This window comes from Ricinus communis, chromosome 8 (assembly GCF_019578655.1).
Source record: "Ricinus communis isolate WT05 ecotype wild-type chromosome 8, ASM1957865v1, whole genome shotgun sequence".
In the NCBI taxonomy this organism is placed as follows: domain Eukaryota; kingdom Viridiplantae; phylum Streptophyta; class Magnoliopsida; order Malpighiales; family Euphorbiaceae; genus Ricinus; species Ricinus communis.
Window position 1 is genome coordinate 19036185 of NC_063263.1, and position 68339 is coordinate 19104523.

General features: G+C 33.3%; 7 protein-coding genes across 7 annotated transcripts; 2 read left to right on the forward strand and 5 right to left on the reverse strand.

The window, feature by feature from the left end:
* Positions 1–1990: 1990 nt before the first annotated feature.
* On the reverse strand, positions 1991–5425 carry LOC8287645 (protein PFC0760c). The gene is made up of 5 exons (XM_048378449.1): positions 5275–5425; positions 4499–4657; positions 4280–4378; positions 3708–3857; positions 1991–3335 (listed from the first exon to the last, which is right to left on the reverse strand). The coding sequence occupies exons 1-5, from the start codon at positions 5314–5316 to the stop codon at positions 2817–2819; spliced, it is 969 nt and encodes a 322-aa protein (XP_048234406.1). The 5' UTR covers positions 5317–5425; the 3' UTR covers positions 1991–2816.
* A 16585-nt stretch (positions 5426–22010) lies between these two features.
* On the reverse strand, positions 22011–26563 carry LOC8287646 (probable disease resistance RPP8-like protein 2). The gene has a single exon (XM_002529440.3). It carries the CDS (start codon positions 26083–26085, stop codon positions 22525–22527), a length of 3561 nt encoding a protein of 1186 aa, XP_002529486.2. The 5' UTR covers positions 26086–26563; the 3' UTR covers positions 22011–22524.
* Positions 26564–29722: 3159 nt separating this feature from the next.
* Positions 29723–30400, reverse strand: LOC107262073. The gene has a single exon (XM_015725560.2). The coding sequence runs from the start codon at positions 30398–30400 to the stop codon at positions 29723–29725; it is 678 nt and encodes a 225-aa protein (XP_015581046.1).
* Positions 30401–41682: 11282 nt separating this feature from the next.
* LOC107262074 lies at positions 41683–42745 on the reverse strand. Its single transcript, XM_048378394.1, has 4 exons — positions 42572–42745; positions 42350–42522; positions 42179–42305; positions 41683–42099 (listed from the first exon to the last, which is right to left on the reverse strand). Exons 1-4 carry the CDS (start codon positions 42743–42745, stop codon positions 41683–41685), a joined length of 891 nt encoding a protein of 296 aa, XP_048234351.1.
* A 2106-nt stretch (positions 42746–44851) lies between these two features.
* On the reverse strand, positions 44852–48400 carry LOC8287650 (spore wall protein 2). Its single transcript, XM_002529444.3, has 5 exons — positions 48315–48400; positions 47595–47753; positions 46800–46958; positions 46601–46696; positions 44852–45766 (listed from the first exon to the last, which is right to left on the reverse strand). Exons 1-5 carry the CDS (start codon positions 48354–48356, stop codon positions 45125–45127), a joined length of 1098 nt encoding a protein of 365 aa, XP_002529490.3. The 5' UTR covers positions 48357–48400; the 3' UTR covers positions 44852–45124.
* A 2932-nt stretch (positions 48401–51332) lies between these two features.
* On the forward strand, positions 51333–55424 carry LOC8287651 (probable disease resistance RPP8-like protein 2). The gene has a single exon (XM_025159175.2). It carries the CDS (start codon positions 51700–51702, stop codon positions 55195–55197), a length of 3498 nt encoding a protein of 1165 aa, XP_025014943.2. The 5' UTR covers positions 51333–51699; the 3' UTR covers positions 55198–55424.
* An 880-nt stretch (positions 55425–56304) lies between these two features.
* On the forward strand, positions 56305–60867 carry LOC8287653. Its single transcript, XM_002529447.4, has 3 exons — positions 56305–57145; positions 58035–58076; positions 58156–60867. Exons 2-3 carry the CDS (start codon positions 58043–58045, stop codon positions 60282–60284), a joined length of 2163 nt encoding a protein of 720 aa, XP_002529493.3. The 5' UTR covers positions 56305–57145; positions 58035–58042; the 3' UTR covers positions 60285–60867.
* The last annotated feature ends 7472 nt before the right edge of the window (positions 60868–68339 follow it).

Consider the following 68339-nt stretch of genomic DNA (forward strand, 5'->3'; position numbering starts at 1 on the left):
TCCTCCATCCCTTCATTTACGCCACCTGCATCTCCCTCAACCTACTGAAACTTCTTCCTCTTCCCCCCTCCTTTATTGTCATCGCCCTTTATACGCTCATTTCCGCAAAAAAAATCGAAAGAAGAGAAGTTGTGGCCCTTGCTGCCACTTGCAGTTCAACCTCTTGCCGCCCCTTTCTCGTAAATCCGACAACGGACTCGTGCTCCCCACTATCGAAAACCCCCCGGTCAAGCTTTCCCGCCGTTTTCCCCCGCCGACAGTGGTGTGTGAGTCTCGTCGGAGTCGCAAATTTTTAGCATAAACAATTGTATACTTGGACTCTCCGCAACTCAAGCTCTGTATAGGCATCTCCGAATTCAAAATCCAACACTATTGGTGGTACCGGCTTTGAGACCTGGTGTTTTCCGGACACATAGAATTTCGGGTTTTCAGCTCGGTATAATTTATTTTGGACCTTAAAAATTACTTAAGAATTTTAGATAGCATTATTACCATTAATTTTTAATTATAAATAATTTAATTTAATTAGATTTAATTAATTGATAACTTAATTATAAATATTTTAGATTAATTAGTATGATTAATTATTTTTTTTGGTTTATGATAAATGTGGTTGTGTAAATTAGTTTAAATACTAGCAAATTGCTTGTGGGTTGGTCGTGAATTAAATGTTTATGCTGGACAGATAAATAATTTTATGGTTTGAATTTTGTTGCAGAGTCGGGAAAAAATAATGCAATTTCGATGGTTCGACTCCTATTAAATAATTGTGAAATATTTAAAATGTCTTTAGCAGATTCTATACCCGTTATACAAGGAGTAAATATCTATATTTTAGGAGAGATTCTGTAGAATTTTCAGTAGAATTTCCGAGTCAGAATCAGTCAGAAATTTCTTTAGATAGTCTAATCTAGGAGTCTAGGCCTAGGAAAAATTATGAATATTTTGGTAATTTAATTATTTTTATGAATAGATAACCCGTTAGTCCAGCCAGCTCGACCCGAAGCATAGGAACATACAGCGGAACGCAGCAGAACTGTGAGTTAAAATCATATATCCTCTGCATATGTGCCATACCAAATTTTTATGTAGCATTTTCGATTAATAATTATTATGTATATTATTAATATTATCATCGTATTTATATATTTTCGTTATTGTGGGTATTACTTAAAATTATTTATTATCTTTTATTATTTATTTAATTAATTGATTTATGGATTTAAATTATTTATTTAATTAATTAATTTATGAATTTAAATTATTTATTTATTATTGATTTAAATAATAGATTTTTTGATTTAATTATTTATTTACTATTTACTTAATTAATTAAGTTTATGTTTGCAATACATGTCTTGTTTAATCTTATTTAATAAGTTATTGAACAAAAATAAGATTGCTTGCAATTTATATATTTTTCATATTAGCAATGTTATGATTGTATATTGACTCAGGATGAGATGACAGTAGAACATGCCACCTGATGAGTTGTATCAAGACCGCGTGACCGCCAGTATTAATAAGAGACAGGTAGGAATACTTTTGTGATATGCCCTGGTTGAGTATAACTATCTGGACTGTGGAAATTTGATTGCCGGAGGAAAGATCCCTTGCAGAGCCTTGCTCTTTAAGCACCGGCTATATTAGGAATCAAGTGACCAGACTGAATTTAAGGATCCTAGTTCAGCTTTGCTCTCTGGGCGCTAGTCCTATTGGAATAAAAGAACCGAAAGGCTGCTAGTATTGCTGAAGTGTTTGTCCTTTATGATTTAAAAAATCACATATTTTTAAATTATACTATAGCACACACTTATTATTTTGTAATTCATACATAATATATTTATTATTTTTCAGCAATGAAATAGTTATTGTATTTTAAGAAAAATATATTAAAACTTATAGAATTTGATTTGAAGGTCTAAGGAATGAAGAAAAAAATAAAAAATTTCGACTCGTCAAAAATAAGTTTTCATATTTGTAAATATGCAGTCTATTATAAGAATAAAAAATAAAAAAATAAAAAACAATAATATTATACAATAGAAAAAAAATAAAAAATAATAGTTTGTAGAATATGATTTGAAGTTTTAAATGATGGAGAATTGAAAATAGAGAATGATAAAATCAAATCAAAGTGCTAACAGAAACTTGCAATTTTATTTCAAATTGACAATAATAGATAGAGCATTGTATTTGAATTTAAATTGTGTTACACGTGTATTTTAAAATGCAGTTCCTTTATTTAAATGAAACGGCTGCATTTTAAACATTATGCATACAGTTTAATCAGATTCATAATATAAATTACCAACCTATCTCACCGTATCCACTAACACGATTGTTCGCTAAGGGGTGATAATTATCACCATCACCGATGTGATTATGGCAGAACCCATGGTTAGAAACACTGAAACATATTATAACCATCCATATCCGAATCATATATGAAAAACTATCAGCTTTGGCCTCCCAGACCTCACAGTTTTATCCTCTTATTGGTTAAAGGAAGTTTCAAAAGGTCATCTAAATTGAAAGTTTTGTCACTAATTAACCCTTTTCCTCTTGTTTTTGAAGAAAAAAAAGTAACTACATGCATATAGTTTTTCATTTGATTTTATTTTGTTGACCAAAACTAAAGTAAGAAAAAAACGCAAAAATGATTATCAATGTTAAACTTCAAATTTTTGACAATCAAAATGGGGACCAAAATATACGCAAGTTCAGTACCCCCAGCAACTCTATAGAGCTCCAAAGGCACATGCAACGCCAGATTCTTGATTCTGGGAGGATATAATGGAGTCCCCAATGATTCATCAACAAAATTCTATCAATCCATCCCTGATTATAAAGACCTTTGCAGTGGCCACAGCTGCAAGAAATTCAGCCCATTCCATTGCTTCAGGGTCCAAAAGCTTACAACCCAACTCATGGCCAGAAGAATAACTCAGACGCATGTTTATTTCAGTGATAAGAGGGGAACTATCTTTCATTTCTTCAACCACAATTGATCTAACTTCAGACTCAAGGTCATCCGCACTCGCCCAATTATCATTCTTTTCAATTGTATCCACACAACTAATATTATCATTATGAATATCATCAATATCATCCTCATTTACCCATATTGCTATTTTATGGCTTTCTCTGTCACTTCCAACATCGTCATCATAATAATAATAATCATCATCATCATCATCCGGAGTACCAGAATCAACACTTTCGCTATCGGGGCTACGGCGGTCGTAAGCAGCGGCGCCTTGATCCCCTCCCCACTCATTCCCATCTTGTCCACCCTCATTTTCAGCTTCCGGCAGATTGGCATAGATTCTCCTCTGTGAAGGAGATATTTTAGTACATTTATACATGAACTATATATTGTCACTGCAAATCCGAACGCTACATTTTGATTGTTTAAATAACATAAAATCCTGTTTGCTTACTGAGGAAAACGCAGAGGAAACATAATGAGGAGAGATAGAACTTATTTTTGAGTACTTAACAAACAAAGTATACATCGTGTTTTTAGGGCTTGACAAATTTTGGACATTTTAGTTAAAGTAACAACAGGCAATGCACATACGTGAAATGCTTCTGCTGTTTTGGCAGCCGAGAAAAGAATATTAAACAGAAGAAAAAAATACTCGGGAAACAAACAGGAATTAAAAATAGAAAAAAAGATATATGAGATAGTAGAGAAAAAGGACCCGTTTGTGGCATCTCGCTGTGAGATAAGGGACGTCAATTTTATCATCAGTAGCGGCAGCAACACCTCGATTCCCTTCTTTTACAGCCTCCACCACATTCTTGTGATTTTCATCTTCGTCCTTCTCCTCCTCAACGACCTTGGCCGTAATCTGTGGGAAGATAATTCAATGCATATGCAATTTTTCATGTCACTATGCATGGTTCATGGATTTCAAAGCATGATTAATATTATTATGGAGCTTAATATTATAGTAAAGATTCGAACGCTACATCTTGTTTGGTTAAATAACACAAAATCCTGTTTGGTTACCGAGCAAAACGCAAAAGAAACGAAACGATGAGAGATAATATTTATTTCTCAATACAAAACAAACACGGTATGCATCGTGTTAGGGCTTGAAACTTTGTAGATTTTAATTAAAAAATAACAACAGCAAATGCTCATAATTGAAATGTCTAGTGCTGTTTGTTTGGCGAGAAAAAAATAATTAAAAAGAAAAAAAGATTCTCGGGAAGCAAACAGGAAATAAAAATAGAAAAAAAATGAGACAGTAGAGGAAAAGATCCTCACTTGATCACTCTCATCTTTTCTAGCTTCTTCCTCCTTGTTTTCTTCATTTTCAGCTTCTTCTTTCTCCCCTTCTTTTATGTCACTGGCATAAATTTTCATCTGTGGAGGAGATATTTCAACGCATGTATGTGCATATCAGTGTATATATATGCAGAACATGAGCAATTTCTATATGTATATATAGAAAAAAAGAAAGATGAGATAGTAGAGAATAAGGACCTGGTTGTAGAACGTCGCTGTGAGATTGAGGATGTCAGTTTTATCATCATTAGAGGCAGCAACACCTTGATCCCCTTCTTGTCCAGCCTCTTCCTTCATATTCTTGCGATTTTCAGCTTCTTCCTTCTCCTCCTCAATGCCATCGTCAGAAATTCTAATCTACGAAGGAGACATTTGAATAAATATTAATTAATGTACTTTCAATACATCATAGCTTAAGAAGAAAAATATATTTCACAAGAAAAAATCAATTAAGATACCATGCTCAAATGATCTCACAGCCAAAAGTGAAAGGCAAGTGCAGTAATTTGTATATGTATGTATATATGCAGAAACAACATGAGTTAAATACTGGGAATATACTCCAACGTAGTGATTGAACTCGAAGTTCTTTTAGGACGAGTCGAGGACCGAGTCACCATACAGTGCAATTAAACGCAAATCCTATCGGTACATTTTCATTGATTTAATATCAAGCCCTGTTTGGTTACTGAGAAAAATGCAAAGGAAACATATATAATGAGGAGAGAGAAATCTTGTTTCTGATTAGTACGTAATAACACACAGAGTATACAACATCGTGTTGTTACTTGTTAGGGCTTGACTAGTTAAAATGAAACGAAAGGCATGCAAATACATGAAGTGAGTACTACTGTTTGGTTGCCAAGAAAGAAAAGAAAGAAAAGATGAAGATTCTCGGGAAACAAACAGGACTGAATATAACAAGAACGATGAGATAAGTAGAGGAAAAAGAGGTGATGGTTGTAGCATCTGACCAAACAGACGATTTCAGTATTAGAATCATCGCCGGACGCCATGATTGCAGAAACAATGAAGCGATGAAAAGAGAGAAAGAAAGAGAAAATTCGTTAAAAGCTTTGCATAACAGACTCTTTGGCGACAATCATAACTAACTTTGCGGAAATAATGCATGTATAAGTTCTCTCTCTTGTGACGTCGCTACATGCATGTCAATACACCGGAATACACTTCTTTTGTGCAGCTACACGGTTTAAGTAGCAATTTGGCCCCTCAACTTGTAAGCAATGTCCAATTTACCCCAAATTAATTTTTTGATCATCTCACCCGCAACATTTACTCCTTAGACAACATTTAAGCACAGACGTGAAAGACACACGCTGTTCCCTGCGTGCGATGTCTGTCAGGTAATCTCCCTGCAATTTATATGCCCTCCTCCTCTTCCTGTGCACCTAACATTTGTGATCTTATTTTTTATTCCAAGTCTCAGCAGCAGCAATCGGCCAAGATCCCTCAAATTCTAATCCACCTTCTTCAACTGTTAAGACCTTATCTTCAAACTCTATATCGTAATTTTTTTAGTTGTATTTTGATACCTCTTAGATCTGAGAATTTTCTTGATGTGCGTTTCTCTTTCTTGTTTTTCTTTTATCCTTCTTTGGTTTAGCTTGATGACGACATATTACCAATTGGTGGAGGTGATCTTGGGACATTACTACTCCTTTCTCGTCGGAGATAGGGATTTGGGTCCCCCAAGCGCCAATTCCTCCGAGTTAGGGACGCACAGGTTGAGCCGTTGCTAAAAGTTAAGACTGAGTTCGATGAGTTTGGGCAATTGAATTACGAGTTTGGGTAATTAACTGAATCGTGAGAGTTTGGGATGCAAATGTTGGTGTTGTTAAATAAGGACGTCGTCCAACAAGTGTTTACAGACTCTGCTTCTGTTTTAAGCCTTAATTGGTGATGGTGGTATGATGTACATGGAGGATTGTGATGGTGAATGGTGGAGATTGATGGGTATACAAGAAATCTATATGTTGATGTGAATCCAAGTTCCAAGCTTAAAGAGATCCAAGATCCATTAATAGTACAAGAAAGCCTAATCACAAGGTCTAAATCCAAAAAACTTCAACAAACCATATTGGGTTTAATTAGGGACATTTGGAAAGCCCAAGAACTTCAACCCAATAAAGCATCTATGGAGGCCCAAGGAATAATATTTAACTTGTTTTTATGTTAATAAAAATTAGGATTACATGTAGCCACCATACAAGTTAATGTGGTAATTAATACCAAGTAATAGCTATCAATGTGAGTAGTGGTTATTAAGAGCCACCATATACAAGTTAATGGGGTAATTAATACCAAGTAATGGCTATTAGTGTAGGTAGTGGTTACTAAGGCCATTTAAGAGTAAAAGTAATCCTATGTGTGTTAGTCTATTTTAGTAGTGTGTGCATGGACTTGTACTCTATATAAACAAGTCCTTTTCTCTTTCTTTGGGAGCATGATTGAATTTGATATATGAAATTTTATTTGATTTTTATTGTGAGGAATTTTGTCTTTAATTTCTTGCTTGAATTTTGCGATTTATCAAGCTTTATTCTAGCTTGTGGTGTCAAAATCTAAATCTTTGTTTTCTTGTTATTTATCAAACTTTCTTGTTTGTGGCATAAGAGGAAATTCAAAGTCTATCTTAGTATCTTTATCCTTGTTGGTAAAGGGGTTAAGTAGCATCCATCTTCTTACTTCAATCTTTGAACGATCCGAATTTGTGGATTAAATTGGTAATTTCTAGTTTTCTTCTAATTCAACTTATCATAGTATTTTTGCTATTGGGGAGTTAATTGATGAAACCTACAATTCCCATCATATGTGTAATATTGAGATTTAGAATTATTGTTTAGGTAAATACTATTGTTTCTGGGTTTTAAAGAGCACACACCAACATGTGGAACCATAGTTCCTAATGGTGGTGAGGCGGTAGAGGCTGAGTTGAACGAATTTGGAGCAACTAAATTGACAAGTTCCACATGCAAATAGAAAAGGTAGCATCTTCGAAGAACGAAAGAAAATAAGAAAAAACATCTTAAAGAAAAACCTTTAGCTTTTCATTTTTATTAATTTATTAATCTTTCCCATAAAACAGAGAGCTGCTTAGGACGAGAAAGACCATTTTCGCTAATTTACAGGGTAATTAAGGGTTAATTTTGGGCAGATTTGGACTTTGGCGTGAAAGTTCACGGCCAATTTGCTACTTAAACCGCAGCTACCGGATCGAAAGAATTTAGTATTTGATGATGGACACATTATCTATTATTTAAAATAAATAAATATGTCTAAATTATTTTGTTGACTTAGTATATAAACGTGGACATAGATAAGTTTAGACGATAATAATTTACATTAATTTAGCTTGAATACAATTTAGGGATTTTTAATTTATACGTTTATCTAATACCAAACTAAATAGAGAAAAAGAATGCTAGTAGAGAAATTCTTATGAAATTTAAGCATTTATTTTCTTCTATATATTAAATCGATAAAAGAGTGACACATATATTTATTAGGTTTAAAAATTTAATAAATTTATTAGTTTTTTAAGAAAAATTATATGGTTACTTCACACTTTATTTTAAATAACTAATAGGATTCTGTTAAATAATAAGTAAAAAATTAATTTTAGTAACCTATAATTACAAATTATCAATTAAAATGGAGTTTGCTAAAGTAACATGAGATGCATCTTTAAAATTTATGAAAATTATGTTTTAAATTATGAGAAATTACGAAAGGATTACCATTTTTTATAAATTAGCAATAAAATTTATGATTATAAAAAAATTAGTATGTTTTATAAATTTTTAAATTTCGTAAAAGTAATCATATTTTTGTAATATCATACTTTTTTTAAGTAGGAATACTTATGAAAAATTATTTTAATTTATAAAAAATATAAAAATATTATTACTTTTATAATTTAGCAATAAATTTCATAATTATGAACATATCTAGTATTTTTTATAAATTTATCAACTTTTTGTAAATTACTAGATTGCACAGAAGTAATCATTATTTTTGTAATTATTATACATACATTTTTGGTAAGTAGTAAGAGTTACAAAAAGTTATTTTGATTTGTAAAAAAAATGAAAAAAAAATTATTATTTTCGTAATTTAACAATCAATTACGTGATTAAGAAAATATTTAGTATTTTTGTTAATTTGCTAATTTTTTCATAATTATTAAATTTTATAAAAATAATATACATTTTTCGCAAGTAGTAACAATCCCGAGAAATATTTTTAATTTGTAGAAAAAATAAATTTTGCAATAAATTTGTCACTATCATCATTTTCATTTCTTTTTTTCTTTTGACTTATTCAACCAAGTTTTATAATGCAATTTCTTTGACTACAAAGAAAGATTAGAAGGTTTGCTGGCTTAAATTATTAGTTAAAAGTTAAACTAAATTTGATGTTCATAATCATTCTGTAGTTCTCATTCTTTCATAAAATAAAATGATAACAGAACCAATATTATTATTTTTGTTATTATTTGTTAAGACTTTTGAGGATGGAAATTTATTTGAATGAGTGTTGCTGGTTTCTGATTTTTTTTCCTATGTAGATGTCAAACATAGGAGATCAAGAAAGGAACATTGATAACAATATCCCAAGCTTCCAATTCCAATGTCTTACCTTTAAATTCCAATATTCAGCCTTCAAATACAACTGATGCTCGATCAATATTGAAGAGAAAGGCAATGAAAATCCAAGTGTGGAACCACTTTCAAAAAAACAAGAATGAGAAAGGTAACATTAAAAGGGTTACATGTCTATATTGTAATAGAGTTTTGTTGTGATTCAAAGAAAAATGGAACCTCATCACTTAGGAATCACATGAATGCATGTCTGAAAAATCCACATAAGAGGATGATAGTCTAAGGTGGGTACACTTGCTACTTGGAAGTTTGATTAAGATTCAATTAGAGAAACGCTTGCATATATGAATTATTGTTGATAAATTTCCTTTTAAATTTGTGGAAAGTGCGAGATTTAAGAGATTAATGGCTTGTGTATATCCTAGGTTCAAGATTCCATCTCGATGGACGGTTACAAGAGATTGTTTTCAATTGTACTTAGATGAGAGGTTGAGATTGAAGTCTTATTTGAAAAATAAATTCCAACAAGTTAGCCTTACCATAAATACTTGGACGTCCTTGCAAAGAATTAATTACATGTGTATTACAGCTCACTTTATTGATAATGATTGAAAAATGCAAAATTATTAATTTTTTTCTGGTTTCTAATCATAGAGGTGACTACATTGGTAAGGCAATAGATACTTGTTTGCAAGATTGGGGGATGAACAATGTGTTCACTATAACGGTTGATAATGCTAGTTCAAATGATTCAGCCATATCTCACTTGAAAAAGAAAATGATTAGTCAGAAGAGTTATGCGTCAAAGTGCAAGTACCTTCACATGAGGTGCATTGCACATATAATTAATTTGGTGGTTCTCGATGGCTTGAAAGATGTGAATCCTTCGATAAAATGAGTGAGGGATGCTGTTAGGTACATTAGAATTCTCTTGCTATAATTAATAAATTTAAGGAGTGTGTTGAGTGAGAAGGCGTAGAGTGCAAGAGCTCGTTATGTTTAGATGTGCATACTATATAAGAATTGAGGAGATGAAGAAGAGAATTGTTACTGTGAAATGAGTAAATTTTGATTAAAATTTATGAGTTCTTGTACAATCCTTTTTTATACAAGAAAAGACAGCTCCTTTACTAACGGCTATGTTGCCAGCTGAGATAAGTTAACAGAGTATTAACTCTATTATAACAGTATCTTAACTACTTAGAATTCTGTTTATAACTATCTAACTTACTCTAACAAACTAACTGATTTCTATAAACATAACCACAAACTAACTAATTTCTATAAACATAACCAGCTTGTATTTTTTATTTTTGATCCTCTGTTACCTCCCCTCAAGGTGGAGTGTATATGTCATGTACACCCAGCTTGTGAAGCAGATTTTGAAAAGCAGAAGGTGGCAATGGTTTGGTAAAAAAATCTGCTATCTGTTGATCACCAGAAATAGGAAAGAAATGTATTAAACCATCTTGGATTTTTCCCTTACAATGTGGCAATCTATCTCTATGCGTTTGGTACGCTCATGGAAGACTGGATTATATGTTATATGGCAGGCAGATTGGTTATCATAGTATACTTTTGCTGGAGTTTTTTGTTGAGTCTGTAAATCATTCAACAAGTATTTGATTCATTGAAGCTCATATGTGGTGTTGGCCAAGGCCCCATACTCAGCTTTTGCACTTGATTTTGAGACTGTTACTTGCTTCTTTGTCTTCTAAGATACTAGAGCTTCTCCAAGAAATATGCAAAATCCAGAAATTGATCTTCTAGAATCAGAGCAAGTAGCCCAATCAGAGTCTGAAAAAGCTTTCAAGTTCAGTGTGTTCTTTGTTGGAAAAAAACAAGCCCTGCCCTGGTGATTTCTTCAGATATCTTAATATTCTGGATATAGCAGCAAAGTGAATCTCAATTGGACAATCTAAAAACTGAGATAACTGTTGCACAAGAAATGATATGTCTAGTCTTGTGCTACACAGATAGATCAGCTTGCCTACTAATCTCCTATAACCTTTGATGTTTGAATAAGGAGGTGATCCATCTTCTTTGATTAATCTTGTTAATGCTATCATAGGTGTTGAAGTTGGTTTAGAACCATCATATCCTGTTTCTTGAAGAAGGTCCATTGTGTATTTTCTTTGAGATAAGTTAATTCCTGAATTTGATCTGGCAACCTCAAGCCCTAAGAAAAACTTTAAAGACCCTAAATCTTTGATCTTGCAAACTTTGTCAAGATAGGCTTTGACACTTTGAATTTGCTCTTTATCATTCCCTGCCAGTATGAGATCATCTACATATACTAGCAGTGCTGTAAAAAACTTGTCATGGTGCTTTATGAATAATGAAGAATCTAAATGTGCTTGAACAAATCCTTGAGATGTTAATGCATCAGTTAACTTCATATTCCACTGTCTACTCGCCTGTTTCAATCCATATAGGGACTTTGTTAGTTTACAGACTTGATTAGGTTTAGAACAAGACAAACCTGGAGGAACTTCCATGTACACTTCCTCATGAAGATCTCCATGCAAAAAAACATTATTGATGTCAAGTTGCTGCAGAATCCAGTTGTTTGTTGTTGTTGTTGCCAATAAAACTCTAATTATTGTCATTTTAGCTACTGGTGAGAATGTGTCAGTATAGTCTATGCCATTCTGTTGAGTATATCCTTTGGCAACAAGCCTTACCTTGTGCCTCTCTATTGTACCATCACTGTTATATTTTACTTTAAACACCCATTTGCATCCAATAGGGATCTTGTTAGAAGGTAAATCTGTCAGAATCCATATATGATTATGCTCTAATGCATCAAGTTCTTTCTGCATAGCTTCTTGCCAACAAGAATGTTTTATGGCTTGGTTATAGGTTTTTGGTTCTACTGTTATAGCAGTGTTAACAGCAAACACTTTATGAGATTTACCTAAATGTTCATAATTTAGAACCTCAGATATTGTATGTGGAGTAGTTTTATTTTTGTGATATAAAACAACATGGCACACATAATCCTTTAAATGTGTTGGCTCAATTATTTTCCTAGATGACCTTCTAATAGGATTAGTTGTAACCTGAGAGACTTCTAATGTATCATTTACTATTTCTGGATTAACAGGATTAACAAAATTAGTTGTTACCTGAGGAATTTCTAAATCAGGCATATGTGTCACAAATGGTAAATGATGATAAAAAACAGGAACATCTATTTGCTTAGATAATACTAATGAAACATCAGGTTGTAATAAGACTGACAAACTTTGAAAGGGAAATAAATTTTCATAAAATCTAACATCTCTAGATATGAAAATTTGTTTAGTTTGAAGATTGTAAAGTCTAAAACCCTTAGTATTTGCTAGATAACCTAAGAAGATGCATTCAATTGCCCTAGGTGTGAATTTATGTCTGGTATGAACTAAAGTAGATGCATAAGCCAAGCAACCAAATACTCTCAAGTTGTTAAAGTCAGGAAAAGTATTAAAAAGAATCTCATATGGAATTTTATCTTCAATTACAGGAGATGATACATGGTTAATAAGAAAAGTTGCATGTGAAACACAATGAGACCAAAAAGATAATGGAACAGATGATTGAAATTTTAAAGCTCTTACAACATTCAATATATGTTGATGTTTTCTTTTCACAACAGAATTCTGTTCAGGGGTATAAATACATGTTGTTTGATGCTTAACTCCCTTTGAATCATAAAAATTAGACATGTTAAACTCTTGACCATTGTCAGACCTAATACATTTTATTCTAACAGAAAATTGAGTTTCAATATATGTATAAAAGTTCTGAATAAGTATTCTAGCTTATGATTTTGCTTTCAATAAATAAAGCCAAGTATACCTACTCTTGTCATCTACAATAGTCAAGAAATATCTATGTCCATAAATAGAAACTGTTCTTGCTGCCCCCCAAATATCAACATGCACAAGATCAAAACATTTCTCAACTACAAAATTACTTGTAGGAAAATAAATTTTCTTTTGTTTAGCCAAATGACATGCTTTACAGTGTGAATCAATATGTAATTTGATTTCAAAATATCTAGTTTGTAGACATTTCAATCTTGAAGTAGCTAAATGACCTAACCTATTGTGCCACAAAAAATCATTACTGACAGAATTAACAATACTAACAGAACAAGAAACATCAGTTTAATTAATCTCAGATTATGATTTGTCAAGTTGATAAAGCCCTTGAATCTTTCTAGCTAATCCAATCATCTTCCAATTGATAGGATCCTGTATTATACAAATATTTTTATAAAGAATCAAGCAATAAGAATAATATGCAGTCAGTTTACTAGTTGAAATTAGATTGAAGAAGAAGTTAGGAACATATAACACATCATGTAATATAAATTGTTGACTAAACATGACTGTGCCTATGTGTGTAATAGCTACCTTCTGTGAATTTGGCAAAGTAACATTCACATTTAAAACAGGTTTGTAAGAAGTAAAAAGAGTCTAAAGAACAAGCAATATGATCACTTGCACCAGAATCTATAATTCAAGATTTATAAGTAGATTTCTAAATAAAAGTGCAGGCAGAAAAATGCATACCAGAGTCTGCTATAGTAGAAGTAAAGTTTGTAGAAACTATATTGATCTTTGGTGAATTTGATGATGCATTCTGCTGTAACATACTCATAAGTTGTTTATATTGATCCTGTGTTATCATTGGTACAAAATCCTTTGATTCATGTACTTGTCCTATATTAAAAACTCTTCCAGATTTATCATTATCAGTATAAGCACCTTGAAACCTCTGTTCTTGATTAATGTAGTAACTTTCTTGATCATTTTCTGTCAAGAATTCTCCCACTTGTTTGACATAAGCTTGTGTTCTAAGCTTAGGTTTATAACCTGGTGGATAACCATGCTTCTTAAAGTAAATTTCTACTGTGTGCCCAGAAAAACCATAGAAAGTACACATTGATTTATCATTACTATTAGAATTATAGAACCTTCTTTGTCCTCCTTGAGATCTAAAACCATTTGAATTACCATAGCTAACAGGTGGTCTATTAACTTTAAAAGATTTGTTACCATTTAAAACACCATAAGCAGGAACTTTTCTTTAATATGAGGAATTTGCTTGAGTTGTAAAGACAACAGGCTCAACAATCTGAGTGTTTGAATCTGTAAATCCTATCCCAATTTGCCTTTCATGTTGTAACACCAAAGAAAAAACTTTATTGATCTTAGGTAAAGGATCAATTATCAGTACTTGTGTTCTTACTATTGCATAACTCTCACTTAAACCTTTTAAAAACTGAATTATATAATCTGCATCTTGTTGATATTTAACAGTCTTTAAAGCATCACAACTGCATTGAGGATTACACTTACAAACTGGAACCATTCTTAAGTTTGAATACTCATCCCATAAAATCTTTAAATGTGTAAAGTAATCAGTAACAGATAAAGCATTTTGTTTGAAGGCATACATTTCTTCTTGTAAATCTGACATTCGAACAACATTACCTTGAGAAAATCTGTCAAATAAATCTTTCCAAACTTTCAAAGTTGAATCAATCCACAAAATACTTTGTGCAATCGATGGAGATAATGATATGATAATCCAAGAAAGAACCATTGTGTTACAACGCTCCCAGATAGGATGAATTTGATCTTCTTTTAATGGAACATGGATACTGCTGTCAACAAATTTCAATTTATTTTTAGATAACAAATACATCCTCATGGATCTTGCCCAAGAATGATAATTTTTCCCATTTAACAATGGTGAAACCAAAATTAAAGAGGGATTTTCACTCGGATGTAAATAAAAAGGACTTGAAGGATTTTGATCCTCTGAACTTGGGTAAGACATCGTTATCAAAAAAAATTTAGGGTTTTAAAGAAAATCCAGAGAACAAGAAATTCATATGATCTTGTAAAGAAAAACGAAATGACAAAGAGAAAGATCTGAAAGAGAGATTAGCACAATCTTTAAAGCAAAAGAATAAAACGATGAATCGTTTAATGAGAATTAAGAAAAGCTTGATCTTCAAGAATTTTCTTTATATCTTGTTGCTAGGCTCTGATACCATATAAGAATTGAGAAGATGAAGAAGAGGATTGTTGCTGTGAAATGAGTAAATTCTGATTAAAAATTTATGAGTTCTTGTACAATCCTTTTTTATACAAGAAAAGACAGCTCCTTCACTAACGGCTATATTACCAGCTGAGCTAAGTTAACAGAGTATTAACTCTATTATAACAGTATCTTAACTACTTAGAATTCTGTTTATAACTATCTAACTTACTCTAACAAACTAACTGATTTTTATAAACATAACCACAAACTAACTGATTTCTATAAATATAACCAGCTTGTATTCTTGATTTTTGATCCTTTGTTATACTAGGTGGAATTCCACCTATTTTTTAATGTTCAAAAGTGCTGAAAATTTTGAAAAAGCATTTGATAGGTATGAAGAAACCGAATCAAGTTTCAAGAATGATTTAGGGGAGCATGGGTTGCCTACTTTTGTTGATTGGTCTTGTGATAGAAAAATGACAGCATTGCTGCATCATTTTTATAAGCTTACATTGCGGATTTCAGGTTCATTATATGTTACTTCTAATTCATTTTTCAATGAGATATATTAGAGATTTATCTTGCATTTTAAATGAATGAAAAAGTAGTACAGATTTGGAGTTAAAATCTTTGGGTTATTCAATGAATATTAAGTTTGACAAGTATTGGGAGATCCGGAAAAAATGAATAAACTCATAATTTTTACTAATGTTCTTGACCCTTGTGAAAAATTTGAGTATATGGAGTATTCAATTTATGAAATGTATGGTGCTGAAAAGGGTGTGGATTTATTTAAAAGTGTGAAAGAAGAGTTTTTCAAGTTGTTTATGGAGTACAAAAATATGTATCAGCCTGATAATGAAATTACAACATCCTCTCAAATTCATGTTCAACCATTACGGAGAGTGAAGGGATAAGTAAAAATTCAACATTTGTCTTAAAGTTTAGGCTTAAGAAACAAAAAATGGAGAGTGAGGGTGGTAGAAATAGACAAAGTGAATTGAAAATTTATCTAAATAAGAGCATAATAGAGGATATGGAAGATCTTGATATATTAAAATGTGGAAAAATTTACCAAATCACAATTCTAAAGTGAAAATTACAATATAATTGTATTTTGAAGCGGAAAGTGATCAAGAAGCTAGAGGGAAGTCTCTGTAAGTATAAATTATCGGGCATGGTCCCTAAATCAAACGGGCGTGGTCCCTAAATCAAAGCCAGATAGAAATTCTGCACCCACACAAGCCTACAAAGTTTGGCTTCAACAGCTCACTCAACTACAATTATCTTGAGGTGAGATTTTAAGATGTAACAGGCATGATCCCTAAACCAGAGTCAGAGAGAAAGTCTACATCAATTCAAGCCCACGAGACGTGGGCTTCTACAGCCCACACAACTATAATTATCTTGAAGGGAGGCCTTCAAGATTCAACGGGTGTGGCCCTTACATCAAAGTTAAGAATTTTGCACCAACTCGGGCTCATGAAGCATAGCTTCTACAACTCACATATTCTTTTATTATATCCTTGATTTTATGCTTTGTCTCAATTTATTTAAAGTTCATTTGCATAAATCTCGACAAACCGGGAGCAGTTATTAGCACCCATCTTCTAGATTTAGATATCGAGGGGATTATGGAAAATCCTATGATGAAAGTTACTACCTTTCTCAAGTATCGAAAGATTGAAGGCATGCCAAACAAAGTTAGGGTCGAGAATAATTGAACCAAGATTATTTTGCTAGAATTAACTTGAACCTAATTAGTGGAAAAATTAAGTTTGAAGGGTGAAATGATAGTTTTTTCAAGTTTAGGGACTAAATTGCTAATATTTTTCAAACTTGTTGCTACCAATTGGCTTTACGTAAAATCGAATCGGCTCAACATAGATCCGGTCGGTATAGCATAGAGCCGAATCAGCTCTGTGCAAAGCCAATCGGCTCTACACAATGCGGATTCGCTATTTTTCGAGATTTGACATTGTTTTTCATACTTTTTAAACTTAAAACACTGAAATTGATGAAAAGAAGTTTCTAAAAGTGATTTTTGATAATTATTATTTTTTTAGTGATAGTTATTTAAATAAAAAAAATTTATTTTATTTTATTAGATATTAATCTAATAAAAGAGAAAGGTAATCGATAATTTTTATTTTAAATAATTAACACTTATCTACTATATCTAGGGTTTCCTAACCCTACTGCTATAAATAGAACAATATGCCCTAGGTCTAGAGTTAGCTACATTAACTAAGCAACCAGACCTCCATTAGTTTAGACATTCATTTAAGTAGAGAGTTTTAGAAAATAGAGAGAGAAGTCATAAAGAAAGAGCTTTGAATTACAAAAGTTTTTCTTTAGAACGAAAGAAGATTTTCTCAACTCTAGACAGAAGTGGATTCTCATTTAATCTTCAATTCAACCGCCTCATCATCTAGAGACTCGCAGATCAGCAAACTGCAGTGACAACTTGAGGGTTCTAAAATCCAGCATCATCAGTATCTTCTTCCCTTTTCTTTAATTTTATCATTTTAGAAACATGTCAGGATTGATTTCAAATATTTTATATGATTTATGTGATCAGATAGGGTTATTAATAGTTTTATATGTTTCTGTAATATTTATGCATATTGGGCTTTGAATATGATAATATGAATATATTAGGTTTTGAATCTGATAATGTGTTTTCTATTAGGTTTTGAATCTAATAATTAGAATAGTTAAGGTGATATATTAGATTTATTCTTTTGATTATATGATCATATTTAATTTCTAGGGTTGCATAATTAAAATCTAAGATATGTCATGTGAAGTTTTATTTTCCTTTCATTAGTTTTTTTTTATTTTCTAATATTTGTATTATTTCTATAATTTATGGCATAATTTGTTTTGTTTTGTTATGACTTTTACTTTATATTTTCGAGTTTTAATTATGTTTTTATCTCTTATGCATGTTAAATCGGCTTATAGGCTATGAAGGATAAAAAAATTGCAAAACTGATCATAATCAAGTTATAGCCGATTCGGCTCTGCGCTAAGTCGATCGACTCTGTGATGTTATCAATCGACTGTGCGCTAAGCCAAATCGGCTCTATGATGTCATTGATCGACTGGTCATCCTAAATTGCCCTAGTTCGCGGATCTTTAAGCCCTTTTATTGATCTTTTGCTAATTTTAACTTATTTTAGTCATTTTTCTTAAGTATATTAGTTGTAGGAAGAGTTGTAATAATTAGATTTACTGCTTTCTTTATTTTATTTTATTACTTTATTTTGGCAATGATAAATAATTGTTATATAACTATTAACTAAAATTGGATATCTAGACTTAGGTCCTAAAACTTGGACTTTGGTATGCAATTTATAGTTCATTAGGTTAACATATTGGTAAGTTTTGACTTAAATTAAAATCCAAATAGACATAGTGAGCTTTGTCATGTTTAGTTAAATAATCAATTCATTTAGAATAGGATCACTGAATCAAGTATTGGCATGTAAGATATAGCCCATTTAGGTTAAAAACTTGGCAATTAAAGCATAGTTTATTTGATATATATCCAAACTCAATTACAGTTGCACCCCTCTACAAAATATTTCAAGCCTAACATCACACATTGTTCAAACTTCAAATAAAAAAGAGATGATTTTTTTAATTATATTGTTAGTAAATATTCGTAACTCTGCTGCTATAAATAGAACAATATACTCTAGGTCTAGGGTTAGCTACATTAATTAAGCAACCAGACCTCCATTAATTTAGACATTCATTTAAGTATAGAGTTTTAGAAAACAGAGAGAGAAGTCATTAAGAAAGAGCTTTGAATTAGGAAAGTTTTTCTTTATAACGAAAGAAGATTTCCTCAACCCTAGGCAACAGTGGACTCTCATCCGATCTTCAATTCAACCACCTCATTATCTTTAGAGACTCCCAAATCAGCAAACTATAGTGACAACTTGAGGGTTCTAAAATTCAGCATCATCATCATCTTCTTCCCTTTTCTTTAATTTTATGATTTTAAAAACATGTTAGGATTGATTCAAATATTTTATATGATTTATGTGATCAAATCTAGGGTTATTAATAGTTTTATATGTTTCTGTAATATTTATGCATGTTGGATTTTGAATATGATAATATGAACATATTAGGTTTTGAATATGATAATATGTTTTCTATTAGGTTTTGAATCTAATGATTGGAATAATTAGGGTGATATATTAGATTTATTCTTTTAATTATATGATCATATTGAATTTCTAGGGTTGTATGATTGAAATCTAAGATATGCCATGTGAAGTTTTATTTGTCTTCTATTTTTTTTTTCTAGGATTTGTATTATTTTTATGATTTCTAGCAATAATTTGATTTCTTTTATTATGACTTTTACTTCATATTTTTTAGTTTTAATCATGTTTTTATCTCTTGTACATGTTAAATCGGCTTTTGAGCGAGGGAGGATAAAAAAATTTGCAAAACTGACCATAATCAAGCTCTAGAGCTTAATCGGCTCTGTGATACCATTAATCGGTTGTTTGTCCTAAATTGCCCTAGTTAGCGGATTTTTGAACCCTTTTGCTGATTTTTGCTAATTTTAACTTATTTTAGTCATTTTTCTTAAGTTTACTAGTTGTAGGAAGTGTTGTAATAATTAGATTTACTGCTTTCTTTATCTTATTTTATTTTATTGCTTTATTTTGACAATGGCAAATAATTGTTATATAACTGTTAACTAAAATTGGATATCTAGACTTGGGTCCTAAAACTTGGACTTTGGTATGCAATTTATAGTTCATTAGGTTAACATATTGATAATTTTTGGCTTAAATTAAAATCCAAATAGACGTAGCGAGCTTTATCATGTTTAGTTAATTAATCAACTCACTTAGAATAGGATCACTGAATCAAGTATTGGCATGTAAGATGCAGCCCATTTAGGTTAAAAACTCAGTAATTAAAGCATAATTTGTAATTGGGAGAAACTAGATGGGCCTCCTGGTACATAATTGAATAGTTAATTTAGGCTAACAATATAATTGAAAATTAGGCTAGATTTAAGTGGACATTATATGTTGTAGTACTTGATGTGTAATAATATATTTGTTGCATTTAATAGGGAATAACCTATTAAATAATAAAGTTAAAGACAAAGATACACAACTAAGGAAGTTGGCTTTCGGATCGATCTCTAAATTTGTGAAGTAAACTTCCTTATGGAATCTAGAAATGTCACTCATTAGTAAAAGTGCGCCGGCAATTTACTCGGGTGGCAATTCCCATCTCTGCGCTAGTCTCTGTGACTAATTAACGTGTTCCAAATCAAATTAAAAAGTCTTGCAGTGCTGTAGTCGCTACAGACATTTAGGTGCGTGTTCGAAATTGCCACCCACATAAAGATAATGATAATTAGTAATTATTATATTATTGTTTCTGCTTCAATTTGTTTAAAGTGTGTAATAAAGTAAAATTAATTAAATATAGTATTTTTAATTAAGTTATAACGATTATAGTGTTGAATGTTTATTTAATAATTACCTAATAGTTTTTGAAAATAATAATGTCTTACTTTTAGGAGTCACAAAATTATAATATAATTTTTAAAGATATTAATATTTTATTTTCAAAAAAACATTTTGAGAATATTTTCTTAAAAAATTGAAAAATTAACTAATTTTTTTTAAAATAACTTATTTATTTATAGAATATATATTGTGAGTTATTAAAATAAATATGTAATTTAATTGAAATCCATGTTATTATACTTTTTAAAGTATAATAAAAGAATAATAATAAAGTGATCACAAACAATATGTATTACACTCTAAAAAGTGTAATACCATCTCGGATACCTAATGAAGGAAAGTGGTATAGTGGATGGAGTTATTGTTGCTCAATTAAGAAATGGTTTCTATAAGATGCTGCTATTTTAGTAATTTATTAATTACATTAGAAATATAATAAATAAATAACTTTTTAGTATAAGGATTAATTGTCTATTATAATTATTCTTTTTGATGATTAAGAATATTAATTAGGTACAAAATCATGTATTTCCTATTAAATTCTTTCATATAATTTTCATATATATGTGCAATATAATAATATAATATTACACGAATAAATGCATGTATCACTCTATAAAAACCTTTACAATTAATTAATCATCTCCCTTGTGAATAAATAATCAAATCTTATACAAGGGAAAGAAAAACATTTTACAATGTCAGTTTTTATAATAGATTCAAAGGATTAAAATGAATTACTAGTATATAATAACATTAGTATATGATAGAGTTGAAGATTGCGATTATGAAGGGCCACTAATTATTGTCGGCCATATATGTAAAAGAAGATTTTTCTTTTTACTTTTTCTTTTTCTTTTTTGGGAAAAAGGCAGAAGATTTTGAAGATGTGTTAAGACTGAATGCAAGTAATAATAATAAGTTTTTCTGATAAAAAAGAAAAAGATTTGAAATTGAGTTAATAATTATGTAATCAAAATCTGGGAACTTAATTTGTTTGTTTAATGAAAATATGTCAGTCAAACAGTGGTCTAATAGTAATAATCATATCACTTGGAGCAATTGGAAGAAATTTAAATTTGATCCTCTTAGGGACGGCCTACGTAATTTAGCCCAACATCTCACTAACTGCACCAACGACTTGCTGCCACCTGTATGAAAAACCTTTGTAAATATGCTCTGGTTTTATACATTTGTTGTTTTGGTCTATTATCTTTCCAATTTGTTTGATATCTATCCGAACTCAATTACAGTTTTACCCCTGTACAAAATATTTCAAGCCTAACATCACACATTGTTCAAACTTCAAATAAAAAAGAGATGTTTTTTCTTTATAATTATATTGTTAGTAAATATTTAATATCTTTTTATTATATATAATATAAAATGCGAAATTCAGTAGCCACCCACATACTTTACTGTCATCTTTTGCATAATGAAATCTTATGCGAAACAAAAAGAGACGAAAATCCAATTATATCGATGCTCAGAACTAAGAGATTATCTTTTCAACTAAAGCAGGAAAAAGTAGCCATATAATTGAATATCTATCCCACTCTGCATCATGCTTTTTGTTTGTTTGTTTGTTTGTGGTGTGTGTAAGCCAGACAATGAATCCTGATTTCTTGATTTTCTTTTTATTGGAATAGCAACAACAACACGACAAGATGGAACCTCGACCATGTCTTTCTAAACTCCTCGTCCAGCCTTTGTGTCAGCAGCATCTTTCTATCATCTCAAGGACACTATTAGCCATCAATTCCCATGATATTATTCATCGCCTCTTTTCCTTCAGTAACCCGAAATACCCAACAATTACATAGAAAAACTAAATGAAAGACCTCTTGATGCGAATGTAGAGTGCTACTTTCAGCAATTAAGTCCGAATAAAGTCCTGAAATAAAATCACTCCAGTAGCATTATAAATGAAGCACGCAAAGAAATTATTTGATGACTGTAAGATGGTCAGTTTGATAAACTCAGAAAATACGACAAATGGATGAATAGGCTGTATTGTAGTTTGGAATATTCTGCTCGGGCAGTGTCAATCTTCTATGCAGACATTGCGTGCATGGGCAATTTTATTCCACTCCTCGCCCTGATGATCTTTTATCTTTGATGCTATCATTGGCATTTTTGCTAGTTTTACTTCTCGGAGAGTACTAACAAGCCGTAGGCCAGCAGAAATCATCTTTAGATTGCTACAGGATTCAATCTCCAAGTCTTTCAGGCTAGGCAGTGCTCCTTCCTCTACATTCCATTCCTCTAGTTGCATCAGCTTCTTGAATTTAAGGACTTCAAGCTTAGGAAATCCTCCGAATCTGCAAAGCATTCTCTTTCCTATAAATGATCCCAACAACAATATCACGATTTTTAGATTAGGAAGCTTGTCCAATGCTTGCATTGGGTCCTCTACCAGTCCAGATGCTGACAAGGTGAGCTCAATAAGATTCTTGGGGAACTCAGATATCAGATGTTGATTCTTTAGCTTTCCTGCCAAATAGATACTGCATAGATCAACATGGCCTGACAAAGAATCCAAGTGCAGATTCCATGGTTTATTTGATTCGTCAAATGATTTCAATCTCAAGGATTGAAGGCCTTTAAGGCTTAAAATCCAATTCGCGATGGCATCCAGCTGTGAGGACATGGCTTCCGTTTTGGGTGGTACAGATATCCTACATTTCAATCCTAATTTCTTGATATTCAATAGTGTATCCAAGCCATTTTTCACTGGACTCTCCTCATCTAGACACGCACCCCACAGTGTTTGGAGATCCACTAAAGTGCTGCTTTTTGGTCGAGGCAGGAACATGCTCCGCGAACTGTCGTCAAGGAACAAATGCCGCAGCTTCTTCATCTTCCAGATTGAACTGGGAATAGTGTTGATGTGGGTACGTTTTAAATCCAGAGTCTGGAGGTTCAGTAGTTTGTAAATGAAGAAGGGAAGAATAACCAAGTAGGTTGATCTCAAGCCAAAGTACCTCAACCGAATGAGTTGACCTATTGCTTTCGGCAATTTTGGCTTGTATACACGTTCAAGATCCAACACCCAGAGAAAATGGAAGGACTGGGTGCAGATGCATCGATCAAGAAAATTCCCTAAATCTTCTCCAGCTTTAATTCCTTCTCTATTGTCAAAAGACAGAAAAGAGATGACATCTCTGTAACGGGAGTAACGAGAAGAATTATTACCTTTACCATGGATATCATTATAGCTAGGATCCTCTGGGTCAAGATGATCAGCCAGACGACGTATTATACCTCTACTGTCACTTGAGCTGCTGCTACTGTTGTCTGGAATAAAACTAGCTTCCTTGGCTTTGGACAGCCAGTGTACTCGCAGAGAATGAGGCAGGCGGCATGTCTTAATTTTTCCATTAAGCTTCTTCTTTGCCACTTGTATAACGTTCTGGTCTACTAGCTCCATTAAGCATTTCTCTGAAACAGATTCCGGAGATTCTTTATCACCCTTTTGACGGCCTAAACCCTCTGCAACCCACAAGGCAATCAATCTTCTTTCTGGAATCTCCAAATCTTGAGGGAATAATCCAAAATAAAAGAGACATCTCCTCAGGTATAGTGGCAATTCCTTATTAATCTTGCATAGAGCTCCTTTCCAAGGTTCTTTATCATGACTGAGCTGCTCAAGCACACTTGACCACTCTTCAAGAGTTGCATCTTTCTCTGATAGTTGACCTGCAAGCTTCTGTATAATGGTTGGTAGGCCTCCACATCTTCTTAGGATTTGTCTTTTCAGTTTTAGCAGGTCTGGATGAATGCTCATCTTGAGACTACGAGTAAACAGTACCCAGCTCTCATCATCATTTCTTAAGTGCAGTCTGTAAATGAAATTTCTTTCACTCACCTCTGGAGTCCGTCTTTGTCCTGGAAAAAAGAAGTTTGTCTCGTAAGTAATGAATACAACTCTGGTTCCATTGGATAAGCCATCAAATGCTTCACGAATATCATCCCATAAATTTGTCGAATATACTTTATCAATAATGATGAGATACTTCTTCGCCTTGAACATCTGGTTTAGAAGATGCAAATAACCATTCCGATAACGGTGATAGTAACCAATGTCAATTTTCTCCCCCACAATCTGTTCTATGAGATCATTAAAAAGTGGCCTAGGAACCCAAGCACGGTGGGGAAAGTGATTTCTTGTGGCAGGATGTTCGTACACAAGCTTTGCAACTTCTTTCTGACCAATGCCTTCAATGCCCACAATTGAAATAGTATGGCAATTTGGGTCATCCTTGAGTAACATCTCCATGATATCATCCGCATCCTGTTCAAAGCCAGTGATATCTACTTGTTCATCATCACCTAAAGATGTCATTGTTGACACAATAGTAGTATCATCGGAGCTGGACATTGTAGAATGTTGAGTTTGTTCCTTTTGAAAAGAAGGCAGCAGAGGCTTTGTAATTTGATCTCCCTGTAAATTTGAAACCAATTGGCCCAGACATTTCAGTTGAGTTTGCTCTGGAAGTTTCACGTCTTCCTCGTTGTCATCAAAGTCCTCATCGCTTAAAGAAGAAAAAACATCATTACCAGAAGAAGACCCTGATGCTGCAAAAGTTGATGATTCTGTGTCTGCCCTGCTATCAGATCCAGCAATGCACGGAGGAGGAGGGGGCGGTGGCGATTTGTTAATTGGACGTCTTGGAGCAAATTGCCTAGGAAAGGTTGGTTTAGCACTAGCAATAAGGTCTTCATCGCTACGGGATCTTATTATATCTTCCAATCTACTATTGATTCTGTCCACTTCCTGGCCAAGCTTTTTTTGAGAGTTGAAGTTGTCGAATGCAGAAACTACATTCAAAAAATTATGCCCTTTCCAACTCTTGCTCAGATCTTTTCTTCCACACATGAATAAACTAATAACATCCTCAGCTGAGCGAGAAACATCACAGATCTTTTCCACCCAACTCATTCCATGTTCGCTCAATTCTTTGGATTCCAAATAATTAAGACAAACTTGCAAAACAGTAAAGTTATCTCTTAATTTTCTGGCCTTTTTTCTCACTGCAGGACTAACATCTCTCTGATTAGACAAGGCTATAGTTTTCTCTAAAACAGGAGAAATGATGGTCTCACTAGATTCCAATTCCTTGGGCAAGGAACCCCTCCATGACCCACCGCCTCTAAGTGTTCTTCTTGATGAAAAGATTTCATAACGGATCTCATCTAACTTCCCCTTAAGCTTATATTGATGAATCAAATCATTCAATGCTAAAGCACAATGAATAAGAAATATTCCCCGTTCAAAGCTCGCTTGGACATCGCCCGACCTTTGATTGAAACCGAAAACGACTAAAAATAAAGGAAATATTTCTATATATGCCCTTTTTTCATCTGCAAGTGTTGCTAAGACATCAATGACTTCTTCAATGTCGCGAACAATATCCCCAAAGTTCTTGAGATAAAATATATAGTCTCCTGCAGCTACTTCTCTCAGTTTGCTTTCAATGAGTTCCAGCTGATCTTCAAAGCCAAGTAAGGGAACTGATTCATGAATGAGTAGATTGGAGAGCTTACCTAGAACAGCTAAGGAATTGCGGTCTTCTAGACCAATATATAGGCCAGCCACATCCATGAAACGTCTCTTCTGCTATTTGCTATGTTGGTATTGAAAGGAGAATGAAAAAGATTCAAGTCAAGGTTAATTCTTTGGCTTCAGGAAGATATTCTTTGACAAGGGAAGGAGGTATACAGTAAGAAACGAAGTAGAAAATCGTTGGTCAAATTAAGGCAAAAAGATCAAACTTGCATAGTTCCATTGCCACTTGATTCATCATGTGCATGATCTTGAAACCAGCAACAATAAGGAAGAGATTAGTTCACAGTGGCTCATTGCGATAATAGTCCAAAGCGCTTTCTTGGTTTTCTTTTTTTTTTTTTTATTATTCTAATCAGAAATAGCAGCCCACTTGGTTTCGTTGTCGCCCATTGTTACCTTACTGTCAAACAAAGCATTCAAATATCTGTATGTATTATTTTTAATGCTGTTTTTCTTTGACCACGGGTAAACATTGTTTCTTGAGCTATTAGTACCATATACAATAGATCTATATGAACAAGATTTTTTAATGTAATAAACTTGTTTCTATTATTTTAATATTAAATTCCGATTAAATTATATTGACAATGTAATAAAAAAAGATATCAAATATTTAATTTATAATTAAATAGTTATTAAATTTTAATTTTAATAACACCAATAGATTTTTTTGGTACATTTAAAAGATAAATTACGTATATGTTCATCAGATTTCACGCTTTGTAACAAAAATGTACTAAAACCTTTGATTTATTAAAAAAAACACTATTTATGTATCTTTTAAAATTAAAATTTTAATACCTTTTTATTATAAAGTGTAAAATTTAGCGACCGTTTATAGGATTTTTTTATTATACTGATAAAAAAAACTTATCGATGTTATTAAAAATAAAATTTAGTAACTATTTATATAGTTACAAATTGAAAATTTAATACCTTTTATTATAATACAAATATAATTTGTCAGTTAAAAGTATACTTTGTTTGAATACCAATCAAAGTGAGTAGAAAAAGAAAGGTGGGATGTATACAAGAAAAGAAAAGGTAACCTCCTTTTTCACTTTGTAAAAAGATTTAAGAAGCATCAATGCATTTAACAGGTTGTAATGTCTATAACGGATAAGAACACATCGGATAGGATACCAATAATTATATAACACTTTTATTATATCCTAATTGAAATAGTTGTATTAATGTGTCTAATCATATCATAAATCGTTTTCATGTTTAAATCTGTATATTCTTTTTTAATTTAGAAAGATATGAAAATAAAGGAAAGAAGTAATGGGAGACAAAGAAGAAAAAAACCCAAATTTTATACCCTTTCCCTCAATTAGGAAAAATTGTTCCTATTCACTTTCTTCTCTACATCTTTATTTATTTCCCTATTCTTTACCCCCTTAAACAATGTGTACAAGTTCAATTATGGAGTCCAATTGGAAAATATATATATATATATATACCCCGAGCACACACAATGAAGCTATAGACAGTCAAGTGAAATCCAATACACAAAATACGCACGACGTATTCTATCATAACATATATATATATATATATATTAAGAAAAAGGAAATTACATGACCCATCATTTCTTTTATATTGTTTGCTTTTCTACCTCATGTTTTAAAATTTTGCTTTTTAGCTAATCTATTTTTATTTTTCCGATTTTTCATTTTTATTTTTATATGCTTTTCCGTCGATTTTTTTAAAAATATTTATATGTTTTTTTATGCTAATCTATATTATCTATTGTTAATTATATACTCTAAATATACTCATAATATATTTTAATGATATACTATGTATATTCAAAATATATCGGTATGAGAATATTTGTTATATTAAAGTTTATATATTTTCTTGGCAATGTCTGTTATGGTGAGAAAAACGGATACTCTCTATATATCTTTATTATAGAAAGAATATAAAAATAATTTTAAAATTTAAACAAAGAAAATTCGGTGATACCTGAAATAAATTTATTATATACTTAATATATATTATATACTGTATATTTTTAAAATTATATTATGTTTTATATTCTTTAGAAAATAATTCTACAAGATAAATTGTCTTGTCTTGGGATTTTATTTTAAAACCTTGTTCCATGGACCTTAACAATTTCATGGTATTACTGTTTTTTTTTTTTCTTTCTATTTGTTACTATTTTAATTAACTCTCGAGCAGTAGGTTTCCATATAAAGAAGGTAACTAAATTTAGTTGGTTCAGAGAAGTTAGCTCCAAAAGAAAGTAGGAAAATCTCAAGCCCAAGCTCAAGCTCCTGCATGATTAAATTCATTTGGGTATTAATTAATTAGAGTTTTTTTTTTGCAAACTTGTTATCTGGATGATATAGATTGTACACTGAACAAAAGAAACCTATGTTGAAGAAGGGATATTTTAGCTCTTATTTCTTTTCACCTCATCTTTTGTAATATAATCTCCATTTGTTAAATACATAAAGGACTGTTAAAACAAATATATATAAATGTATATAACTGTGGATATAGTTATTCTATGCTGAATTAAGATAAGAATAAATGTATAATGCAGCTCGTATAATACAAGACTAGCATGAATATGTACGATATCAATACTTCTACATCCCCCTCAAATTCATCTGGTAGGAGAACATGTGTCATTTGATCCAATGACTTTGGTATAGTGAGAAGAGAGATGTTTGTGCAAAGATGATTGGATGCACCTGTGTCAATTATCCAAGTTACTAATCCTATCATATTCACTGTATTTAATGCATAGTGGATTTTAGGTGTTAGTGATTTACCTGCGTACTCCTCTAGATGTGACAATGTCACCGTAGTTGTCATTGCTGCTAGTGATTTCCCTTTCATCATCTTTAATAGTTCTTATAAAATCAAGCTGACAATCTCTGCATTATGTCCCTGCTGTTGACCTTGTGCCTTTGGTGGATAAGTTTCTGCTTCCATATGAACAGGAGTATCGATGAGGTTTACTTTTCTGTTGTCCATCCTCTCCCCTTTGACTCTTTCCTTTTCTGGTCTTTCAATTATTTGAACCAATATGGACCTGACCAGCTTAAAACAGCCCACCTTTACGTGCCCATTCATGTTGCAGTGAGTGCAGTACAACTGTTTCTTCTCCTCCTTAGTTAATTCCATCTTCTTCATGTTTCTTTTTTCATTACTTTCTTTTCTTCCCATTTGAGATCTGGCAAACATTGCAACATTCTTATTTGGCTTAATGTAAGCTATTTGCACCTCCTTTTATTTTTCTACTCCTGTCACCATAGAGTAAGCCTTGTTCAATGATGGTAAAGGGTCCATGAGCAATACTTGGCTTCTGGTATACTTATATATGTCCTTAAGTCCCATCAAGATGGTAAAAGATCCACATATACAATGATGGTAAAAGATCCACATATACACTCTGGTATTGGCATCAAACAAGTTAGTTGTCCCATAACATTTTAAGCTTATCGTACTATTAAGCAACTGACATAGATTGTCCTTGAGTGATGGAACTATTTTCTCTTTGCAGTTGGTACAAAAATGGACTATTTGATTCTCCATATCTTTCCTCGAGCTCACACCATAACTCTCTAGCAGTAGAAGAGTACAAGAAAGCTTCCATTATTTCTTTAGAAATAGAATTCAGTATCCAAGATGTTATCATGCAGATTACTCTCGTTCACTGATCATAAAATAGTGAGTCTCTGCTTGAAATTTTGTAGCTTCCATTAATAAAGCCAAGTTTTAACTTTGCACCAAGAGCAATTTCAACAGCGAGTGGTGTTGTGACAAGCAAAGGGTCCATGAGCAATACTTGGCTTCTGGTATGCTCATATATGTCCTTAAGTGCCATCAAGAACTGCATTAAGCGATTGAAAGATGTTATCTCTGCCACCGCCTTTTCAGATCCACATACACACTCTGGCATTGGCATCAAATAAGTTAGTTCATCCCATAACGTTTTAAGCTTATTGTAGTATTGAATAACTGACATAAGTCGTCCTTGAGTGATGGAACTAGTTTCTCTTTGTAGTTGGTACAAAATTGGACTGTTTGATTCTCCATATCTTTCCTCGAGCTCACACCATAACTCTCTAGCAGTAGAAGAGTACAAGAAAGCCTCCACTATTTCTTTAAAAATAGAATTCAGTATCCAAGATGTTATCATGCAGATTACTCTTGTCCACTGATCATAAAGTGGTGAGTCTCTAATTGAAATTTTGTAGCTTCCATTAATGAAGCCAAGTTTTAACTTTGCACCAAGAGCTATTTTAACAGCGAGTGGTGTTATGACAAGCAAAGGGTCCATGAGCAGTACTTGGCTTCTGGTATGCTCATATATGTCCTTAAGTCCCATCAAGAACTGGTATGCTCATATATGTCCTTAAAGTCCCATCAAGAACTGGTATGCTCATATATGTCCTTAAGTCCCATCAAGAACTGCATTGAGCAATTGAAAGATGTTATCTCTGCCACCGCCTTTGCAGATCCACATACACACTCTAGTATTGGCATCAAACAAGTTTGTTCATTCCATAACATTTTAAGCTTATTGAGTATGGAACTAATTTCTCTTTGCAGTTGGTACAAAAATGGACTGCTTGATTCTCCATATCTTTCCTCGAGCTCACCCCATAACTCTCTAGCAGTAGAAGAGTACAGGAAAGCCTCTACTATTTCTTTAGAAATAGAATTAAGTATCCAAGATGTTATCATGCAGATTACTCTTGTCCACTGATCATAATGTGGTGAGTCTCTGCTTGGAAATTTGTAGCTTCCATCAATGAATTCAAGTTTTAACTTTGCACCAAGAGCTATTTCAACAGCGAGTGGTATTGTGACAAGCAAAGCATCCATGGGCATTATTTGGCTTCTGGTATGCTTATTTATATCCTTAAGTCCCATCAAGAACTGCATTAAGTGATTGAAAGATATTATCTCTGCCATCCCCTTTGCAGATCCATATACACACTCCGGTATTGGCATCAAACAAGTTAGTTCGTCCCATAACATTTTAAGCTTATTATAGTATCGAGTAACTAACATAGATCGTCCTTGAGTGATGGGACTAATTTCTCTTTGCAGTTGATACAAAAATGGACTGTTTGATTCTCCATATGTTTTCTCGAGCTCACACCATAACTCTTTAGCAGTAGAAGAGTACATCAGTATCCAAGATGTTATCATGTAGATTACTCTTGTCCACTGATCATAAAGTGGTGAGTCTCTGCTTGGAATTTTGTAGCTTCTATTAATGAAGCCAAGCTTTAACTTTGTACCAAGAGCTATTTTAACAACGAGTGGTGTCGTGACAAGCGATCTCCACTATTTATATTCTTGTATTCCTTTACCTCATCATTTGCCATTTTTGCAGCTTGTGTATTGCTTGAAAAATAATACGATTTCCCTCACAATCCTAGATCTTCCGCTCTGATCCCATGAATAAAAGAAAAAATTATAGGGACATTCTAACAAACTTGACAGCTAATCAAGGACACCTCGCCCCGTAGATAAATATCCACTAATTCCTAGTCACAGCTAATGACTATCCTATGCTGAATAAAGATAAGAACAAATGCATATTGCAAACTGTATACTACAAGACTAGCTTGTATATATACGATATCAATACTTCTACATACACTTGAAATGTGAAATGTTCAAACATTTATCTTCAAATAAAACTGAAAAAAAGCATATGAGACGTTGTTATCCTTACTGTTGCATTTGTATATTAGTAAATTGACATTAATCAGTCATCATGCTTTTGCTAGCATGCACTAAGTCCATTGAAAAATAGATGTCGGAGTCACTGCAAATTTAAGAACCATTTGGGATCAATACCTATATACATATGTATACAGTTTTAATTCATAAAGTGACTTCATCCAAGCTTATTGGTAAAGGAGCAAAATTACACTGACCAAGGTTCATCTTATCAGAAGTCTGTAGAAACTGTTTATATTGATCTATGATGATTAAATTTCATAAGAATTCTGAGATTATTTGAGTATATCTGTTCTGTTATATACATGTATACTTGTACGGTTCTTTTGCTATATGTGATCCTATTCTAACGTTCCTTTCTAACTTGGGAGAGGTCGAAGTGACCTTTCTTCCTTGCTCCTTTTCCCTATTTTGAGGCCTGTGATGATCCGGTCTGAGGCCATGACCAACAGTCCTTGACTGTTGGTCCTTCTTCATGATCCTTGACTGTTGGTCCTTAATTTGGTCTTGTTCCTCAACACTCCCCCTCAAGATGGGTTCAAATAAGTTAATGGAACCCATCTTGGTAAGAAGGCAATGATGATGAGATTTATCTAGGGCCTTAGTAAAGATATCTGCCAATTGCTCATGGCTTCTGATGAATGGAGTTTCAATTTCCCCAGACTAAACCTTTTCTCTTATGAAGTGGCAATCTACTTCGATATGTTTGGTTCGTTCGTGAAAGACGGGATTGGAGGCAATGTGCCTGGCTGCCTGATTATCGCATTACATTTTCATTGGGCCTTTGCATCCTATCTTCATGTCGGTAAGCACTTGTTTGATCCAAATGAGCTCGCTGGCTGTTGATGCCATGGCTCGATATTCTGCTTCTACACTTGATCTCACGGTCACCGTTTGCTTTTTGCTTTTCCAAGCTACTAAGTTCCCTTTAAACGAATATGCAGAATCCAGAGGTCGATTTTCTATCACAGCTTCCAGCCCAGTCTGCATCAGAAAAACCAATTATAGTGTTAGTATCGTTATTATTTTTCATCCATATACCTTGACCTGGAGAACCCTTAAGGTATATAAGGATTCTATCGATGGCGTCCAGGTGACAGGAGTGAGGAGCATGCATAAACTAGCTTACCATACTTACAGCATAGGAGATATCGAGTCTAGTGACAGTTAAATATATCAGCTTTCCTACTAGACGCTGATAGCTTCCTATATTATCTATGGGTTCCCCATCTTCCAAATTTAGTTTGGTTTTAGTCTCCATTGGAGTATTTGCTGGTTTTACTCCTATTTTTCATGTTTCTTTTAGTAGGTCGAGAACATATTTTCTTTGAGATAAAATACGCCCTTATGTGATTTGGCTATTTCTATCTCTAGAAAGTATGATAGTTGACCTAAATCTTTGATATCAAATTCTCCTTTTAGTTTTGATTTTACTTCTTCAATTTTCCCATTATTATTACCAATTATGATAATGTCATCGACATAAACAAGGATAATAATAGTTGATGTGTGAGTGCGTTTTACAAACATAGATGAGTCTAAAGCACATTTATGAAAATTAATTTTTAATAAAAAATGGCTTAGCTTGGCATACTATGCTCTTGGGGACTGCTTTAATCCATAGATAGCCTTCTTTAACTTACATACCAAGGAATGGTTTGAGGAAGACTTGTGCCCTGGAGGAAGGGTCATGTAGACTTCTTCGTCTAGAGATCCCTGAAGGAAGGCGTTCTTTACGTCCATTTGGAACAAACTCCAACCTGAATTAGTTGCAACTGATAACAATATGCGGACAGTACTCATTTTGGCTACAGGGGCAAAAGTTTCCTCATAGTCAACTCCATAGGTTTGAGTGAATCCTTTTGCAACTAACCTAGCCTTATATCGTTCAATGGTACCATCACATTGGTACTTAATCTTATATACCCATTTACATTCTACAGGTTTTTTATTTGGGGGCAAAGTGATAATATCCCATGTGTTCATTCTTTTCTAAAGCACGAAGTTCTTCCTTCATAGCTTTGCACCAATTTGGATTAGTGTTAGCTTCATAGAAGGAGGTAGGCTCAGTGTGAGATGTAAGATTCCCTAAATAAGTCTTATATTGTTTGGATACTGACGAGTAATTAATGAAGTGTTAAATTGGATACGAAACCTTATGAGACACATAGTCCCTTAGCCTGGCAGGAGGTCTAATTAACCGAGATGATCTACGTAGGGCAATTCCTTCTTCTTGTGACTCATTCTCTCCCCCTGATGGAGGTGCCTCGGTAGTGAGATAGTCTCCCCTTGAAGGAGGGGCCTCGAATATATGCTCCCTGTTAGATGAAGGTTCCTGGATGAAGCTGTCAAAAAAGAGAGAGTTATCCAGAAATAATAAAGTAGAGGGTTCATGATCAGTAGTGGTGTTAGCGGTGAAGTACGAGAAACCCTCATCAAATGACATATCCCGGGAGATATAGACCTTATGATTAGAGGGGTCATAACATTTATACCTCTTTCTGGCAGAGGAGTATCCTAGGAATATAGTCTTGACAGAATTGCTGTCGAATTTATGGTGACGCCTAATGTGTACAAAGGCTATACAACCAAAAGTGCGAATGTGTCCTAAGTCAATTTCTCGGCCTTTGAGAGTTTCTAGAGGACTGAGATTGTTGAGTTTAGGACTGGGTAGTCGGTTGATGAGGTAGGCAGCGGTTAGAAGGGCATCTGACCAAAAAATGTGGGGAACATTATTTTGAAACAGAAGGGATTGAGTGACCTCAAAGAGATGGCGATTTTTCCTTTCAAAGACCTCGTTTTGTTCGGGTATGTAAATACAGGTGGTTTGATGTAGAATCCCTTGGGTGGAGAGAAAATCCAAAAAAAAATTATTTACATATTCAGGCCATTATCTGAACGAAAAGTTTTAATTTTGGCGTTATACTGATTTTGAATAAAATTAAAAAAGTTTTGAAAGCAGGGAAAAACTTCATTTTTTCCCTTGAGCAGATAAACCCAAGTGGTACGGGAATAATCATCAATAAACGTAACAAATTATCGAAAAAGGTTGTATGAAGTGACAGGGGCAGGTCCCCAAATGTCGGAATAAATTAGATCAAACATATTTTTAGATATAGTAGAAGATACAGGAAAAGGAAGTCTAGTGTGTTTAGCAAATTTGCAAATTTCATAACCACTAGAGTTCATTTTTAAACAAAAAAGTCAGTTTAAAACTCTATCAGACGGATGACCAAACCGCCGATGGAGCAGCATGGCAGGATTGGCAGAATTGGTCGAGACAAGACACTGGTTGGGGGAATTTGTGAGATAATATAGGCCATTTTCAAAGCGATCCTCACCAATCATCTTCCCTGATATTCGGTCCTGAAATAGCACTTTATAGGGTGAGAATATAACATTACAATTTAGATTTCTAGTAATCTTACCGACATATAATAAATTAGAGTTAAAAGTCAGGTAAGAGAAGAATGTCAGAAATTTTTTTATGCAATAATTGAGAAGAGCAGAAACCAGAAATTTTAGCCTGATTCCCGTTAGCAACAATTACATGTTGGGATTTAGTAGGAACAAATTTTACAATTTTGTTGCATCCCATGTCATATGTGATCCGTTGCCCCGGAATCAATGATCCGTAAGAGGCATGTAATGATTTTATTGAATTTTTTGAAACCGAACCTCACCCCCGGGTTTGCTGTAGATGAACGATTGTCTGAAGCTGAGAGATTAATTCTCTAAGTTGATTTGTTTCTATAGGGTCGGATCCGGGTCGAGTCAGTTGAGCAAAGTGGGCCGGATCCGGGTCAAAGGAGTCGGGTCGGGTCGGGTCACTGGTTCCTAGTTGGGTCGGATCGCTTGATTCGGGTCGGTGTAAATTAAAAGGAGCCGACCCGTGACAAGCTCGCCGCCCCGACTCTTCTTCATAACCCTTAGGGTTATGAAGACTTGTTGTGCCGCCGAACCTTTTTCTTTCATCTCTCTCTCGTCTCCCACTTCTGTTTCTCTCGCCCCTGCTGATACTTGGCCGGCCAATTTCGGGATGGAGATGCCGAAGCGTTCTGGGAGTGCCCCCGTATCTCGCGGGCACTCCTCTCGCTCGAGTTGCCTCGCGAAGGTGCAATGAGTGGGCGATGTAAGTTTTTATTTCTGCGGTGTCGAAGCTGCTGTTGATGCTCATAGTCGCCCGTCTAGTTTCCTTCTGCTGGATGGTGGCTATGACGGCGTCTATTGAGGAGAGATGGCTCGACAGCAGGATTTGGGATCGAAGAGCTTCATAGCTCGTGTCCAACCCGCCCAGGTAAGCATACACTAGGTCTTGCTAAGCTTTTCTTCTCGCCTTTTTTGGATCTACAGTTGGTGGGAGGTAGCTTTGCAGCTCCTCCCATCTGGTCAAAATCTCTGTTGCGTATGTAGTGCTTGTTCTGGTCCCTTGCTTAATATGTGCTAATTCTTGCTTTAAATTAAAAATGTGAGCAAAATTTCGCTCGTGGCCGTAGAGGCCCTTCATTTTGTTCCATATTGCCTGTGAGGATTCTAGGAGCATGCAAAGCCTGGCTATTTGAGGCTCCATAGTATTGGTGAGCAGTGACATGACCAAATGGTCTGTCGTCTGCCACTCCTCAATTGCCTCCATTTCTTCCTTAGTCGGTTGATTTGGATCGGTCGGTTGAGGTTTACTTCGGGTCCCTGTGATGAACCCCAATTTCTTCCTGCCACTAAGGCTGATGTAGACTGACCTCGACCAATCAAAATAATTTTGATTGCCCTTAAGCACAATGTTGGATAACTTTGTGATATCACTGTGTGCCATTGGCGAAAGAGATTGTTTTTGTGTTTGTTAGTTGGTTTGGATTGGTAGGGGATAACAGGATCAAGCCCGCTCTGATACCATGTAGAAACTGTTTACATTGATCTATGATGATTTAATTTCATAAGAATTATGAGATTATTTGAGTATATGTTTTCTGTTATATACATGTATACTTGTAACGGTTCTTTTGTTATCCGTGATCCTATTCTAACGCTCCTTTTCCCTATTTTGAGGCTTGTGATGATCCGGTCTGAGGCCATAACCAACAGTCCTTGACTGTTGGTTCTTCCTGATGATCCTTGACTGTTGGTCCTTAATTTGGTCTTGTTCCTCAACAAAGTCCCACCGGACAAAAACCAAAAACAATTGGATAAGCATAAAGTAAAACAAGCTGCCAATGCACAGGATATGAAGACAGAACAAGAAACTCAATGGAAAAACGCCTGGTGTGACTCTTTATGTGATCTTTGGCCTAGGATCTTTTTTGCCTATAAAGAATGGTCTCATTCAGATATGCAAAACTTATATGGCTTTAAATGAAAATAATTATATTATGACATTTTACAATAATTACTCACCTCCACGTCGGTTTCCTTTTTGCCGTTGTCTCCTTTCTTCTCAGCTTTTGCCTATCATCAGTGATTTTACTAGTTGACGTAATTCTGTGAAATTTTAGTTTTTGGCTCATTTTTGTGAAATTTTTTCTATAGACTTTACCTAAAGAAGGATAGGTATTGTTGATGACAAAATTATAGAATAATTATGAGGTGATTCGGAATATGGTTTGCAACAGGACAGCAGTGAGCAAGGGATTATAATTTATAAAGGGAAGTAGGTTAGCTGCTGTCAAAAGTTAACAATATAAAATTGTGACATCCTATAACATAATAATTAAAGGTACCATATAAGCTTTGTGCCATTATTTGCACACCAATCGAAATGAAAAGCTACACTAGGAATTAGAACAAGTAGAAGTATGGTATGGGAGAGGAGGAATTGGAGTTGTCCAAAATGGGACTAAAAGAGGAAACACGTTGTGTAGGCCGTAACTAAATGGATGGTTGGCAAGCCTTTGCCAGGTATTGATCCTAGAATTGAAAGAAAAAACCTGAAAGTTTCTACTCAAGTAGAGAATGTCCGGATCATCATAATGGATAGCTATCAGGTTGATGTTGGACCACCTTCCTTCCCTATCCCAATGAGGTAACCGATTGATTCGGATCAAGTTCAGGTGGTGCTTTAGACTCCACTTCATTTTGTTGTAATCCTTAAGTTGCCGAATTCTCAAACCTAGACCGTGTAACTGAGACATCCCCAATGAGTTACGGCAAACACCAACATTTAGTCCTGTGAACGAGGCGTTGGCTCTTTGAGGTCCGGAAAGGCATCCGACATTGTTATTGTGGGAATCATAGACAAGAATTTTATTCTTCGGAGTCAGCCAATGCATCTTTTTTCTGTAGACAACAGTAGAGAAGCACCGATAGTACATTAATTTAAACTTCTTTCGAGACGAGGCAGTCAATTGAGACCATTCTCCAATCTCTAATGAAAATATATCCACATGATCACAAGTAATATTTTTTCGTTGAACTGAGGAAAAACCACAATCTTAAACCTGCAACTGGAATTGATGGTCACATTACCAGTTTGTTCGTTTGTATCGTAGTAAGGGTCGCAAATAAAACCAATATAACATGAAGGATTGTAGCCTATTGTTTTGTATAAGGATTGGAATAAAACCTGTACAACAGGGTGACAGAGGAGGAGGCCGTCGGTTCCTTTGAGTGCTCATCAACATATCAACATAATAATAACACAAGAATAACCCACTGCAAGAGCCCACAATATAAATAATCTTGGGAAAGGTAGACCTCTTCTTCTCTAGTCCTTTTAGTTGTTCGAAAGAAGGCAAGAAACTGAGGGATACTTGCAGATCATCTACAACCTGAGAAATTAAGAGATTATGCTTTCTATAAGTATACACCAGTAAGTCTTGTGGTTGTTGTTGGGTTCGACGTTGCTAGGCAATGAAGCAACTAATGAAATAAGGACTCGAAATAAGATGGAGCCAACGCTTGCACACTGACTTGCACAGAAAAGCAGATTTACAAGAAATTCGGTTGAGCATTTCTGACAACAGATCATTGCACAGGTCGTTAATACATGCTTTTCTACGACCAGCAGCCATTCCTTATGCTTCTGATGTTGTAGAGAATAAGAAGAAGAAATGATAAACTCACTTGTATTGAACTGAAATTACAAAGAACATATATATAGACTTATTAGCTTAGTAGCCAAGAAGTCTTTTGGTAACCTACAACTCTTAAACATCCTACACTTAATATAAGTTACACACTTAATGAATATATATGTAACTTACATATTTAATAGGTGACTCTTTAACTTTATAACTTAAACATTAAAGACTATACTCAATGATTATTAAATTAAGTTTAGTTTTTCAACACTCCTCCTTAAACTTAATTTCTGATCAAACCAAGTCTTGCTCTTAATCTGACAAAATCTTCAAACTTTAATGCATTCATGAAAATATCAGCAAGTTGATCTTGTGACTTGACATACTTCAACTCTACTTCCTTCTTACGAATACTTTCTCTGATGAAATGATATCTTGTGTCAATGTGCTTGCTCCTATCATGTAAAATAAGATTCTTGCTCAATGCTATAGACAATTTATTATCAACAAATATATCAATTGGTTCTTCGTTTGAAATCAATAGCACCTCTAACACCTTTATTAACCATGTGGCATGACAAACATAAGCAGCAGCAGCAGCAACATACTCAGCTTCACAAGTTGAAAGAGTTACAATAGATTGCTTCTTTGAACTCCATGTAAAAGCAGTCTCTCCAATAGAAAACACAAAACCCGTTCTACTCTTTCGATCATCAACATCACCTCCCCAATCACTATCACTATAGCCTACCAGACTGAAACTTTCTGAAGGTGAATAGAACAAACCATAATCTGAAGTTCCTTTGACATATCTCAAAATTCTTTTACCAGCCTTCATGTGCGAATTTGTTGGTGCCTCCATGTAGCGAATGATAAGTCCTACTCCATAAAGAATATCAGGTCTAGTACAAGTCAAGTACCTCAAGTTTCCAACAAGTTTTTGAAACAAAGTTGGATTCACCTTCTCAGTATCATCATATCTTGACAGCTTTACTCCACATTCAACTGGTGTGCTGACAGGCTGATATTGCTCCATGCCAAACTCCTTTAAGATCTTTCTTGCATAGCTCTTTTGAGAAACAAAAATGCCATCATCAGTTTGTTTCACTTCGATTCTCAGATAATAAGACATCAGCCCTATATCTGTCATCTCAAATTCAGCAGCCATCTCCTTTTTAAATTCTTCAATCATTACTGAATTATTTCTTGTATAGATCAAATCATCAACATACAAACACACAACAAGAATATCACCATCCTCTTTCTTCTTGGCATAAAGAGAATATTCATGAGGACATTTCAGAAAATCTTTCTTCTTGAAATAATCATCAATCCTGTTGTACGATGCCCTTGGTGCTTGCTTCAATCCATACAAAGCTTTCTTCAGTTTTAAAACTTTGTTCTCTTTCTAGAATAAACGTTTCCAAGATCGAATCGGAAAGGCATAAGCTACTAGAAGAGAAGGGAAAGCTGCGATAGCAGCTCGACCTTGCCCTCTAACAACATATCCGAAAGGTTGTTGTAGATATACTTCTTCTTCTAAGTATCCATTCAAGAACATCGATTTCACGTCCATTTGGAAAATTCTCCATCTTTTTTATGCAGCCAAAGCAATGACTAAGCGAATTGTTTCTAATCGAGCTACTGGTGCAAAGACTTCATCATAGTCAATTCCATATTGTTGGCTGAACCCTTTTGCAACAAGTCGAGCCTTGTATTTCTCGACATCTCCTTTTTCATTATTCTTGATTTTGTAAATCCATTTCATACCAACAACTTGCTTACCTTGGGGAAGATTTGCTAATGCCCAAGTGTCATTCTTTTGAATTGATTTTATTTCATCATCCATGGCTATTCTTCATTTTTCATATTTCACCGCTTCTTCAAAATTCATTGGTTCAATATCTGCAAAAAGACAATAATGAACATAATTTGAAACTTCATCAGTGTTAGCATATATGTCCTACAGATTTCTCATCTTTGTAGGTCTTTAAGATGAACTTGAAGGACTTGAATCTCCTTGAATACTTGCTGGAGTTCTTGGAGGTGTCAAGTTCTGTACATCAGAAATAGAATGCTAAACATCTTGATTTGAATCATCAAAAATTGGAAGAAAATTATAATTTTCTGATTGATTCTCCCAATTTCATCCATCAGCTTCCTCAAACTTGATATCTTGACTCGGGATAATCTTCTTGCTTGTCGGATTGTACAACTTGTAGCCTTTAGACCTTGCATCATATCCAACAAAAATGAATTTTTCACTTTTGTCATCCAGCTTAATTCTGGTTTCATCTACAACATGAACATAAGCAACACAATCAAAAACTCTAAGATGAGAAAGAGTTGGCTTTCTTCCACTCCATGCTTCCTGTGGTGTAGAGTTCTGCAAACTCCTTGTAGGACATCTGTTACACAGATATACAACACATGCCACAGCTTCAGCCCAAAATTCTCTAGGCATTTGTTTGCTTTTCAACATGCTTTGAGTCATGTTAAGGATGGTTCTGTTCTTGCGCTCCACAACACCATTCTGCTGAGGTGATCTTGGCACAGTCAACAATCTCCGGATACCATGAGATTCATAAAAATCATTGAATTGATTTGAAGTGAATTCACCACCTCTATCAGTTCTCAATGCCTTTAAAGAACATTCACTCTCCTTTTCAACCAACAATTTGAACTTCTTGAATACTTTGAAAGCTTCAGATTTCTGCTTCAAAAAATAAACCCATGTTTTGCGACTGAAATCATCAATAAACAATAAGAAATATTTGTTCTTACTAAAAGAAGTTGGATTAATTGGACCGCATATATCAGCGTGGACAAGTTCAAGAGGCTTTGATGCTCTTGAAGATGATTCCTTCGAAAAATTGTGTCTGAATTGCTTTCCGTACATGCATCATCCTTCACACAACTGATTAGGATGATCAATGAAAGGTAGACCATGAACCATTCTCCCTTGAGCCAATTGCTTCAAGCTGTTAAAATTCAAATGTCCCAGCCTTTGATGCCAAAGCCAGGATGAATCAGATGCACTTGCCTTTAAGCACTTCATATAATCAGACTGAAGTTTGAGAATAAACATTCTGTTTTTTGTCATCTCAACCTTAGCAATCAGATTACCTTTGTTGTCTTTCATCACCAATGCACCATTCTTCAAGTAGATCTCGAATTGTTTCTCCAAAAGTTGGCCTAAACTCAACACATTCACTTTCATTTCTGGAACATAATATACATCAGTAATGAACTGGTGTGAGCCATTCTTGGCTTGAATCAAGATATCACCTTTGCCTTCGTAAACTATTTCTTTTATCATCTGCAAATGAAATACTACCATTATATGATTCATCAATGGTCACGAATAAATTTTTCTTCCCTGTCATATGGTTGCTTGCCCATGTATCCAAGAACCATGATTCTTGATCTTTGCCTTCATTCCCATCAGATGAGAATAACAAAGTAGGTTGTTCATCTTCTTCACCTTTGGCACAAAATACTTTGTCTTCTTTAACAGCTCCATATCTGCATTCATTTGCATAATGATTCTCACAATTATAGCATTGTACTTAACCTCTTTTATTCCAAGTACATCTTCCACGTCCTCATGATGATTGCCTTTGATTTGAATCTGAATAGTTTGAATTTCCACCAAATCTTCCTCTTCCTCTTCCTCTGAAATTACCTCGACAACGGCTATGAAATCTGCTGCCTCTTCCTCTTCCTCTTCCTCTTTGTGATTCTTCATTTGCATTATCTTTTTCTTTCAAAGACAGCTTTAAGAAAAGAACTTGTGATTGAGGTTCTTTCTCCTTCATTCTTTCTTGACGTGCTTGCAATGATCCCAACAACTGATCAACAGTCATGGATTCTAAATTATTTGATTCTTCAATTGCCACAACAATATAATCAAACTTCGAATCTAAAGATCTAAAGATCTTTTCAATCACACGGATATCCTCCATTTTCTCGCCATATCTTCTCAATTGATTGACAATAGTCAAAACTCTAGTGAAATAATCTGAAATTGTTTCAGAATTTTTCATCTTGAGAGATTCAAACTCTCCTCTCAAGGTTTGACGACGAACTTTAATAACCTTATCAACTCCTTTGAAAGAAGTTTATAAGATCTGCCATACTTCTCTAGCATTTGTAGCATTTGAAACTTTCTCAAACATACTCTTATCCAAACACATATGGATTAGAATCAATGCTTGTTGATCTCTCTTTTTTTATTTTTGTAACGCTTCCTTCTGAATTTGAGACAATTCATTCTCGTCTTCAGGTTGTTCCAATCCTTTTTCAACAATTTCCCACACATCTTGCGATCCTAGCAAGGCTTTCATATAAATACACCAATTATCATAACTCTCTTTGGTGAGTTTTGGAAATTGAAAAGGAAATAAGCCATTGCTCATCATCTTTCTTCTCTCCTTCTTTTACTCTCTTTTCACTTTTTTGTTGTTGCTCTGATACCACTTTGTTGTAGAGAATAAGAAGAAGAAATGATAAACTCACTTGTATTGAATTGAAATTACAAAGAACATATATATAGACTTATTAGCTTAGTAGCCAAGAAATCTTTTGGTAACCTACACTTAATATATAAGTTACATACTTAATGAATATATATGTAACTTATATATTTAATAGGTGACTCTTTAACTTCATAACTTAAACATTAAAAATTATACTCAATGATTATTAAATTAAGTTTAGTTTTTCAACATCTGATCCACCAAAGATTTCTTATATTCTGTTCAATTTTTCCAAACAACGATCAATTATAATAGAAAAGGCAATATTAGAATTTGAACACTAAAAGAGAAAGAAAAACATTTCAACTGATCATATGATACAAACCAATTTCTCAATTAATTGACAACGCCTACTTGCAAATAGAAACTTATGTTAATCAACGTTTAGTGAGTGGTTTGAGTGGGTTTCTCAGGGAACATGAATACCTTTGTTTGTGGTTTCTTTGCCTGGCCAGAAGTAAAAGATGGATACATAATCTATAGCTTCTTTAAAGTGTATACAAGAAATCCTAGTTTAATTAGGTTTGAACCCATAAGTCATAATTAGCGAGAATCCTAGTTTAATTAGGATCCTAAATATGTTTAAATTTAATTAGCATACATAATTTCTATTACTTGTCTAACTCTAAACAAAATGTTTACTTTCAATACAAGAGATCATAAAATTTAATTAAAAATTCGAAGATTTATAGTTCAATCGGAATGTATTACTTTCAATCCCACTGCTTTAAAAACCTGTTATAACTTATGATATCTTTCTTAAAATCAATTATCAAACAGAGTGTAACTATATTTATAATCTATATTTATATAATGAAAGATTATTGCTAGGCTTGATATATGTTCTCACATATAAACTAAATCTATAAATAATTGACACATACTTATTAGTTTTAAAATAATAAAATATGTGTTAATCATCCAATACTAAATATAAAATATTTATACATACGAGTCACTCTCCTATTAGTTGTAATATGTACACAAAGTCTATATAAAAATCTTTTTGGTATGGAGGTGGCAAGAGCAATTTTGTCTATTTGGCGGAACTTGAGACTTGGTTTATTCGGGGTTTTGAGCATAAAGGAGAATTTTCCATTAGAAGTGCCCATCATTTGGCTATATTGTAAAGAAACATGAGTAACGTTGATAGCTAAAATATAGTTTCGTGTGAATTTTATGGGCATTATGCTTGCCTCCTAAAATTAAAATTTTCGTTTGGAGTACTTGCCATTACCAAATTATCATTTGAAAATTTTGTGAGCTCTATTCATCTGCCTTCATGATACGTCATGTATACCCATTGATTCTCTAAGTTGTAGTACTTGTGGATTGGAAGATAAACAACTTTTCATAGTTTATGGTCTTGCCCTTCATGTGACAAATATTGGCAAGAAGCAAGTTCTAATGATCTTTGGGGTACTGATACAGCAAAGAGTATTTGGGAGCTCTTACGTCCTATTAGAGAGAAACACGGTGTGCAAGGGGTTGAGAATTTCATTATTCCTTTATGGGCAAATTGGAAGGCAAAGCAGGTTGTCCTTCACAGTGGTATTTGAGGGACGATAGAACAAGAAATTGTAACTGGAAGTCTTTGTACAAAATGGAATCATCATTACACAAGAAAGTCAGACCTTGGTTCATTTCTCGACACCACGAAGTCCTAAGATTTAAAAGAAAGTATGATTTTGTCGACTAAAATACAAAAGGAACATCAATATTAAACTTCAAAAATTTGAGAATCGAAATAGAAATCAAAATATATACTGCAACTCTCCAGATTCTTTGGTTCCGGCAGGATGAATCTCATATCAACTGTGGAGTGACTTTAACAATAGTCACAATTGCTGAGAATTCAGCCCATTGCATTGCTTCAGGGTTCTCAATTAGCTGCCAGTCCAAGAAATAGCCATGTGTTCCGGTGTAGTACATCACACGCATATTCACATCACTGACGCTGATAGAAGGCAAATCAAGCTCCTCTTCCATATGGGCAACTGCCATTAGTTTAGCTTCAGTCTCAAGATCAGCTACACTCTCCCAACCTTCCATCAAGTCAATAGTATCTAAGCAGATTTCCTCATCCGCAGCATGAAACCATACTTCTACCCTGTGGTTTTCATCAACGCTTTCATCAATATCATCATCATCGTAGTAAAAATCATAATAATTGTCCCTGTCATCATCTTCTTTGTCATCACCATCATTAGCATCATCAACACCTTGATCCCCATCCCCCTCATTCTCTTCTTGTCCAGCCTTATCATTAGCATTAGTAGCACCTTGATTCCCTTCTCCCTTATTCTTATTTTGTCCAGCCTTATCATTAGCATTAGCAGCACCTTGATTCCCTTCCCCCATATTCTCATCTTGCCCAGCCTCTTCTTCCATATCCTCATCATTTTTCGCTTCTTCCTCCTCCTCAATGACAATGGCAGCTCCTTTAATCTGTGAAGGAGATATTTCAGTTGATGGATATACATATAATTATAATCTATTAATTTATTGAACACCCTTATGAAAATGATACGTAATAAGCCAAAGAAGCACTTAATTATTAGGTAATCAGATTTGCTAAAGCTAAAATTTGTAAAGGTGAACTGTGCACCTGATTCGAAGATAAAACCAGGAAAAAAGAAAAACAATGAACGTCCAAAATGTGGCTAAGTTTAATTTATAAATAAAAATTAGGATAATTTAATACTATATTCCCAATCCAATAACTCGTATCTTTCAGCCCAATGAGTTTCATAATAATAATAATGACGTAATAGAATAGTAAAATTACTAGAGTACTCAGGCTATACCGCAGTGATTGCACACTACTAAACGGTGACGTGTGATAGCAAATTGGAGGTTACGTCAGTATTGTTTGGGCGTTAACTAGTTGCGACGGTTTGCATGAGGAAGATCGGGCATGTCAAAGCATGATTAATATTATGGAGCTTAAAAATATAGTGAAATTATATGCAGATACCGCTAGATCTCCATTCGGTAAATAACATTAAATTCATGTTTGGTTACCGAGAAAAAACCCAAAAGAAACAAAACGAGGAGACAAAATTTATTCTCAATACATAACAAACACAATCTACATGGTGTTAGAGCTTGAAAATTTGTCAATTTTAGTGAAAAAGTAACAACAGGAAATGCTCATAAAAGAAACCAGTGGTGCTGTTTGTTTGGCTAGAAAATAATTAATTATAAAAAAAAAATTCTCTCGAAACAAACAGGAAATAAAAATAGAAAAAACAAAGAGATGTGAAAGAATAGGATTCTCACTTGATCATTCTCATCTTTTCCAGCCTCTTCCTCCTTGTTCTCGTTATTTTCGGCTTCTTCCTCCTCCTCTTTAATGACACTGGCAGCAGCTTTAATCTGTGAATGAGATATTTTAATATTTGTATATATATGCAGAGCAAGAGCAATTCCTAATACATGTATATATAGAAAAAAATGAAAAACAGTAGAGAACAAGGACCTGGTTATAGCATGTCGCCAGGAGATTGTGGACGTCAGTTTTATCATCATTAGAGGCAGCATCACCTTGATCCCCTTCTTGTCCAGCCTCTTCCATCATAATCTCGTGACTTTCAGCATCTTCCTTCTCCTCCTCAATGCCATCGTCAGCAATTCTAATCTGTGAAGGAGACATTTGAATGCATATTAATTTATATACTTGCAACACATAGATTAAGAAGAAAAATATAATTGAAAAGAAACAATCAATTAAGATACCATGCCCTCATAGCTAGCCAAAAGTGAAAAGCAAGTGCACTAATTAGCATACGTATCTATATATGCAGAAAGAACATGAGTTAAACACTAGTAATATACCCCACACAGTGATTGAACTCGAAATTGTTTTAGGACGAGTAAAGGACCGAGTCACCGTATAGGGAAATTTAATGCAAATCCTAAAGCTACATTGCTTGGTTACAGAGAAAAACGCAAAGAACATATATGAGGAGAGAGAAATCTTGTTTCTGATCAGTACGTTACATCGTTTTATTACTTCTTAAGGCTTGAAAACCTGTATATTTTAGTTAAAATGAAACGAAAGGCATGCAAATACAAGAAGTGAGCACTACTGTTTGGTTGCCAAGAAAAAAGAAATTAAAGATGAAGATTCTCGGGAAACAAAGAATGAATAATAGCAAAGATATTTTAATCTTTCAATGCATGTATATGTCTATCAGTATATATAGGTAGAATATGAGCAATTTCTATATGTATATATATATATATTATATATATATATATATATATAAAGGACCTGCTTGTAGAATCTCGCTGTGAGATTGAGGACGTCAGTTTTATCATCATCAGAGGCAGCAACACCTTGATCTCCTTCTTGTCCAGCCACTTCCTTCATATTCTTGTGATTTTCAGCTTTTTCCTTCTCCTTCTCAAAGCCATAGTGAACAATTCTAATCTGTGAAGGAGACATAGATTAAGGAGAAATAATTGACAAGAAACAATCGATTAAGATACAATAGCTAAAAGTGAAAGGCAAGTGCAGTAATTTGTATATGTATGTATATCTGCAGAAAGAACATCAGTTAAACACTATAGGGATATACTCCACCGCAGTGATTGAAACTCGAAGTTGTTTTAGGACGAGTTGAGGACCGAGTCACAGTAAAGTGAAATTAACCGCAAATCATATCGCTACATTTTCATTGGTTAAATAATATCAAGCCCTGTTTGGTTACTGAGAAAAAGCAAAGAAACGTATATAATGAGGAGAGAGGAATCTTGTTTCTGATCAGTACGTAACAAACAGAGTATACATCTTGTAGTTACTTGTTAGGGAATGACCAGTTAAAATGAAATGAAACGAAAGGCATGTAAATACATGATGTGAGGTGCTACTGTTTGGTTGCCAAGAAAGAAAAAGAATAAAAGATGAAGATTCTCGGAAACAAACAGGACTGAATAATAATAAGAAATATGAGGTAGTAGAAGAGAAAAGGTGATGGTTGTAGCATCTGACCAAACGGAGGAATTGAGTATTAGAATCATCGCCGGGCGCCATGATTGCAGAAACAAAGCAGCAGGAGAAGAGAAAAAGAACGAGAATATTTGTTAAAAGCTCTACATACAAAAGCGGTTAAAGGAAAAGTCGCTAACTTGATAATATGCGCATTTTCTCTCTAATGACGTCACTACATGCATGTCACAGCGCATTGCACCATAATAAACTCGTGTGTAACTGTAATTAGCTAGGCTAATTATTAAGCTTCAATAATCTTTGGTTATATACGAATTTTAATGATTATAAGAAATCTTTCTAATAACTAAATAACTAATAATAGAATAATTAATATAAATATAATTATAATTAATTTAAATTATTAAATTAATAGAATAAAATAATACTTAATAATAATAAATATAATTATAATAATAATAAATATAATAAAAAATAATGAAAAATACCAATAGCTTAAACATACATGCATGGTTAAGTTCTCCTGTAGGGTTAGTTAATTAAATAAAAGTAATGTTTAATTTTGGTGCTGGTGTATGTATCTCCCTATATATTATATTTTTAAATAATTAATTTATATTTATTAATTTTAAATAATATGTCAATTATTAACTATTAAAATATAAAAAATTCATATATATCTTTTTTTATTATTTGTAGTGTATATATCGAATATAAATAAAAATTTCATGTTAATTAATTAATTTATTCAACCAATCTATTTGAAGAAAAAAAAAACTTATTTAATCATTTAAATGGTGACATATATTTATTTATATTAATTCACATAATTATACCAACTAATACATACTATCATAAGCATTGATTATAAATACAATAATAAACAAAATAATATATATATATATATAAACTATAAAGAAATTATAAATATATGTCACGTGGAAAAATTAATTTTCTCACAAGTCACGAAAGCTGCTGTTTCTGCGTGATGGCAACCACGACGTGAAAGAGGATGAGAAGGAGGACGGCAGTTGAATTACATGAACAGTTAAAAAACAGTTGGGGTAGAGTAGTAAAATGAGGAATTACAGTTTCACCAGTAAATTGAGCCAATTTTGCAAAAATAAAAAAGCAGTGTTTCTTGTAAATTAAAACTTTATGTAGTCACACTCTGAAACATAAACGGAAGCAACTCGGACCATCTCTCATTAAATAACAGCAACAAGCTCTGAGATGGCGTCGTTTATTTTTTTATTTAAAGTCCACTAAATTTTTTAATTACTAAAATATTATTATTATAAAACTAATAAGTATTCCTTAAATTAAATATATATATATATAGACTGAATTATCAAATTTAATCTGTTATTATCTACTTTCAAGAACTAAAATCTATACATATGCATACAAATATATATTTAAATGTAGAAAACACAGAGTGCTACATTCACAAAAAGCAAATCACACTTTCATAAACAACTTAGTTTAAATTAAATTTCATTCTTTTATTTTTATCTAGTAATTTAAATTTTTTTAATTAATAAAAGATCTGTATAATAATTTGATTATAAATCACTATATTTAAAATAAAAATCTTTATTTTAATCACAAATTCAGTTTTAAAATTCCTAGTTTTATTATTATTATTCATTCTTTGAGAACGAGTATTACAGATTACACGTAAAAGTGATAATTGTTTCAAGCCCTTTCACAAAATATTTGTTAATCATGCAATCAATATTAAGCCTGCTATATATCTAGTCACAATCCGAATCTATTTATATTTTTTTGATATATCGATATGGACAAAATGTCTATTATTCTTCACCATAATAAATACAATAATAAGGATCGAATTAAAATTGTTCATAACAAATTCAAACAAATAAATTTTATAATTTAAATATATATAAAAAAAATGATACCTACTTAGTATCAAAGTCAACAATCCTATTAATAAACCTATTAATATTACTATAAAACTACTTGTCCTTCGTGTACAATACATTAACAGAAAAATCATATGACAATTATATCAAGTTTCTTCTCTGAGTCTTCTTTGGTATATTCATCTCCAAGTCTACCACTCACTCGCTATAAAAGTCTTCATTTTTCTTGAATTTTATATAAGAGAACAACGTGATGACAAGCATGTTGTTACAAAATATAAATATACTAGATATACACACATTTTTAAAGAAATTTGATTTCAAAGGAAAAAAGAAACAATCAATTGACTAAATAAGTTTAACTATAAAAACTTAATTACTATATATATATAATTCCATATTTCCTGAAAATAACAGACTTGCAATTGTTTTTTTATTTAACACATAAAACCGTAAATTAAATAAAGTATTTTTCCAATATAGTTATCAGAAGGATGATAATTTTAAGACATGAAAATTCTCAAATCATCAATAGCAAATCACTCTAGCCCCAACCAATTGTCCTTGTTTTTCTCCAAACAATTTGAGTTACAGTGTCTGCATTCTTGATGTCAGTAACAGAAATTAAATCAATAATTATACTATTTAGTTCTGAGATCCATGCAGTGACAATCTGAGCTAGTGTTCATTCAGTATCACTTCTCCATAAAGCAAATAAAAATAAAAACTAGAAAATATAAAAAGATCAATTTGTTTCATCTGATCATTTCAACTACGCACATTCTTTTTTTAAGCTTAAGTACCCACATCAAATATTCTTGTTTATTCATAGTCAGACAGATATTTATGCAAAATAAATAGGTGACCAACATGTTATTGTTTAATGATTGACTCGCAAACATGGTGGACAACTACAGCTTTTTTCTTTTAATTATTTTTTTTTTTATTTACTATTCAGAAGAGCTAATTTAATTAATTTAAATGATATTTTTATGTAAATTTAGTGACAATTTATAAAAAAAAAAATAATACATATGTATGAATATTTATATTTAAATATTAAATAATTAATATATATTTTATTATTTAAAATTAATAAGAAATATATATTAAAATTAGGTAGGAATTTTCTCCAATTTAAAACATATATATCCAGTAGAACATTTGTATACAGAACGAATATTTGGTAGGTAAAAGACATGTTGGATTTGGAGGCTGGACAATGTCAACGACTGAAGCTTCGCCGATGCCGTAGCAGCTGCGTGAGATTACCTGCATCTCTACAGGATAACACTATGCACATACTTGTGTAGATTCCAAGCAAGCCTACTGATAAACTGGATTAATTCTTAGATCTTGACTTTCATTGTTTATACATCAAAGACAAAGAAGAAAAAAAGATGGCGGTAGTCTCGTAAGGCTAATGAATTTCATTTGGCTGAAACCATTTTTTTCCTCAAGAATACAAAGGAAACCGAACTTGCAAGAAGTTGACTGAGCAATTGGAAGGAAAATTGCTAATCTCATAACCATAATCCATGTCGAGAGTCAGAGATATTGCATTGGCAGTCTTGAGGAAAATTTCCGATTTCCTCGTTCAGGAGCCGGATTCACTGCTTGGGGTAGAAGATCAGATTGAACAGATCGAAACCATATTGCGTAAAAAAGTAATCAGTGCCCACCGAAGTGTGTGTAACGCTGAGAAAGTAAGGGGAGTTCTTTACGACATTGAAGATGCCATCGATGAGTTGGTGATTGCAGCGACAAATAGAAGGAGGAGAATTGCTTTTATTCGCGGTGCTTTAGCTTCTGGTGATTTACCAAAACATTTCTTTTATGTTTTGGCTATAGATGATCTGATAAATCATCACAAAATCCAGAAGAAGATGAAACAGCTCAAGACTTCAGTTTCCTCTCGACACGTCTTTAGCTCCGGTGGGTCTGCTGGTTCATGGGAACTCTTCTTCTTCCTTCACCGCCTGAAAAAAAAATCCAGAAAAGAGTATGATAAAGAGAAATCAAAGGATGTTCTTTACGGCGACATTGAAGATGGCATTGATGAGTTGGTATTTAAAACAGCAAATAGAAGGATGAGAATTGCTCTCCTGCACTACGTTTTGTGTTTTGTTGATTTGCCAAAACATTTCTTTTACGTTTTGGCTTTATCCGATCTAATTGATTATTACAATATCCGGAAGAAGTTGGAACAACTCAAGCTCTCGCTTTCCTGCAATTACCGCTTTGACTATCGGCCGGGTGCTGGTTTATGGAAAACCTCCTTTGGCCTGGACCTGAACGCAGCCAGTATAATTACTTTTCCAGCCATCAGTAAATTGGAAGGCTTGGTCGCTCAGGAATTGCTCATTAGTCCTGCTGTGAGAAAGCAAGCCAGGCGGTTAAGAGACGAATTCAAATCTTTGCATGATTTCATAAGACAAGCTGACTCAAAAGAACTAACTGAAGAAGGAATGGTGTGGATGGAGGAGCTCTGCGATGCCTGTCGCTCAACTGAAAATGTTGTTGGCCTCTTCATGGACTACCAACAATATCAGATGAAAAACGGTGGTGAAGTACTTTTCAGAAACTTGGCTTTCGCTCCCAGGAATTTCATTACCCAGCGCAAACTTGCCAATCAGATGGCTCGGATCAAAGATAAAATCTATGCTATTTCTTGCAGAAAATACACAGCCTTCCAAAGTCCTGTGTCACTGCATGGAAGATTTAATCCGTGCAAAGGATCTTACTCATTACGTGCTTCTGATCAAATTGATCCAGTAAGTTTTGACGAGGATGTAGATGCAATTACTGCGAAGCTGCTAAAAGATGATCCTCGTTGCATCACTGTTTCAATTGTCGGTGTCAAAGGTATTGGCAAGACTAGCCTTGCAAGCTTAATCTACAACGGCCAAGCTATTGCACATCATTTCCCTTGCCGTATATGGGTGCCTGGAGAAAGAATTCTTGACACTCAAGGTATCATGAAAAACATATTGCAGCTTAGAGATGAACCAGATTTAAGAATCCATTCGAATGAAACAAGTGATAGCTACAAAGATAGGGTGAGGAAGATGGTCAGTCCTCGCTTGGCAGATAAGAAGCATATCATTATTATTGATGATTATCGCTATGCAAATGAGTTCTGGAAGAGAATGGGATTTTCATTCAGCGACATAACAAATGGGACAAGAATAATATTCACTGTTTCCCATCAAAAGGAAGCTCCACCAGTCACTGAGACTGATTTTACATACAGATTGCATTTGCGAAGTGATGATGAGAGCTGGGGATTGTTCACACATACTTTGAACATAAGCATCCCTCCTGTTTTGGAAAATAATTTGAAGGAAGCTATTTTGAGAAAATGTGGAGGGCTGCCAAAGGTGATAGTGGAAATAGGAAAACGTTTTTCACAGACAAATGCAACCATAGAAGAGTGGTCAAGGGTGCTTGACAAGTTAATTCAAGATGAAAAACCCTGGTCGGAAATCTTGGAGGAGATTAATAAACATTTTCCTTTATATCTAAGGCGATGCCTATTTTATTTTGGATTATTCCCAGCAGGTTTTATGGTCCCCGCTAGAAGATTGGTTGCCTTGTGGGTTGCAGAGGGTTTGGGATGTCAACAGGATGATTCAAAACCTCCTGAATATGTTGCAGAGGAGTGTTTGAGGGAGTTGGTAAACAATAACATGGTGCAAGTGACAAAGAAGAAGCTCAATGGAAAGATTAAGACATGTTGCCTACCTGAGCCTTTACGAGTACATTGGTATACCAGAGCCAAGGAAGCTAATTTTCTCCAAGGTCATAGTGATAAGACCGGTGGAGTACGCAGACTTGCAGATCATCTTGACCCGAGTGATGCGCTCTTTGATCACATCCATGGTAACAACTCAAGTTTTCTGAACTCTTGCTATAGCAATGTTGTCTCTTTTCTATCGTTTGATACTCGAGAACAAAGAAAAGCAGGAGAAGATATAGATAACTTTCTTGATCGATGCATCTCTAGCAATTGCTTCCATTTCCTGTGGGTATTGGATCTTGAATGCGTATACAAGCCGAAACTGCCAAAGGCAGTAAGTCAACTCACTCGGTTGAAGTACCTCGGTTTGAGGTCAACTTATCTTGAGATACTTCCAACATCCATTGACCAATTGCTTACCCTTCAGACGATGGACTTGAAGAGAACTTGCATCATCAATCTCCCCAGATCAATATGGAAGATGCAACAGCTCAGACATTTATTCTTGGATGAGAGTTTTCGCAGCAAATTTGTCCCTCGTCAAGATGGCAAAACTCTGGTCGAGCTTCAGACGCTTTGGGGAGTCTTTATAGATGAGGATAGTCCAGTGAGAAATGGTTTAGACACCTTGACAAATATTACGAAATTAGGACTCAAGTGCAAGATATCAGAACCATCTAAGAAGGTAGCCATGTCCTCACAGCTGGTAACTGTGGCAAATTGGGTTGAAAATCTAAAACAACTTCAATCCTTGAGGTTGAAATCATTTGATGAATCAAACCAGCCCTGGGATCTACATTTGGAGTCTTTATCAAGCCATGTGAATCTCACCAATTTATATTTAGTTGGAAAACTTAAGAATCAACAGTTGGTATCTCAGTTCCCCAAGAACCTCATTGAGCTCACAATGTCAGCATCTGGACTAGCAGAAGACCCAATGCAAATACTGGACGAGCTTCCTAATCTCAGGATTGTGATACTGTTGTTGGGATCATTTACAGGGAAAAAGATGCTGTGCAAATTTGGAGGATTTCCTAAGCTTGAAGTACTTAAACTCAAGAAGTTGATGGAACTGGAGGAATGGAATGTGGAGGAAGGAGCTTTGCCTAGCCTAAAAGACTTGGAGATTGAATCCTGTAGTAATTTAAAGATTATTCCAGATGGGCTGCGGCTTGTCAGGACACTTCGTCAACTAAAATTGGCAAAGTTGCCTATAATATCATCGAGGATTAAGGAAAACCAAGGTGAGGATTGGATTAAAATTGCCCATGTGCGTCATATCTGCACAGAAGAATGATAGTGCCATGTTCTATCTATTCTGATTCCTGAAATTATGTATGCTGTGATTCGTTAGTGAGGCCTAATAGTTAAAATTTGTTCTCTACACTCTGCACCCACACAGCTTTCTGCTGGTTCTATGTAAGCCTTGTGTATTACAAATTACTGCAAAGAATTTGTTAAAAACTGTCACTTGATGCGAATGAACAAGAATATACAAGGGGGTGAATGCTGGTATTGTTTCTATATAGTTGTTACTTAAAGTGTGAAGGTATAAATATTGTAATGCCACAAATTCTTAGCTAGTTTCTTTTGTCAGACAAAACGAAATAGATAATCATGCCTAAAATGGCAACATAATTTATATGATTATCCTCTATGTTTAGAACTACCATCACAGAAAGAAGATTATACAACTGGATCAACCTTTAGTCCATTAATGCATTGCATTGCACCTAGCTAGCCATTCCTGTCATAGCTCCAATGGACTATTGGTAACAGATTCTTCACTAGACGAAAACAATAATATGACGAACTTTTGTGTGGGGCATGAGTGGTGAACCAGTAATTCGAGAGATTGTAGAGACAAAACATTTTATCAGCCTGAGGTTGGTAATTTTGAGAAATAACCTTGTTTTGATTCTTTAATTTTGTTTCTATTAATAACTCTGTTTAAAATTTAAGCTAATTCTTATATTCACTATTGGGTGTCTATATCATAACACCCATGTATATAAGTAATTTCCTTTTTTTTTTTTAAATTTAGAAAAATTTCATCTAATTTAAATATATATTTTTATTTATATATTAAATTATATATTTATTAGGTTTAGATAATTGAAAATATTTGAGCAAACCTCAAATGACAAAAGTATTTATTCGAGATGTAAATAGATAATTAAGGATCAGCTAAATAAAAATATGAGAATATAAAAATAGCCGGAGATTTTTTCAATCCGTCTATATATAGTTGCACCTTCAACTTTAAAGTGTTTTCTAATGTAAACGATACAAATGTCTTTTATTTAAAATTCTCACTTAAAATATTTAAATCACTCAGATCTCTTATAGAAAAAATGGTGGTAAAAATTTGAAAATAATGAGTCATACAGATAGAAAAGGTGAAACCGAACAAGTAAATCGGCTACAATGTCAAGCTTAGATCAAGATTGGAATTAAGTTCAGTCTCATTAGGGTCCTCATTCATCAGATTTTAGGGTCTATTCATAAATCCAGAGAGACAATTATGCAATTTTTATATTTCTTGAGAAAAAGAAAGCATTGACATTGCTAAAACAATATATAGGACATCAAACAGAATAGGAGGCTCTCTCTTGCAGCATCGGAGACGTCTTCAGAGAGAATTAATTCCTGCAAACTACTTTCAAAAGCAATCCCAGCAAGTTATGGGCCACTTTATTCGCTAATCTACAAACAAAAGAATTCAAAATATCCTTAGTGCAAAAACCTCAAGGATTTCTACCCACCACATTACTGTTAATGGTACCACCTCCAAACTACTTGAAGGCCTTGGATAATTGCTCTAGCTTTTGGTAGTTTCAGGACTGCTTTGGGCATGGGGTCTTTATCGGGGTAATCCGTCTTCGTAAAGGCTTTAACTGACGGGAAATTCTTGCACAATAAGGGCATTAAGGGCAATACTGGATCTTTTCTCCTTCTCTTTTTGTGCTTTGGTAAACGACACGGTATGCCAGTCAACCCTTTTTCGTTTTTCCAGACAATATACAGAACCAGAAGTAGCAGAGAAACTTCATGGCAACGGGAGGACCCAGAATGAAACACATTTGAATCATACGGTTTCTTGCTCACAACTAAGAGCTCAAAGTTTTGTACATTTTCCTTTTGGTTTTTCTTTTATTCTCTGTTTCTGCTGCTTAAGCTCTTAGTTGCGATTTGTTCCAGAACAGAAAGCACTATTTCACAGAGGTTCTTGAATCCAGTGCCAGGTACAATATTGGGTAGCATTCAATTGAATTTGTAATGTTTGAATATTAAGTAGTTTACATTACACAGTAGAGTATAGGCTTCACTTAGTTTGCATTATTTTTTTGATTTTATAGGTTACTAAGCTTAATATAAGGTTTTACTAATTCAAGAAAGTAATCTCTGGTTGCATATTTTTGCGTACTATTATCTAGCTATCAGAGGTTTTGAGATTTGCATCCTGTATTTTGTCAAAGGATTAGTATATTATGTTGGCAGACGACTTTCAGTAATATTCTGAGAAGTTTTTGTGTTATACAGAGAATTTCTGGTTTAGCAAAGGTGGATCAATGACGTCTACTTCTAAGCCATCAACCTTTTCTTTTCTTGTATTTGCTGGCAATATTTGTGCCATCAACTTTTACCAATTACAGCTTAATATAGCAGCTAGGTGTTCACAACCTTCATTTGTTCTGTCTTATGTCCTATTGTCCAAATAAATTCATGTTGATTGTTAGTAATCAGGTAAAAGACAAGGATTGTATTTTGATTCAGAGATGGAAATCTTAGCCAATGAGGTTGTTCCTGTTCAGGTTTAGTAAGTGAGATTGGAAACTGCTAGCCTCTTTTCAATCACAAGCTGTAGTGTGCCTGAATTACATGGAAGGAGGTGTGAAACTTCATATGGTTAAATATTATGACAACTTAGAGACAATTTTATTACCTTTTAGGTGATACCCGCTTCTTTGTCTTGAGAACTGAAAAGAATGAATAGCTATTTTTGCTAGAAGCATTTAGTTCTTCATGGGGCATAATATACCTTGATTTCTTTTTTTTCTTTTTTTTCTTTACTCTATAGAGGAATTAACATGTCCTAGGCCTCAAATCGGACTCATTTTTCTCTGAAATCAGGTCAGTGTATGAGTAAAGAGTCAGCAGACATGCTTACCCCTGGTATGTCTACTGCTTACCTGTGTTTTTTGATGAATCAACATTTTGCATCTTCTTCCATTCTGACATTATTTGCCTTCAGTTGTTACCAGTTTGATCTTCATTAACAACAGGAGATTAGCTGAAATGTTCCCTGAAAGCTTGCGAAATCTTTGGAATGAATGGGAGCTTCGTGTCGCCGTTGTTGTCAGCCTTACTGTGCAGATGATCCTAATTGTACTGGGAAGTCGAAGAAAGTATATAGCCAGAGATTGGCTAGCAGTCATCCTTTGGCTTGTCTACTTATCAGCGGATTGGATAGTAAATCTTTCTGTTGGTGTTCTCTCTAACATGGAATCAACTGATAAGAAAGGTTTGATGGACCCAGAGTATGTGATAATGGCAATTTGGGCACCGTTGGTTCTTTTACATCTTGGTGGTCCAGACACAATTACAGCCTATTCATTTGAAGACAATGAATTATGGATGAGGCAACTGCTTGGGCTAGTTGTCAAGTTCGGGGGAGCATTTTATGTCCTTATTAAATCATGGATGGGAAGTCCAATTAACTTAATAGCAGTTCCCATATTTATAGTTGCAATAATTAAGTGTGGTGAGAGAACTTGGGCTCTACGATCTGCAAGCAGCGAGCAATTTAGGAAGTCCATGCTCCCTTGTCCTGATCCAGGACACAGCTATGCTAAATTCATGGATGATTACACTTCAATAATAGCTGAGGGGTACAATGTGTCACTGGAGCCAGTGATTGTAGAAGCTCCCATTGTGCTGGGTCATCATAGTAAAGCTGATGCAAACAGTTTTCATCCTGATGCTGTCATCTTGCATGATGCTGCATATCTCTTCAGCACTTTTAAACGGTTATTTGCAGATCTCATCCTCAGCTTCCAGGATCTTGAGAGCAGCAGGTTATTCTTCCAAGATGAGCAAACAGCTTGGGAGAAAGCTTTCAAAGTTATTGAGATTGAGCTTGGGTTTATGTATGATTTGCTATATACCAAGGCAATTGTGACGCATACTTATCTGGGCAGCTTTCTTCGTATTATCAGTTTTTCTTCAACCATCTTGGCTGTCAGTTTCTTTGCATTAATTGATAAGCATTCTTTCTCAGGAACTGACAAGTGCATAACCTTTGTGTTGCTGTTTGCTGCTATTGCTTTACAAACATATGAGATAGTTATACTACTTTCCTCAGATAGGACAGTACTTTGGTTGAGCAGACACAAAAATCTGTTGGGGGGCTGTACCTACAAGATCATCTCCCGTATCCTATTATGGTTACAGTCCTGTCATATGATTCCTGCTAGGAACAAGAGATGGTCTAATTCCATGGCAGAATACAATCTAATAAGTTTTTGCCTCAAAGACAGGCCAATCAAGTTCAGTGGATTTTTCAAGTGCTTATGCATTCATGATATGGTAGAGAAGCATCAATATAAAGTTTTAGACAGAGTCTCCCCTGAGTTGAAAAGGATGGTCTTTGAACAACTTGTGGAGAAATCTAAAAATCCACTGGACATGAACATTTCTAAGCAATTATGCGCTCGAAGGGGTGATCATGTACTCAGAGAAACAGGATGTTTCGACAAGATCGGCTGGAGCATTGAAACAGAATTTGATCAGAGCATTCTTCTATGGCATATCGCCACAGACCTCTGCTTTTACACTGATCTTAACAAGAAATCAATTATTATTAAGAACTCAATCTGTAAAGAAAGTAAATCATTAGCAGATTACATGCTGTATCTTCTGATCATGTGTCCTGTCATGCTTCCTAATGGAATTGGACAAATTAGATTCCAAGACACCTGCGCTGAAGCAGAACAATTCTTTCAAGAAAAGAAGTATGTATCAGATAGAAACCAAGCTTGTGCTGCATTGCTTCAAGTGAATACTGATATTCTCCCATCCCAAGTGAAAGGAGATAGAAGCAAGTCAGTGTTATTCGATGCATGTAGACTTTCCAAGTCCATAGAGTCCTTGGAGACAGTAGAACAATGGACAAGTGAGAAGAAATGGGAGATGATAAATCATGTGTGGATAGAGATGCTTTCTTATGCTGCAAATCAATGTAGATGGAACAACCACGCCAAGCAACTCACAGGAGGAGGGGAGTTGCTCACTCATGTCTGGCTGTTGATGGCTCATTTGGGCATTACTGAACAATTTCAGATCTCTAAAGGTAATGCTAGGGTGAAGTTGGTTCCGAGCTGACAAGCCTGCAAAAAGAGAGAATACCATAGATAAGTTATGTAGTTGAAATTCAATACTAGCAATTTATAACAAGTGCTATTTAGAACTTCCTTTTATTGTTACTTTATATACTTTGCATATCAGAAGCATTCACAAGTTTGCTCAATCATTTTATCTGAGAATTACAGAATTAATCGTTGCTCAAGAAAAGGATATTAATACAATTGCTCAGGGAGTATGATGGGACAAGTAATTGATTGACTTCCAAATGTTGGTTGTAACTTCTGTATATCAGGTCGCAATGCTCATGGAATAAGGAGAGCAATCCAACCGATGAAGGCTGTGACACATTTTGCAGTGACATTAGCATAACATTTTGTTGTTATTTTGTGATGTAATTTACTGATATTATGGCTTGTATTATGTTAAGAAAATTCTGGAATATGAAAAAGAATGAAGGAGCATGTATTTAGCAGAAATTTAGGGACGTTTGGTATGAATTAGTTGAGATACATGTTCCACTACTATTGATAAGTTATTATCAAGCTGTTCTAACTTTTATCTATAAAAGCATAACGAAATGCAGCAAACTATATTACATTCATATTTCAGTCTTTTATTTGTGTGTTTTCCCATCAGTGGTGAAAAAACATCTCTAACCTCGAAGGGCCTGATTGTGGGTGATAAAGAAAGAGAGAAAACTAGCAAGGCTGTTCACCACCAAAAAAAGAAAAAATCATTGTTAATGCCCAAACTCATGGCGTCCAATAATTCAGCAGCACCTCCACTTCCAATTTTTAATGGTGAAAACTATCAGAGTTGGTCTGTAAAAATAAAGACTCATGGCTTCCAGTAATTGATCTGAAAGGCCTAGGATTGTGGCAGTGGGTTGAGATTGACAAAGATCCATGCATTGGGCAACAATCCAACCATCAAGCAAATTAAGATCCATGAGGAAGAGCAAGTCTCAGAACCGTTTTTCAAAAGGATCATGGCCTGTGAAACTCCAAAAGAAGCTTGGAACAAGCTGAAGGAGATGTTTAGTGGAAGTGAGAGAACCGGGCAGATGGAAAAATTGAATTTGAAAAGAGAATTTAAAGTTCTGAGGATGAATAGTAATGAGTCCATTAAAGAGTACGCATATACACTTGTGGAGATTGTCAATAAGATTAAACTCCTTGGAGTTGATTTTTCAGATGAAAGAAATTATAGAGGAAGTACTTGTTAGCTTGCCTGAAAGATTTGAGTCAAAGTTCTCTTCATTGGAGGACTCAAAAAACTTAAAGTATGATCACATTAGCTGAGCTTGTTCATGCCTTCCAAGCTCAGGAACTTAGAAGATCCATGAGACAAGGGAAGTAGTAGCAGGTAATGAAGGAGCCTTCCTTGCAAATCAAAGAGGAAAAACTCAGAATTGGGAGAAGAAGTTTGTTGGAGGGAGTAAAGAAGGAGAAAAGAAAAGAAAAGGTTTGCTCCTTGCAAACATTGTAATAAGATAGGTAATCCAGAGAGAAAGATGTTAGTACAGACCTGGAGTTCAATGCAATAAATGTAAAAAAACTTGGTCATACTGCAAAAGCGTGCGGATATGTAAACAAGTCACAGAACCAACAAGCTCAGGTTGCTAAAGATCAATAACATCAAACTCAAGAGAAAAGTTTGTTTGTTGCTACATAAAACTAAAGATCAGTGGCTAATAGACAGTGGATGCACACACCACATGTCTGCAAATCTGGAATTTTTTAGGAGATTGACCAGACCTGTCTATCAACTGTCAAAGTTGGCAATGGTAAAAAGTGTTCAAGTCAAAGGAAGAGGAGTTATGGCTGTGGAAACTCAGTCAGGTACAAAACTCATTCCTGATGTTGTCTATGTTCTAGATATTAGCCAAAATCTATCGAGTGTTTGTCAAATGCTGAAGAAAAGTTATTCTCTACATTTTCAAAATATATCATGCATTATAATTGACTCTGATGGCTGTGAACTTATGAAAGTAAAAATGAAAGATAAAAAGTTTTCTTTCAGTTTGAACAAATACAAGTTCACATGCTTATATTGTTGCATTAACTGATTCTGAGTTTTGGCATAAAAGACTTGGACATTTTAGATATTCATCACTTAAGAACATGCATGACAAGGCTCTTGTAGACAATATGCCCCTTATTTGCGCCAATGATAGTGTGTGTAATTTATGCTAAATTGGGAAGCAAGTGAGGAAATCATTTCCAATATATCAGGCCTGAAGAGCTGTTGAGAAATTGCAGCTCATTCATTCTGATATATGTGGGCCTATGTCTACTCCAACACCAAATGATAACAAATACTTTTTGTTGTTTATTGATGATTACTCAAGAAAGATTTGGGGTTTATTTTGTTAAACAAAAATCTGAAATGGCTGATTGTTTCAAGAAGTTAAGGCTTTTATGGAAAATCAAAGTGGATGCAAAATCAAGATCACTATATCAAACAATGGAACTGAATATACCTAACAAGAAATTGATAAGTTTTGTTCTGATGCTAGTATTAATCACCAGCTGATTGTTCCTTACACTCCACAACAAAATGGAGTGTGAAAGGAAAAACAGAACCATCATGGAGATGATAAGATATTTGATGGTTGAAAGAGTGTGCCTACGAAGTCTTGGGCAGAAGCTATCAATACAGTTGTGTATTTAATAGGCTTCCATGCATTGTTAAACAAAACTGCATATGAAGCTTGGCATGGAGTAAAACTTTGTTGTTTACCACTTGAAAGTGTTTGGATCTCTATGATATGTTCATGTTCTTAATGCAAACAGATCAAAGCTTGATTAAAAGGCATTTGTTGGTGTGTTTCTTGTATATAGCAGTAGTTGTAAGACCTACAGAATTCTAGATGTTCAAACTCAAAAAGTAATTATTGCTAGAGATTTGAAATTTGACGAGGCATCACAATGGAATTGGATGAAAAGAATTCTATAATCTCCAAAGCAAAATTCAAATTGCATTCCCTACAAACAAGATACAATTATAACTAGACCAGAGAATGCAGAAGACTCAAATTCAGACACTGAGTTTGCTATCAAGGAACAAGGCCTTTATCTGATATCTACGCAAGGTAAGATACTGCTTGAAATGATTGTTCTTGGTTTGTAGAAGTTGTAAGTGTTCAAGATTGGCTTAAAGCAATAGATGTCACAACCAATTGTGTTATTTAAAATAAATTAGTCCATGGACAGAATTTTTCGTCAGTAAACTCAATAAATATGTCGATATTTCTATTTATCGACGGATCACTGAAAACCGAAAACAATTGGTAATATAGTTGTTGGTAAAATATTTACTGACGAAAAAGCAAACTATCGATAATTACCAACTATTTTTTCATCGGGGTAAATCATTATTTAGTTGTCTGTAAAATGATTCTAATCTTTTTCGAAGAAACAATTTAATGACAGGTTTTATCGTCAGTAATTCGTCAATAATTTTTTAATATTTTTTAAAAATTAAGATAATTCATCAGTAATTTTTTTATATTTTTAAGAAATTAAAACATTCCTTGAGTAAATTTTTAATATTTTTTAAGAAATTAGGAAGTCATCAATAATCCATATGTAATTCTTTTGATATTTTTTAAAAGATTGAAAAACTATTGGTAAGATGTCAGTGATTTTTTAATTTGTTTAAAATATTAAAAATCCGTAAGTAAATTATCGGTAAAGTTATTTTTTTTTAAATATAGTTATAAAAAATAAAATAAAATTATTAGCATTGACATGAAAATTTTTTTTAAAAAAAAGATGATATATAAGAGAATAAAATGAATAAGCATAAAAAAAAAAGTATTCAAGATGACTGATATTTAAAAAATTAAAATTATATTTCAAATCTAAAAGAAACAAAATGAATGTGAAAACAAACAAAAAAAGAGAACGAGAAACATGAGAGCTAAATAATTATAATAAACTAGTTACGACTTACTATCCATTTGACGAGTGAGGAAGTAGTCCTCCAAGAAATTTACGGAAGAAGGCTAGCTAAAGAGGCTCATGATGAATCAAATTCATATCATGATAAATAATTACTATTTTTTTCATATTTAATAGTTAAATAATTATGAGATTTATAATTCATTAATGGAATTTAAATTTTAATCCATAATTTTAGAAGAAATTTTATAAATATTTTAATAATAAATATAATTGAGCCAAATAAAATTAATTATAATATTTTTAATTTTTATAAGTTATTTTTATTAATTTGTATTATTAAAAATAATATAATAAAATAAAAAATATTTAAAAATAATTATATTCTCAATGATCATTCAACATACTAAACGTAATCCAATAATACAATTTTACCAAATGGTTTACTTTATTTGTCATCAGCTACTAGCTATCCGTCGTATAACTATAACTAACTCAATAATAACTTAAGATCAATAAATAAATATAGTGTTGGGCCTCGGATTGTGATAGTCTTAGGTTTGAATTATCTTTTATTGTTTTACTGTTTCATGCTCAAATTAAATCAGTTGCAGATCATTCATATCAGTTTAAACTTGCATCTTTGCGGACTGAAATGATTTCATTCTCTCATAACTTTAGAATCAAATTTTTGACTTTTTATTAAAATTTAGATTTAAATAGGTCCAATTTTATATATGTCGGATTGAATTTTTTATTCCAATGAAATTTCAACATCTTGTCTAATTTACATTATGTATCAAATGTCACGGGCCCAGCTCGATGCCTATAATTTGAGACTGCGTGGCACTTGTTAAGAACGCAATTCGACAAGCCAGCCAAGATTATTCAATAAATTTATCATACACAAAAATATATCAGAATAAATATTTCAAGCAACGACATAACGTGACATAGAAAAGATATGCATCTGAAATATAATTCAGACTACTTCTGATATTCGTAATAATCAATACAACAGAATAGATCGACAAGTATTATTTGCATAGGTACGGAGGAAGTGACCGGTGATCCCTCTTTCGTTTTCGTAGTGCTACTCCACTTAATCACAAAGAGAGAAGTGATTTTAGAAATAAGCATATGAAAGTAAGCTAGAAAATAATACTACAAGTGAATAAGCCAATTTCCCATCACATGCATGAGCCAATTTCGTTTACTTGCGGATATTAATGTTAGTAAAATAGTAAATTAGTTAGAAGTTACATAAATTGGCTCATCTTCTTTTCACGAGTAAATTTTGTTTATATTTATCTTTTGATATTTGATATTTTTCTTTTATATCGAATTAGACTTAATAATTTTTATTAATAAAATATCTATTTAAAAAAAAAACAAATTCTACTCTCATTTACACACATGAACTAAAAAAAAAAAAAGGAATTCAGAGTAAAAATAAAAATACATAATATTTACAATCTGGTGATATAATATAAATTTAATCATGAAAAAGGTATAATTTTAGTTTATATACTGAAATCTTGTGTATGAATATTATATTTACAATAGTATTAGGGGAGAAAAAAAGAAGAGAAAAAGACAAAAGAAAAGAGGTCTTCGTCAATGCTTTTTAACTTTTATTTAACTAATGAAGAGTCTTCGTCAATGGTTCTTAATCATGAAATCTATTGAACTTATTGGAATCGTACACCTTAAATTAAAATAAACTATTAATAAATCCTCTTTTTTTTTTCTTGGGTTACTTTTTGAGCATGCTTTCAATTAAATTAAAATATTCATTCACTTTTTATTCTTTATTGTCCTATACTTTTTTTTGAACCGTAAAAAATTTAATGTCCTATATCTATACTTTCTAAAATCATATGATTCAATGAACATAAATTTTAGATTAATAATATATGAAGTGTTCATAATCTCTTATAAGAAAATTAGTAAAAAAAAAAATTTGGCAAAGAATAAATTCATTAAAGCAAAAGCATAAAAACAAAAAGTTATAAATTCATCTATATATAATTTGGCCTTTTTTTTAGAGAGAATCGTAGTCGAAGTATCTCTTTATTTTAATTCACCTCTACTTTTTATAGAAATTCATTTGTTAGAGTTCTTCTCTCAACATGTAACTACTATAGTTATTTCTTACAGTTCTAAATAAAGTAAACAACTTAAAAATAATTATCCATCAATTATATTATAATTACTTAATTCTCTCTTTTTGGGCCTTAATGAATTCGACTAGGCCCATGCTATTGATAGCTCACGTATCTGATTTTCAAGTCTCTTACAGTTGCAGTCCATTAAAAGCTCAGTAGTGCGTTTTTAGTTCAAATTCTCCTCTTTGGCGGTTATTTTTTGAATTTAGACAAGAAAACTAAAATGAGATAGAAATACATATTTTCACCATATTATATAGAAATATACCATTAAAGCTCTAAAATACTCTTAAATATTGATATACAATTTAGACCGATCAATAACCATTTTCGATTTGTGTTTGTAATAATTCGTTTTAAATATTTTTGAGTTCTAGAAAATTGTATTTTAAATGTATAGGTAAATTGATATTTTTTTCTAAAAATTTATTTAATAATAATAATAGTTTATAAAGAGAAAATATAATTATTCTAAAAAAAATTTAAGTTTTATTTCTTTTAACAGCCAATAGCAATCTCAAACAGGCTCTATACTACTATTTAATCTTAATTTTGCTTTTTGGAACAAATATACAATGAGATTTATGAATATTATGTTTCAATATAGTTGTGGAGAAATTTCTAAGTATAAGAAACATAATACAATTAATAATACGAATGTGGAAAGAAAAACATGAAGATGACTCAGACACCGAACTTTTGGAAAATAAAACAAAAGCCAACATGGAAAATTCCACTTTATTCAAATGATCTTGAAAGTACATGTAATTTTAGAGACTACTTTAAATGTTGTCTACTTCATCACCTAATAAAATCACAATCGCTTATATATATTGGGAAATATCTATTTATTTTTTTAATAAATTTATGATTTTTTTATCTTTTTATTTTTATTTTTATTATGTTCAGATATTAAGAATACAGTTTCGTTACTCTTTAAATATACAATTTTAATAAATTTTTTATTTTGTTGGGATAAAATAATTAAAAAATCACAAAAAAAAATCACAACGTAAATTATAAATAAAAGTTAAAAATACACTATTTTTAAAAAAGAAATTCACACAGTGAAATAATATATTCTATTAATTTTAATATATATATATATATATATATAATTTTTTTATTTTCAATTTTTTATTAAATAGAAAAATAACTTGGCCGATGCGGAGAAGAAAATTTAAATTTTAAATCTTTTTTTCAAAGGTGAACATATTGCTACCAATCGTTTACTTCATTTGCTCCCTCTTCTTCAAATGGGTTTTAAACAGTTTATGCATTTTTAATATTTTTTTTTTCTTTTAGTTGGTCATTTTCTAACGGATCAAAATAGCAGTGCAACTACACCGTTTTGTTATTGGAAAACTTCTTCTCCCTAAATCAAACATTTTATAATAGCGTTTGAACCCTAACCTTAATGCTTCTTTTCATAGTCGATCTCTCCTTTTTCCTTTACCCTAAAATAACTTGAATTTGAATATCCTTCATTAAGCTTTGTGGAATCTAAAGAGGCAAGAAATGGGATTACTATTCCTTTACCTCTCATATTCCATCTTTTTCTATAAAACTCACTGTTACGGTACTGGGTAATAAGCATTAAGATAAGATATTTATTGTCTAGGATTTTCAAAGACATTCGTTTTAACAAAAAAAAAAAAAGAAAAAACTTTCTCGTTCTTTGCCATATCGCCATGCTTTATTCATCTGAAGGAAAACTATTTTTCGAAATTCGCTAAGATGGAAATTTACTTAACATTTCTATTAATGGTATTACACATTCTGTTAGAAAAAGATCAACCGAAAGACAAATAAAAATAGAAGAATTATATAAAATCAAATCAAAGAGTAGAGATCAAATGAATCAAAGTATAGGGATGGGTTTTGCTTTCTTTCTTTTTATTTTTTTAATAGCTTTTTTTAGAAGAAAGCATAAAAGTATAGTTCACATGCGAAGACACCAAAATTGCTAAGCAATTTACTATTGTTTCATTGGTGGTCCT

Coding starts and splice junctions, on each gene's coding strand:
- LOC8287651 (XM_025159175.2), top strand. CDS start 51,700: ATGTCGAGAGTCAGAGATATTGCATTGGCAGTCTTGAGGAAAATTTCC.
- LOC8287646 (XM_002529440.3), bottom strand. CDS start 26,085: ATGGATGTGGCTGGCCTATATATTGGTCTAGAAGACCGCAATTCCTTA.
- LOC8287650 (XM_002529444.3), bottom strand. CDS start 48,356: ATGGCGCCCGGCGATGATTCTAATACTCAATTCCTCCGTTTG. Junction 46,959..47,594: donor CAGCGAGATTCTACAAGCAG/GTCCTTTATATA, acceptor TCTCCTTCACAG/ATTAGAATTGCTGACGATGG. Junction 45,767..46,600: donor GAAAAGATGAGAATGATCAA/GTGAGAATCCTA, acceptor TCTCCTTCACAG/ATTAAAGGAGCTGCCATTGT.
- LOC8287645 (XM_048378449.1), bottom strand. CDS start 5,316: ATGGCGTCCGGCGATGATTCTAATACTGAAATCGTCTGTTTG. Junction 4,658..5,274: donor ATACTGAAATCGTCTGTTTG/GTCAGATGCTAC, acceptor TCTCCTTCGTAG/ATTAGAATTTCTGACGATGG. Junction 3,858..4,279: donor GAAAAGATGAGAGTGATCAA/GTGAGGATCTTT, acceptor ATCTTCCCACAG/ATTACGGCCAAGGTCGTTGA.
- LOC107262073 (XM_015725560.2), bottom strand. CDS start 30,400: ATGGGACTTAAGGACATATATGAGCATACCAGAAGCCAAGTACTGCTC.
- LOC8287653 (XM_002529447.4), top strand. CDS start 58,043: ATGAGTAAAGAGTCAGCAGACATGCTTACCCCTG. Junction 58,077..58,155: donor AGCAGACATGCTTACCCCTG/GTATGTCTACTG, acceptor ATTTGCCTTCAG/TTGTTACCAGTTTGATCTTC.
- LOC107262074 (XM_048378394.1), bottom strand. CDS start 42,745: ATGGAGGATATCCGTGTGATTGAAAAGATCTTTAGATCTTTAGATTCG. Junction 42,523..42,571: donor AGAAAGAACCTCAATCACAA/GTTCTTTTCTTA, acceptor ATGCAAATGAAG/AATCACAAAGAGGAAGAGGA. Junction 42,306..42,349: donor CTTGGAATAAAAGAGGTTAA/GTACAATGCTAT, acceptor AAATGAATGCAG/ATATGGAGCTGTTAAAGAAG.